Source organism: Trichechus manatus, unplaced genomic scaffold (assembly GCF_000243295.1).
Source record: "Trichechus manatus latirostris isolate Lorelei unplaced genomic scaffold, TriManLat1.0 scaffold00073, whole genome shotgun sequence".
Lineage (NCBI taxonomy): Eukaryota > Metazoa > Chordata > Mammalia > Sirenia > Trichechidae > Trichechus > Trichechus manatus.
The window spans coordinates 5,303,026-5,365,718 of record NW_004444009.1 but is presented as its reverse complement, the minus strand read 5'-3'; the positions used below and the strand labels follow the sequence as shown (position 1 = coordinate 5,365,718).

The 62,693-nt window shown below is 44.1% G+C and overlaps 1 protein-coding gene and 1 pseudogene across 4 annotated transcripts; both read left to right on the top strand.

Moving 5' to 3' along the window:
• Positions 1-13,852: 13,852 nt before the first annotated feature.
• Positions 13,853-14,530, top strand: LOC101359987 (acyl-CoA-binding protein pseudogene; annotated as a pseudogene).
• A 760-nt stretch (positions 14,531-15,290) lies between these two features.
• TENT5C (terminal nucleotidyltransferase 5C) lies at positions 15,291-45,906 on the top strand. Of its 4 annotated transcripts, XM_023734871.1 has the most exons (3): positions 18,506-18,603; positions 38,834-39,014; positions 40,373-45,906. In XM_023734871.1, the coding sequence occupies exon 3, from the start codon at positions 40,399-40,401 to the stop codon at positions 41,572-41,574; it is 1,176 nt and encodes a 391-aa protein (XP_023590639.1). In that variant the 5' UTR covers positions 18,506-18,603; positions 38,834-39,014; positions 40,373-40,398; the 3' UTR covers positions 41,575-45,906. The 4 variants fall into 4 exon arrangements, with proteins under 4 accessions (XP_023590638.1, XP_004380403.1, XP_023590639.1 ...); XM_023734870.1 differs by lacking the exons at positions 18,506-18,603; positions 38,834-39,014 and adding an exon at positions 15,291-15,377; XM_004380346.2 differs by lacking the exon at positions 38,834-39,014 and having other exon boundaries at positions 18,499-18,603.
• Positions 45,907-62,693: the final 16,787 nt, after the last annotated feature.

The following is a 62,693-nucleotide window of genomic DNA, read 5'->3' as shown; positions in this document are numbered from 1 at the left end:
GACTAGGAATCAGTGCAGAGCAGGTTCCAGTAGGCCGTGTCTGTGTTGCTTGGGAGTGTGATGTTCAGTACACGGTGTAGTTAGGCATGAAGGAGGGGGTAGATTGTGATGTGTGGAGCTAAGATGGGTATGGGAAAGATGAGAGAGAGGAGAGAGCAACAGGAGCCAAAGACATATACACACACCAAAAAAAAGAGTGCTAAGGGAGCTTGCTACTGGAGTGGAGAGATGAGAGACTGAGAAATGGGGAAAAACAAAAATGAAAAAAAAAGAAAAAGGGTAAAAGAAAAAAATGAATAAATTGAGAAACTGGAAATGAAGAAAGACAAAGAGGGAATAAGAGAGAGAAGAAAACTAAACAAAGAAATAAAAAAAAACCTAAAACCAAACAGAAAAAAGAAATGCCCCCAGGGATGACCCTGTGCATCTGCGCAGAGTAAGGGACTAGCTTCCAAGCCACACAGTACTGCCCAGCTAGAAGGGGCTCCTAAACCGAGAAAAGAAAAAGAAAACAAACAAACAAATCAAAACAGAACAAATCAGATCAAACAAAGAAAAAAGCCTTGGGGGTCCCACCAGCATGGCGGCACGGGTAGGGAAGCAGTTTCACAGTCAAGTGGTGTTTCATAGCCTTTCAGGAAGAAGCAAAGATGGTGCACGGAGCCAGGTATTTGAGAGAACGGAGGGGGAGGTGGTGAGAAGTAAGGAAGAAATCTAAAGAAGTGGAAAAAAGCAACACCAGCAGCTAACAAATGGCACTCAGGGAGCCGGCCAGTGCGGGCAGGTGGAATTCAAGTGGCACTGGGGGGAAGCTCGTACTTCCCAGCCAATAGACTGTTGCTGCAGGAAGCAGAAGAGGCTAAATGGGGGTAAAGAAGGGTGGGGGGTGGGAAAGCCTATATTGTGGGTTACTGGCTGTTCTGTCTCCTGCTGGAAGCTCCGTGAAGCTGCTTGCGTATTCCTTGTTCTCTGATCTCCAACAGGAGTCCAAGATGGTGGATCTGTGCTGTGGTAGCTGATAGGGGACCTCTGCATGTATCTCTCCTCACTCTCTGTTCTCAGTCAGTTTCTTATTCCATTCGGTGCTTGGCTGAGTTCTTTGTCTCTTCTTTTGATGGTTAGGGTTTGAGGATTGATGTGTGACTCTGTTTGACTTAGTTTTTCTGATCTTTGCTGCGGAGGGACGGCGTGGTGCTTCTGACTATAGCGCCATGTTGCCCGGAAGTCCTCATCAGTAGATAATTTTGAGTGGCTGAGTGAGCCCTTTATGACTGATGTGAGTGGAGGTGAGAAGTCATTAGGCACCTGTGGGGCACAGGGAGGAGGTCTGCGTGACCAGACTGAAAGGGTCAGAAGACAGTGCTGGGAGACCAGGATAGAAGGGGGTTTGCATCAGACAGTGGAGGCTTTGAATGCCAGACCTGAAGTCTGGCCCTGATCCTGTAACCTGCAGCAAGGGGCTGGGATGTCTTGAATGTGTTCAGGAGCATGAATGATTCAGGAGGAAGCCGTTGGCAGCTACTGGTGGAACAGATTGGAGTGTGAGGACTGTGGAAGCTGGGATACAGGTCAAGAGGCTTTGGAAGTACTCTAGGCCAGGCAAAGGAAGAATGTGGACTAGGGTGGGGGCTGTGAAAATGGTCAGGTACAGAGGCCTGGTGGGGGGATCAGTAGAACTTGCTGGTGGAGTGGAGAAGGAATCAAGGGCAACAATTGGCACATGGAAGCCCAGGAAGACAAGGACTTAGCGTCTTGGGGGTCTCTCCATGCATACCAAACCCTGGTCTCTAGGAGGGCGGGGAACGTGCAAGACCCTGGACCTTGGAGTAGGGGATAGATTATCAGACCAGGAACATATGATGGCAGCCATTTCCATGTGGCATGGGCTTTACCATTCAATAGACCTGGTTAAGTTCCCATCTCTGTCACTTACTAGCTTGCTGAACTTGGTTAGTTACTAAATATCTCTGTACCTCAGTTTCCTTATTTGTCACATGGGAAAAATAATGGTCTTACCTCACGGGGTAATTGTGATGATTCCCTAAGATAGTGCAGGTAAAGGGCCCAGCACAATGCCAACTTACAGTCAGTCCTAGGTTACATACTAACAATTCTTTTGTAATTCATATTATTAATAAAATATGAATTACATGGACCTAGAAAGACTCATGGAGTCCTGGTAGCACAGTGGTTAAGAGCTCAGCTGCTAACCAAAAGGTCGGCAGTTCGAATCCACCAGCTGTTCCTTGGAAACCCTATGGGGCAGTTCTGCTCTGTCCTATAGGGTTGCTATGAGTTGGAATCAACTTGACAGCAATTTTTTTTTTTTTTTAAGGACTCGTGCTTGGGGATTTAGGCAAAAGAGCCCAATTTGCAGAATGGGGACTCCCAAGGGGGTGTGAGCTGGGACTTAGGAACACTCTGGGGGCTATGACTGGGTTATCAGGAAGGTCACTAACGCCTCTCAGATCAGCATGGCTGAAAGACTGGGGTAGACCAAGACTGCTGCTGGTGAACTCGATTCAGCTGTTAGGAGCTGGGGACAGACGTGACAGAATTGGCGTGGAGAGCTGCTGCCAAGGCCCGTGATCTGATTCAGGTCTCCCTGCTTCTGGGTAATGCTTCTGACAAAGCACATGATGGGAAGCAGCAGTTTAGACCACTGCCCACAGGACGGCCTCAGGTTTGGCTGAAGACTCCAGTGACCCTGATGTTCCCTGTCTGCAGGCTGTGCGGTGGTTTAGCCATGCTGAATGATCCAGGTGGCAGTTTTTATCAGCAGGAGACACGTTTCAGGCTCTCCTGTAAGTGGAACAGTTTTCACACCTCTGCAGAGCATCTCTGCTGCATTCTGATTTCTAGAACGCAGGGCTTGCCTTGCAGCGGGTGCTAAATCCCATTACATTGCATTTGTATGATGCCAGCTTTTGGAAAGGGAGTGACACTTCTGACTCAGACAGAACCCAGGGCAAGCCTGGGCCCTGCTGCTTACAAGCAGCAACTCAACTCCTCTGGGATTCCGTCTGCTCATCTGAAAAACAGGGACAATGCTTGTCAGGTCTTTATTTGAAAGTTCAGTAAATATAAGCTATTTATTAAAATTCATTTAAAAGCCTTCACACTTGTTATCACATTTTACCCTTACAGTAAAGCCGTCATATGGACAAGGCAGTTATTATTACCCACATTTGACAGAGGAAACAAAGGTTCAGAGAGGTTACGTAACTGGCTCGATGGCACACAAGCCCAGGTCTTTGCAGAAGTTTGTGCTCTATCCCTAGGGCAAGGTCTCCCAAACAGCCTCTCTGGCTGCCTAAGACTGATTCAGAAGGTTATGCGGTGGGTCCAGGAGTTGATCTTTTTAACAAGCACCCCAGGTGATTCTCCTGGCAACCTGAGGAGCAACTGCAGAGCTGGTAGGCGGAGGGCTGAGGCTCTGCCCACAGCCTGAGGCTCCTGGCTGAAGCTCATACACCAAGCCCCTCAGGAAAAGAGGAACAAAACAGGTTGCCCTGTGTAAACAGTGGAAAGTTCTCAGAAGAGAGGTCCGCTGCCCTCCAGGCCACAGAACTAAGCTCTAAGAAAGGAGGTGGAAAGGGGTGTACCCAGAGCTGCCCAGGAGGGGTCTGGTGAATGCCCTGCGCCTTCACAATGGCCTTGCTTTTCAGTAGTGTGTCTGCTCTGCAGCCGCACAGCCTGGATTCGATTCCTGGCTCCTGGGTTCACTAGCCTGGTGGCTTTGACAAGTGATTAAATCTTTTTTGCCTCAGTTTTTTTTCCCCCCATATGAAATGATAGTGCCTACCTGCAAGAAATAACCCTTTGGTACAGCTAAGCCCTTTGGTACACTATGACCCAACACATAGTGAGCACTCAGTAATTGTCACTTGCTGTTACTAATAATGGTTCAAATAGCTAATGTGCTTAGCTACTAACTAAAAGGTTGGAGATTTGAGTCCACCCAGAGGTGCCTTGGAGGAAAGTCCTGGTGTTCTACTTCCAAAGAGCCTGCCATTGAAAACCCTATGGAGTACAGTTCTACTCTGACACACGTGGGGTCACCATAAGTTGGAGTTGACTCAGTGGTAACTAGTGGTTTATTAGCATTGTCACTACCATTGACTCTGGCAACCTCTCCTCATTTTCAATCACTACTTCTCAATAGCTTATGGCCAGGAAGAAACCAGCACAAGGAAGGGTATGGAGATGAGGCAAACCCAACAGAAGAGTCAGGCCAGCTTTGCTCGAAAAGTCCTATACTCACTCCCTCAGAGCCTCTCCTCATATCAGGGGGAGGCCAAAGACTCCAGGACGACAAAGCCAGAAGGCCACACTGTCAACGAACTGTTCTAGAAGCCCACAGCTTCTCAAACAACTGTATTTTCTGATACTTACCAACCAAGAGCATCTGATATACTTAAATAACTATTTTTTCCAATTCAAATAATGTCTCATAGAGAAAGCAGGACTGTCATGTTGACCAAACAAAAAGTGTCAAATCTGATGGTTTAAGGACAAGCCTGGTTTTACATCATCCTCCCTCAAGCCAACCTTCCAAATGATTGACCCAAAGTCATTCTACCCCATCTCCCACATAGGCGTTTCCTATAATGGTTTTGTTTTTTTCTTCCCAAATAAAACTCTCCCTCCTTGTGTGACCAAGCACAGTGACCAAGCGATGGAAACTTTAGCCTCAACAAAGTTTCTCAAGTGTCAAGGAAAACTGAGCCGGGAAGGGAAGCATGATCGTGAAAATAGCACAGGACCAGGCACCACTTTGTTCTGTTGTATATGGGGTCACCATGAATTGGAGCCGGCTCGACAGCAGCTAACAATGACGACGACAGTATCGAATGCACCATGCATCACGATGACTTCTGAAGCTGATTTTCTGGAACAGGTTGAGGGGCGGGGCCCGTCCATCACTGTGCCTTGGTTCAGCATAGTGGTTGGGAGGACGGGCTCTGTGATCACTCTAGCTGGGTTTAAGTTACAGCTCCAAAGAGCTTTTGTTTATCTGAGGTTTATCTATTGATATTTACTATATTAGAAATTCAAACTGAGAAGATTTTAACACATGACAGTACACAGCACACATTGTCCATTAGTTTCGGAGTGATGTCATCATCATACATCATGTAACCTCTGGAAAACTCCATTGTACACTCATGAGAGAATGAGAATTAGAAAGGCTACTAACGACTTAACATTATTAAGGACATAGTTTTGATCCTGGACTCATTGTAGTAGAACAGATTCTGAGAACATCGGCTCCTGAATCAGACTGTCTGGCTTCCAATTCTGGCTTCACTTCGTACTAGCCATGTGTTCCACAACCTTTCTGTGCCACAGTTTCTTCAGCTACAAAAAGGGGATAATAATATGATCTACCTCATAGGGTTGTTGGGAGATTAAATAATATAAATACATATTAAGCACTTAGAACAGAACTGTTGTTGTTAGGTGCCGTCGAGTTGCTTCTGACTCATAGTGAACCTATGCACAACAGAACAAAACACTGCCTGGTCCTGCGCCATTCTCACAATCGGTACGCTTGAGCCCATTGTTGCAGCCACTGTGTTAATCCATCCTGTTGAGGGTCTTCCTCTTTTTCGCTGACCCTCTACTTTACCAAGCATGATGTCCTTCCCCAGGGACTGATCCCTCCTGATAACATGTCCCAAGTATGTGAGATGTAGTCTCGCCATCCTTGCTTCTAAGGAGCATTCTGGTTGTATTTCCTCCGAGACAGATTTATTTGTTTGTTCTTTTGGCAGTCCATGGTATATTCAATATTCTTTGCCAACACCGCAATTCAAAGGTGTCAATTCTTTGGCCTTCCTTATTCATTTTGTCCAGCTTTCGCACGCATATGAGGTGATTGAAAATACCACGGCTTGGGTAGGCGCACCTTAGTCTTCAAAGGTGACATTTTTGCTTTTAAACACTTTAAAGAGGGCTTTTGCAGCAGATTTGCCCAGTGCAATAGGTTGTTTGATTTCTTGACTGCTGCTTCCATGGGTGTTGATTGTGGATCCGAGTAAAATGAAATCCTTGACAACTTCAATCTTTTTTCCGTTTATCATGATGTTGCTTATTGGCCCAGTAGTGAGAATTTTTGTTTTCTTTATGTTGAGGTGTAATTCATACTGAAGGCTGTGTGTGGTCTTTGATTTTCTCCAGTAAGTGCTTCAAGTCCTCTTCACTTTTAGCAAGCAAGGTTGTGTCATCTGCATAATGAAGGTTGTTAATGAGTCTTCCTCCAATCCTGATGCCCTGTTCTTCATAGATTCCTGCCTTTTGGATTATTTGCTCAGCATACAGATTGAATAAGTATGGTGAAAGGATACAACCCTGATGCACATCTTTCCTGACTTTAAATCACACAGTATCCCCTTGTTCTGTTTGAATGACTGCCTCTTGATCCGTGTACAGGTTCCTCATGAGCACAATTAAGTCTTCTGGAATTCCCATTCTTTGCAATGTTATCCAAAATTTGTTATGATACACACAGTTGAATGCCTTTGCATAGTCAATAAAACACACGTGAACATCTCTCTGGTTTTCTCTGCTTTCAGCCAGGATCCATCTGACATTGGTAATGATATCCCTGGTTCCATATCCTCTTTTGAGTCCAGCTTGAATTTCTGGCAGTTCCCTGTTGATACACTGCTGCAGTCGCTTTTGAATGATCTTCAGCAAAATTTTACTTGCATGTGATATTAATGATATTGTTCGATAATTTCTGCATTCAGTTGTATCACCTTTCTTGGGAATAGGCAAAAATACGGATTTCGTCCAGTCAGTTGGCCAAGTAGCTGTCTTCCAAATTTCTTGGCATAGACAAGTGAGTACTTCCAGTGCTGCATCCATTTGTTGAAACATTTCAGTTGATATTTGGTCATTCCTGGAGCCTTGTTTTTCGCCAATGCCTTCAGTGCAGCTTGGACTTCTTCCTTCAGTACCATAGGTTCCTGATTATATGCTACCTCCAGAAATGGTTGAACGTCGACCAATTCTTTTTGGTATGGTGACTCTGTGTATTCCTTCCATCTTTCTTTGATGCTTCCCGCATCGTTTAATATTTTCTGCATAGAAACCTTCGCTACTGGAACTTGAGGCTTTAATTTTTTCTTCAGTTCTTTCAGCTTTAGAAATGCTGAGCGTGTTCTTCCCTTCTGATTTTCTATCTCCAGCTCTTTGCACATTTCATTATAATATTTTACTTTGTCTTCTCGAGCCGCCCTTTGAAATCTTCTGTTAAGTTCTTTTACTTCATCATTTCATCCTTTTGCTTTAGCTACTCGATGTGGTTTTTTGTTTTTTTTTTTAGAACAGAACTGGTATATAATAAACATTACCTACTATTAATAAATATCAATTATTATAAGCCTACAATATTAGTTACTATTAACAAATCACTATTGTTAGAATTCCATGCTTTTCTCATGTGGCTTGCCCTTCTGCCTGGTTTGTGAAGACTGGCATTGTCTGAGTTCTCTAGTGCTGCTGGAACAGAAATCCCACAAACAGTGGCTTTAAAACAGAAATTTATTTTCTCACAGTTCTGGAGGCTGAAAGTCCAAATCAGGGTCTCAGCCAGGTGGATTCCATCCTTGTTGGTAGCCCTGGGAGTTCCTTGCTTCCTTTTCAACCCTCACATGGCATTTGTCTTCTCCCCAGTGTGTGTGTGTGTGTTGGTGTGTCTGTGTGCACACGCGTCTAATCTGCTTTTTTAATAAGCCAGAAGTGATTAGATTTAGAACCCTTGGGTATGCTATAATTAATATAACAGAAACAAACAAACAAAAAACCTATTTCCAAACAGAATTACACTCACAGGCATAAAGGTTAGGATTCCAACACATATTTTGGGGGGAGGGATTTAATCCATGACAGATGTTGTACCCCTAAGCCCTCTATGAGGCTATAATTCCCGGAGGTCGGGGGCTATGCCAGTCTTCTTTGATTCTTCCTTGGTGCCCAGAGCTGTGTCTTACATCATAAGAGGGACCCAGGTTAGTTTACTGAATAACTGATTCTGCCTCAAATTAGCAAATAAGGGAAGTCAGAGGTGGCAGCTAGGGCTCTTACCTCACTGTGTTGAGGGTAACATCATGAAAAAACAGTTCACTACCCTCATTTGTGTTGTCAAGGAGAGAGCTAACTTATGACAATACACTGCATTTCCTAGAACTGGAACAATTTAAAACCAATTGTTGCAACACTAAATGCACATCGGAAGCATGATGGACGGTCTCCATTTGCCCTTCCAGCCCTCTCTCTCGACTCCTTGCTGTGTCCCAGGAGGCCGGCTCCTATAGACTGCATCCACCTGACCTGTGGTTGGGTTCGGCCAAGGAGAGGCTCAGACAGGAGATCAGAGGGCAGGAAGAGTAGAAGTCAGGTCTTTTCCTCTGGCTCCTTCCCTGCTGGCAGTAGAACCATGATGTCTTCCTCAGCTTCTGTCCAGCAGCCCCCTCCTAGCTACAGAGAATTTCTCCAGTGTCTGGTAAGCTGCCTCTTCTCGTCCCTTCAGACAGAGGGTGGTTTCCAGCTGTTGCTAACCCAATGGAGCCTCCCCATGCCTTGCTAGGTTTCCTGTAAACTTGCCTACAACTCGGTAAATAGTACCTTCATCAAACTCTTCTTGATAACCCTGTTCGAGTGTGCCATCTGCTTCCTATAACTGACAGAGGAATAGAATGTGTGTGAGTGCACACACACATGCACATGTGCACACGTCTTGAAGGATAACCACAGAAATATTAAAAGAATTGTTGCCGTAGGATTAGTAATGATTTATTTCATCCTTTTGCTTCTCTGCATTTTATTTTATTTTTTAACAATACAACATGTATAATTTATGTAAGAAAATCATTTAAGAAAGTTTCACAGATTTTAAAAATCCAATTGTTTCTATCTAGGAGAATTGGGCTCAAGGGAGACTAGAAGCCCTCAGACCTAGATCCTTTGGTGGCAGATCTGGGCCCAGACCCAGGTTGGTGAAAAGGAACTAAAGACACTGGCGACTAGCCCCTGGCTCAGATGTCATGGGGATTAATGAGATAAGCACCTCTGTAGCTTGGAATTCTTCACTTGATTAAAAAGAAAATAAGAAGGCCATTGTCATTCCTTGGCTTTGGAAGGGCCCTTTAATCTTCGGCTGCCCAGAATCTTGCTGCCAGCCTGACCATGCTATAACCACACCAGGTGCAGTGTAGAAGGGAGAGGGCAAGTCGACAGGAGACAGGGGGATGCCTCAGCCTAGTAGCCTTTACTCTTCAGCATGTAGCGAACCATCTAGGGATGTGGTAAAATGCAGATTCAATAGGGCTGAGGTGGAGCCCAGGAATCTGCATTTTAAAGACACACACACACACACACACACACACACACCCATATTGTGAGGAACGGAGGCGCCAGGAATCTGCATTTTAAAGACACACACACACACACACACACACCCCCATATTGTGAGGAACGGAGGCGCCTGGGCCACCGGGCTTTGGTTGTGAGTCCTGCCTCCTTTCGACTCCGACGCCTAACTCACAGTGAGCAGGGTCAGGGCTGAGGAAGGGGAGGAGGAAGAGAGGAGGATGTGAACTGGGAGGCTGGGAGCAGAGGCAGGCAAGGCCTAAACCAACTTGGGCTTCACCCAGGAGGAAACCCACAACGGGACACTGAACCCTGCCCGGGTGATTAGTGCTCCGGAAACCGCGAGGACCCACTGGAGGCTTTGACTGCTGCCGTGTTCTTTTCCATTTCTTCTCTGATTACATTGCTCCTGTACTTTTGCTGATGTTGTGACAGTCTAATTATAGACTTCTCGGCTGCTGAGCAAACAGTCGTTCCTCTCGGTAAATCCGCCTGTTACACAAGCGCCGGCTCTGGGACACTGTCATTATCTGCAGCCAATCCCATGATGTTCCGAGGGCGGGCACAGCCGCTCACCCTCCGCTCTCTCTCACTGCTGGAGCCGGAGGCGCTGGAGGTGAGCCACGCTCGGTCCTTTTATTTTTTATTTTTTTAACTGTTAGGGAAACTGAGGCCCCAGCAGTAAAGTGACTGATGTCACACAGATAGTAAGAGCCAGAGTTAGGATGGAACCTGGGACTGGGGGTGGGGTGATGTAGGGGTACTGCTATCCAAGGCCTCTTTTGTTTCTTTCTTCCACCAAACATCCATTGAGTGCCTATTTTAAGAAGTTTGAAGAGAAAAAGTCTCACCTGGCTGCGTGCAGAGAGTAATGGTAGGGTGGTGCCAGCTGGACCTGCCAGCTGGACCGCCTCTGAGAAGCTTCTGTGGAGTCCATCTTCCTGGCCCTCAGAAACTCTGCATCTGTGTCCCAGAGCTAGTTGGGCTACAAGGTGCTGACTCATTCAAGCAATGCTCACAAGAGACTGATGTATAAGACTGGAAGGGAGTCTCATATTCTGGCCATCCTACATCTGAACCTCCTTCCTCTGTTTGGAGAATCTGCTGCCTGAAGCGGTAGAGCCACTTCCCAGTGCTGAAGCTGAAAATATTAGTGAATCTTTTCCCCAGCTTTCTTTGCAACCAGGGCTTGGGCATGTGCTCTAGGTTCTGTGGATCAGATGCTCCCATTTCAGATTTTGAATCAGAAGCTAGTGATGGGGAGATGCAGTGACACCAAGACTCTGATTATTAACAGGTGGCAGCAGTGGAGAGGGTGGCAGTTTACAGTCACATGAGGTAGCAGCAGCAACACCTGCTATCTAGGCCTATGGTGACCTCATTGGGTCTTCCCTGGACCAGCTCTGCAGTGTGATTTTTAGCCTTATTCCTGGTAGCAGAGCAAGTTAGCAAGTTCTCAGCTATCCTGCTGATTCTGTGGGGTCCTCAAACCTTTTTAATAAACTCTTTTTTGCTTAAATTAGCCAGAGTCTGTTTTTTTTTTTTTTTTTTTTTTAATTGCTTGAAACTGCAAAGCCTGGAAGACCCAGTGTGGACGAACACCGAGAACGACACCTGTTATGTGAGTTAGTTGCTCCTGGCAGTCGGGGTATTAAGTCCTCTTCCTTTAGCAAGCTATGAGAGAAGGGCAGGAGTCTCTTCCCAAGCAGGAATGGGGCAGGCACTGTGGCAGGCTGGTGAGAAAGGCATTTGGGCCTGAATATAAGGAAGGTTCAGAGTGGGCCCAGCAGTTGGTCATGAGGTATGCAGTGATCAATTAACAATTTGCACTTTCATGGAATCCCTTTTCCCAGAAGGGAGATTTGAAAAACTTTAATCCTCAGATAGATAAGAAATCTGGGTCCCAAAAAGTGAAGGCAACCACAGAAAATACTGAAAATTTACCCACCTCTGCTTTCATCTAACTTGCTTGCTAAGCTGTCCTGATAATAAGATGAGAAGAGGGTACAAGTTTGGCGAAGAGAGAAATCTTGTTAAGGGGGCAACTACTTTCACAATCATTCATTAGCTCATTTAATAAGTGCAGAACTCCACGAAGTAGGAAGTTTAGTTACTATTAATCATTCCCAATTTTGGATTAGGAAACTCAGGCTCAGAGAGGGTAAGCCATTTGTCTAACATTACACCTTTTCCTTGGACAGGGAGATGAGCCATCTGACTAACTCTACCTCCTCCAATGGTGAAGTGTTAGGGAGACAGGCAGGAAAGGAGTCTAGAGACATCTAGTTCAGAGGAATGAAGTCAGCACTGCTTATCTTTGGCCTCCTCCTTTCTCTGGCAGTGCCACCTGACCCCTGCCCCTCTGGGCACCTATCTTACCCCTTCAAGCTGCCCAGGTGACCCAGCACCTCCACTGCCACATTACACTTAAGCCTGCCTGCCATATCAGGCCCAACAATGCAGCCCACACTCTCTTCCGTGCACCATCAAATTGGACCAGTCCTAGGGTCCATCCCTTCTGGGCTGTGCTCTAAATAAAACTTACACATTCTTAGGGTTTTCAATGGCTGAATTTTTATAAGTAGACTGCCAGACCTTTCTTCTGAGTGGGTGGACTCCAACTGCCAGCCAAGCGCTTAACTGTATGCACCACCCAAGGACTCCTACACCTTACTCCAAACCTAGTTCTTTTTCTGCCACACCAAAGGAAAATATTGGCCTGAAGAAGCCTGAGAGGAGACAGGGATTTACTGGAAGAGTTCTAGGTGGGAATTGGAAAGCCAAGACATGTCTTTGCCCCATCAAAGATTCATTAGGATGCAGACAATGCCACTGTGGTGGTTTTTAAAATATGTCCACAAATTATTTGATGTTCCTTTCTTTATGAAGTAGAGCTTCATTTCCCTTCCCTTGAGTGTGGGCTGGACTTAGTGGCTCACTTCTAGTGAAGAGAGTAAGGTGGAAGTGATGATATGTCACTTCTGGGATTTGGCCATAAGACACCATGGCTTCCTCCTTGCCCTATCTTGGATCACTTACTCTGAGGGAAGCCAGCTGCCTTATGGTGAGGGCTATCAAGCATCCCTGTGGAGATGCCCACATGCGGAAGAATTGAAGCCCCCGGCCAACAGCCATGTGAATGAGCCATTTTGGAAGCAGATCTTCCTGCTCCAGTCAAGCCTTCAGATGACTGTAGCCATGGCTGACATCTTTACTATGACTTCATGAGACCCTGAGCCAGAAGAACCCAGCTAAGCTATTCCCAGATTGTTGACCCTGAGAAGCTGTGTGAGATAATTTTTTGTTGTTTTAAGCTGCTAAGTTTTGGGGGTTATTTGTTACATAGCAATAGAGAAATTATACAACCTCAGATTTCTATTTGTCTCTCTCCTAATTATAAGATGTAGACAATAATATTAGCTTTGTAATATTAACAGCTAAAACAAAACAAAAAAATACAACCATAAAAATACTTGAAGACCTTTGGAAAAACATTATTATAAGACATTTTAAGACCCACCAGGATGATCAAAATAAAAAGTTTGGACAAAAACAAAGACAGATAGTAACAAATGTTATTGAGGCTGTGAGACAACTGAAACTCTCAAACACTGTTCATGGGAATGTAAATTAGTACAATCACTTTAGAAAACTATTTGGCAATATCTACTAAAGCTGGGCATACTCATACCCTGTTGTTGTTGTTAGGTGCCGTCGAGTCGATTCCGACTCATAGCAACCCTATAGGACAGAGTAGAACTGCCCCATAGGGTTTCTAAGAAGCAGCTGGTGGATTTGAACTGCCAACCTTCTGGTTAGCAGCTGAGCTCTTAACCACTATGCCACCAGGACTCCACTCATACCTTAGGAAGCAGCAATTCCACTCCTGGGAGGATACTCAAAAGACATGGTCAAGAATGTTCATAGTAACAGTACTCAGAATAGCCTCCAACTGGAAATAATCCACATGTCCATCCATAATTGAATGGATAAATTAACTCGTTTTCTTGAGTCATTGAAATACTATTCAGCAATGAGAATGAATGATACCTTCATGCTTATGTTCATAAGCATAATGTTGAGCAAAAGAAATCCAGCACAAAATAGTTTCCACTGTAGCACTCCTTTATATACATTACAAAAGCAGGCAAAACCGATCTGTGGTATTAGCAGTCAAGATAGTAGTTACTTTTGACGGGGTAGTGACTGGAATGAGGAAGAGGAAGACTTCTTGTTGGGGGTGGGAGGAGGACTGGCCAGGTTCTCTTTCTTGATCTGTGTGGGATGACAAGGTTTGTTCAGTCTATGAAGTCATTGAGCTCTGCACTTGTGGTTTGTGCAGTTCTCTTTATGTATGTTACTCTTCAGTAAAAACTTTAATCATTTTAAGAAAGATAAGACAGTCTGGTCTTGAGCTGTATCTTCCTTCTCGTTGCCTCTGTGGGCTCTCCGGAATCCTTGCCATTCCGCCAGCATGTCTCAGGCCAAGTTTGACAGAGCTGCCGAAGATGTTAAACACCTCAAGACTAAACCAGCTGACGATGAGATGTTGTTCAGCTACAGCCGCTACAAATAAGCCACCGTGGGCGTCATAAACACAGAGTGGTCTGGGATGTTGGACTTCAAAGGCAAGGCCAAGTGGGATGCCTGGAATGAGCTGAAAGGGACCTCCATGGAAGATGTTATGAAAGCTTATGTAGACAAAGTAGAAGAGCTAAAGAAAAAATCCAGAATATAATAGACTGGATGTGGATGTCAGCCAAGCATTTGATCTAAACAGATGTAGCACCTTATTTCTTTTACTACTTCAGTTGAAGTTAAGTAATGAAAATAACCAGTTAACCCAGATCCTTGGACTATCTGAGATATGGCTCTAACAGATTAGGAGCAGAAATGGTTACTGACTTGCGCTGTGTAGTTTTTATTTGTAGATCAATTAAAAGTGCATTTGTTACTTTGGAAAAAAAAAGAATAAGACATTTAGAGGAAGGCATTATATAATAGTGATCTACCTTAAGATAAAATACAAAAACTCAAAAGACTTAAACTGATAAATCAGGGGATAATCAGACACTACACAAAAGGTTTTTCTTGCCTTACAGAAGGATTAATGGTAGATTTTCTTTGCTTCCCTGGTGTATCTAAAATAAGATTCTATAGAGACATACAACTTTTTTAAGGTCATTGCTGAAGTGGGGCATACCTGCATTAGTAAAAATATTTCCTCCCTCTGCTCTCCCCTTCCTCAGCTTTCCTAGGTCTAAATCAGTGACTCACTAAGAATGCAAAGAAGGTCTTAAATTTTTTTGAGTGGATGTGTTCCAGCAGAGGCTGGAATTTGGCAAGAAGGAGGCAATAATCTTGGAAAGTACAGTTTTAATATCTGGTTCCATGTCCAATGGGCAGGATCTGATGACTTCCGGAGACTCCTTCTAGGTCCGAGATGCAACAGTTTTATGAAGGTAGAAAGAACCAGGGCTTTGAACCAGTTCCTTCCAGTTCATTCTGGTTAGAACCCCTGCTGAGAATCTGCATTTCTTACAAGTTCTCAGGCGATGCTAATACTGCTGGTTAGGGACCAATTCTGAGAACCACTATAGAGCAGCGGTGCTCAAAATTTATTCTACATAAGAACCACCTGGGGAGGTTGTGAAAATGTAGATTCTGATTCAGTGTATCTGGGGTGGAAATGCAAATTCTCAGCAGGGGTTCAAACTGGTTAGTAGGGGTTCATTCCAGTTCCAACCCCTGGAAAGAACAGTGTTTTTTTTTTTTTTAAAAAAAAAGACAAACAAAACTCTAGAAAAGTCAAGTAATGTCCCAAGAATAAATAAAAGAGGCCCAAGGAAAAAATAGACACATATATGAATAAATAATTTCTTTTTTGGCTCTTGCCCAGCCCCCTCCTCCCTACTACAGAATTACCTAAAAGGAAGTGGAACAAAATTTCACCTAAGCAAAGATGGAACCAAGCCATGCTAGATCAAAGGTAATTCTAGGTAAGAATATCTATCTTATGTTCTACCCTGAGGCGATCTGTGCTAATGGCATCCATGAGGTACTAAAAAAGTAGAAATGGTCAGAGGGCCAATGTAATGTGACAACATAATGCATTAATTTTATTATCATCATATGCCTTGGATTTTTCTGGACAATCTGGATTTTAAGTAACCAGTCGCTTTGTTCTCTTAAACTTTTCATTCAACAAATATTCATTCATTCATTCAACAAAAGTATTTGCCAATAATGCTGAATTAATTGGATATCTAGATGGGAAAAAAATAAATCTTGACTCCAAACTATACAAAAAATTAGTTTGAGATGAACCATAGACCTGAATGTGAAAGTTAAAACAATCAAGCTCCTAGGAGGAAGTGTAAGAGAATATCTTTATGTATGGCCTTAGGATAGGTAAAATTTTCTTAAACCGACACAAAAAGCACTAATCATAAAAGATTAATAAATTGAACTTGTTTAAAATTAAGGATTTCTGTTCAACATAAAGGCAGCATGAAGAGAATGAAAAGTAAGCCACAGATTAGGAGAAGAAGGTATTTGTAATTGTAATACATACACTTGACAAAGGACTCACATCCATAATATAAAAAGATCTCCTACAGATCATTAGGAAAAGACAGATAGCCCTCCAAAATGGGCAAAAGACTTGAGTGGACACCTCTCAAAAAGGAATATCAAAATGGTCAATAAGCACATAAAAAGGTGCTCAACATCATTAGTCTTCAGAGAAATGCAATTTTAAATCACAATGAGACACACACTTCACTTTTTAAAATTAGAAGACTGACAATACCAATACTGGCATAAATGTGGAGCAACCAGAAATCTTGTATCACTGGTTGGAAGATAAATTGGTATACTACCTTGGAAAACTGTTTGGCACTATATTTAAAGCTAAATGTGCATATACTCTGAACCAAAAACCAAACCCATTGCCATTGAGTCAATTCCGACTCACAGTGACTCTACAGGACACAGAACTGCCCCATAGTGTTTCCAAGGAGTGGCTGGTGGACCCGAACGTTTTGGCTGGCAGCCGAGCTCTTAACCACGACACCACCAGGGCTCATAGAGAGTGTATACTCTATGATCCAGCAATTGTAATCCTGGTATATATCCAATGTAAATGAACGCTATGTCCAACAAAAGACTTGTATAAAAATGTTTGTATCTTCATTCATGATAGGCAAAAACTTGCAGTAACCCCAATGTCCACCAACAGTAGAATCACTACATAAATTGTAAAATATTCATATAATGAAATAATACACGGCAACGAAATAGAATAAACCACTGTTACACACAACATAGATGAATTTCATAGACATATGGTTGAGAGAAAGAAGCCAGACACAAAAGAACACACACTATGTTATTCCATCTATAACAAGTTCAAACATTGGTAAAATCAATCTCTGACAATAAAGATTAGAACAGTGGTTGCCCTTGTGGGATACTGAATGGGAGGGGGCATGAGGGAACTGGGAATTATTCGTTCTATATCTTGATCTGGGTGCTGGTTACATATTTAAAAATTCTTCATTCTGCAGACTTAAGATTTGTGCACTTTACTAACAGCTATACTTCAAAAACAAAAAGTAAAAAATAATTATCAGACTATATATCCTGATTTCAGGACAAACAATAGGGTCACTGTGGCTTTCCATAAATGTTCCAGGAGACCCTCCTAGAGCAGGCATATATCTGAGAATTGTTTATAGCCTGGCAGACATTGAGAACCACACTTAATTCAGGCAGGGAAGGAAAGAGGGAGGGGTAGGCAAATACTTCATTTGGGAAGTAACCTTTTCCTCAGCACCCAGCAGAGGATTTGGCACAAAGTAGGAGTTCAATAATGTTTATTGATAAATATCAATAGCTATTATTTGATATACATATGACACACACTTTATATCAAGCACTGCACTAATTAATAGTTTCCATGCATTTCCTTATTTAATCCTTATATAATCCTACATAGCCCTTCCATTTTAGTCCCATTCTACAGATGAAGAAATGGAGGTTTCTGGAGAGTTAAATTATTTGCCCAAGGCCTTACAGATAGTTGGAGCCCTAGTGGTGCAGTGGTTAAGAGCTTGGCTGCTAACCAAAGGGTCGACAGTTCGAATCCATCAGACGCTCCTTAGAAGCCCTATGGGGCAGTTCTACTCTGTCCTATAGGGTCGCTGTGAATCAGAATCGACTCCACCGCAATGGTTTTTTGTTTGTTTCACAGATGGTTAAGTGGTGAATGGAGATCGGGAGCCAGGTTAGTCTGAATTCAGAATCTGGGCTCTTAACCACTTGCTATGGAATGAATGGATGGTGTCCAATTCCCGCTTGCTTGTTATATAACTTACACGACTGAGCTTTGTGACACATCCGGAGTAGGACTGAAGCAGTCGTGGTTGCGGGGATTGGCGATGAATTCCCTGAGGCCTTTAGTGCCACTAACTGCATACAGGTGGTAGCTGCGGAGAGAACAAAGTGCACCGGCCCTTACCCCAATGAGCACCCCTTTACCTCCAGGCAATTTGCTTGAGGAATCAGAAAAGTTACCCGGGCCCAGAAACCAGGGGTCTTTTCCAACTTCAGAAGCACACGCTGGAGGTAGGCATGGGGGTTTCACTCCCCACTCCTGGAGGGAGGGAGGGAGGACCAGCGCGAAAAGCCTCAGAGAAAGAGAAGAAAAACAGGCGTGCAGGGGTGCGGGAAAGAGGTAGAAAAGTTTAGGGGAAAAGTCGTAAGGTAGGAAAGGCAGAAAAGAGTCCAGTGAAAGGAGAAAAAAAGCGCGCCCTGGTAACCCCAAGTTAAGGGGAGGGCTACGCAGCCCCTCTCTATTGCGCCTGCGCAGTGCTACCTGGCTATAGGGCCCACCGCCTGTTCGCGCGGCTGAAAATTTACTTGTCTCTCGGCAACCATTCACCAGAGGAGCCAATCAGAGGGCACTTTTCGCCCTCCCTCGCTCGTCAGCGCCCCGAGGAAGGAGCCGGTCGGGGTTGGCCCCGCCTCGCTCCCCCGGCTCTCCCGGGAGGGCAGGCTTAGGGGCGGGGGCAGGGGCGTGGTCAGGCCGTATAAGAGCGGAGGGGGCGGCGGCAGGACCGCTCACTCTGTGCAGCTGCCTGGAGCTGTAGTGGCCGCGCTGCTCCTGCTGGGGGCTGCCCACGCCAAGGTCTTGCCTCTGTCGCCTCCTCTTCTGCCGTCCAGGTGAGTGCACGGCCCCCTCCTCTAAAGGTACCAAGATGCGGCGCCCTCAGTGAGCCACGCGCGCTGCCTTCGGGGGTCTGTACCCGTCGAGCTGCGCTCAAGTATTTGCGGCGGGGCCGGAGGAGAGGTGCGGACAGGTGCCCAGACCCGGTGCTCCCTTCCCCTCCGTCTCTCGTGGTGCCTCCCTCCACATACGCACCCCGCATGGGTGGGCCAGGCGAGACACTGCGAGACAGAGCTACAACTTTCCAGAGACTTCTGCCGGGGTTTGGCAAACTTCAGCGAGCTCCTGCTGCCTGCGTTTCTCGGGCTGTGCGCTGACCGGGCGCAGGCGGGGCGGCCGAAGAGTGCGTGATCGGGTCCTTCATCTCCTTCCCGGGACCAGACGGCGCCCCCGTCACCTTGCCCTTGGCTTGCGGTCCCTCCGGTATGCCCCTGCGCTTCCGCGAGCGCGCATTCGAATTCGGCGGTTTCAGAAAGCGCAGTTTGAGACGCAGCGGTCAGGGCGTTCCCAGAGAAGCGATACTTGTGTCAGACCTGGGAAGGGGGAGGTGCTTTTCTTAGGCTCGGTGCCAAGGTCTGGGTTTTGAAGGAGTTGGTGGAGCGCCCTAACTTTTCTTGGACTCACAGTCGACTGTGGACACCGTAAATAGCAAAGTGACCGAAGTGAGTGGCCTGTGTGCTGTGCGTCTCTCGGAAACTTCTCGGGAATACGATGTCTGTGAAACCTCGTTCCTCCCCTTTTAGGGATGATATTTGCTTACCATGTAGGCTAAAAGCCATGACGAGAAAGTTGACTTGGATAGCGATGCCCGCTGGTGGCTTAGCGGCGCGTCTGCCCGGGAGGTGTCGCAGTCTGGGTACTTCTTCACAGATCTGCAGGCAGAGGAGGGAGTGGAGTGGGAGGGCAGTCGGAGGAGGGCGAGGAACTTGACACGTGCAGGTTAGTACTCTGTACACCTAAACACAGAACGCAGGCAGGTGAGAAAACGAAACTGTGCTACCGCTAAATAAGGGAGGACTTCTGGAGAAATGCCTGGAGAGTTTCTCTTGACAACCTGTGTCAACGCATCCTCAGTGGAACTGACTGTAGGGTTGGACTCTGCGGGAGGGATGACCTCAGTCCCCACCTCCCCACCCCCGCAGGAAGGCTTCAGTATAGAGCCTTCTTGTCTTAAATTGGGACCTGCTTCCTTTTTAACTGTGTGTGTCTGTTTTATAGAAGTATAACATGCAAACAATGAAGCACATGTAATAAGTATTCTTATGATAAACTTTTAATGAAGGCTAGTTTTGTATGCAGTCATTTGTATTGTGACAACTTGGTTATTCAGTATTTGGTAGATGGGTTAGGAGTCTGAAGCACCCAAGAAATAAAGTTAAGATTATTAAATCCTCCTAACGTAGCTGCCTTGCTTGGCCCAGCTGCCCTCTGGGGAGGGTGGCCATTTGTTGGCTACGCTAACCTTTCAACGTGAGTAACTTGGCAAGGAAGCAAGCAGGCAAGGAATCAAGCCAGGCAGCCATGAAGGTGGTGCAAGTACTTACCAAGAATTGTGCTGTGTGTGTTAAATCCCCAGAGGTATTACTGAGAGAGTGAGACCAGAGACATTGGTCTCTGCAGTTGTGAGGGTATGGGATAGTCAGAGAATGCTGACTTTTCTGAAGCCAGCTGAGGTGGATCACAGTGGTCCTCTCCTTTGACACTCTTGTTCCTGACCATGGAAAATTTATTATCTTTGGAGTCAAGCTTCTTTTACTTCAGATAACTGACACCTTGTGTCTAAACTTAAGTTTTAGAGTACGTATATTCTAAATAAGGAGTTTTAGAAAGAAGACTTGTATATAATTGTTCTGGTGGTTGTGGAGGAGTCCCGTAACATCAAAGTTATTTATTTATTTATTTATACTGCCTCAGGGCCTCTAAGTTGTTGGCAAAACCCATTGCTGTTGAGTCAATTCTGACTCATAGCGACCCTATAGGACAGAGTAGAACTGCCCCATAGGGTCTCCAAGGCTGTAATCTTTATGGAAGCAGACTGCCAGATCTTTCTCCTGCAGAGCGGCTGGAGGGTTCGAAGGCCATCCTCTAGGTTAGCAGCTGGTGCTTAACCACTGCACCACCAGGGCTCCTTTTACTAAAAACAAAGGTGCTTAATTTCGTAAGTAACTTTAGTGTGTGTGTCCATAGCGCTAACAGCAACACTGTTTATACTGAGTATCTTCCATAATGCCTGCCTTGTATCCACAGATGAAGTTGGTATACCTCTGAGGAAAAGGATTTGGCTCTTGGGCTGCTGTCAAAATGAACGTGACTTAATTGAGCCCTGGTGACTCTCCCTACTTGGTTTCTTCAGCCCTATTATGAGTACAAGTAGCTCGCAGAAATCTCATCCTGAGTTTCAGAAGTGCTCCCCCGCCTACCCCTATCTCCCAATAGTGCACACGCTTAGCCTGCATCCCCCAGTGTTCAAGGCTGGGCCAGATACGCACATTTTGCACTACCCATCAGAGAACAGAGGATTCTTGGTACTTCTGAAAGTCCGTGGAACAGCCCAGCAATAAAGATAACTTAAAAATGGACTGTAGTACCCTTGTTCTTCAGAGTGCCATTAACTGGCCACATTTGACACAAACTTAGAAAACTACAATTTTTTTATGACTCAAAGTAGTAACTTGACTTCACCTTCCATCTTTGATATGCTGTGTGCCTGGAGTCCACCACTAAAGACTGGCAACCCAAGCGCTCTGAAATAGTGAATGAGTATGTTAAACCCTTTTACGGTAACTAGGAAACTGGAGGAGCCCTGGTGGCACAAGGGTTAAGCGCCCGGCTGCTAAGCAAAAGGTCCGCTGTTTGAACTCACCAGCTACTCTTCGGGAGAAAAGACCTGGCGATCTGCTCCCGTAAAGGTTACAGCCTTGGAAACCCTATGGGGCAGTTCCACTCTGTCCTATAGGGTCACTACGAGTTGAAATTGACTGCACAACAACAACAGAAATTGGGGAAGCTCAAGCCTCCTTTCATGAGTTGTTAACATTGTGTCTTTGTGTTTAGATTTCTTGGTCTCCCACCTGACTCCGGGCTGTATCTGTTATTGTACACAGTGTGTATGTGTGTGTGTGTTTGGGGGCTGAGGTGATACAATGCAGTCTGAAGTGTTATGTGGAATAAAACATTACTTTGGTTAGATAAGAGCCATGGCTTTTTTTGTGTGTGTGTTTTTGTGAGGTTAACAAGGCAATATAGAAAAAATATTTTCTGCCAGCTTGCTGTTTTGACTGTAGTATATTAAATTGGCACAAGCTATATTGTGATGAAGCAGACAGTTCAACGTTTAAAAAATTATCCATATATTTAAAACTACTTGAGTACGGCAGTAAGTGCTTATCTTTTGTGATCTTTCTGGCACATATGGCCTCTCAAGCTTTTCACCCTTTTTCACTATGTGCATTATAAGGAAGCTTGTATTTGAAATTTAAATGGCTTTGGGAAAGCATTTTTTATATAACCCAACTATGTAAGAAAGCCTTATGAATTGTTAAGAATTAATAGATTTTATACAGCTGGCCCCTGTAGCCTATTCTAGAACTGCAGAACTTCTTGGAACAACGGGAAGAAACTAATATGGAGACAAATAATTGGGTTTCACTGACTTCAAGCACCTCTCCAGGTAGGATGTTTTTTAGCCTGAGCATTTTGGAGTCTTGGTCACTAAACTGCGTAGAGTATTTATTTCTTGGATAACAGTGATTGAGTAAGTAGTTAAGTGCTTCCTAGGCAGTAGTTGGTGCCAGGTGGAGAGGCGGCCAAGGCAGTGGTATGTGAAAAGGCCTGTGGAAGTGCTCTGGATGGGGAGGAGGAGCTGGGTCAGCTTCATAATGCACTCTACCTGATTTCGACTCATGGTGAGCCTATAAGACAGAGTAGAACTGTCCGATAGGGTTTCCAAGGCTGTAATCTTCATGTAAGCAGACTGCAGAGTGGCTGGTGGGTTCAAATTGCTGACCTTTCAGCTAGCAGCTGAGCACTTAACCACTGCACCACCAGGGCTCCTTTCATAATGCATCCTAGGCACCCCCTTTTGTCTCGTTCCTCTCAGCCACTAGCACGTGAGCCCCAGGAAGGCAGTGACCTGTGTTCATTGCTGAATCTCCAGCATGTGGAGCAGGGCCTGGCACAAGAAGGTGCTTGTATTATTTGGATACAATGCTCTGCTGGCATCTATCTGCATTTCCTCTCAAAGAAGATTGTTGTTATTAGTTGGTGTTGAGTTGATTTCGACTCATGGCGACCCCATGTGTGCAGAGTAGAACAGCACCATAGCGTTTTCAATGGCTGTAACCTTTTGAAAGCAGGTAGCCAGGCCTGTTTCTGAGGCACCTCTGGGTGGTTCCAACCACCAGCGTTTTTGGCTGGTAGTCAAGTGCTTAACCGTTTGTGCCACTCTAAGTGGGTGTCCTCCTGGTGAGTCAAGGCATTGGAGCTTGTTGGATCAAAAGCTCCCAGCGTAAAATGCAGGGCAGTTTCTGGATCTCACTTTTAAATGGAGGCCTCAGGGATAAAGGTTTGGTGCTGAGGGGCAGCTAACTGCTAATTGACCAGCAGCTGAAACTCCTCGGCGGGAGATGCAGACCTGTTCCCTTCAGCTTGCCACCTTTACCATCCTTCCATCTACCCTGACACAGCCTCTCATGGCTCAGCCTTTCTCTGTATTCACTCAGTTGCTAATTCTGCTGATTCTTTTTTTTTTATTGTTTTTCACTGTCATCACTAACCTGGCTTAGGGCCTTACAGACAGCAACTTGATTACAGCGATAGCTGAGCAGGTCTCCCTGCTTCTGGCTAATTCTACCTACTGTCCTGTACACCTCAAACAGAGTACCTGGATGGTATAAATGCTTGGCTACTAACCGAAAGACTGGAGGTTCGAGTCTACCCAGAGGCTCCTTGGAAGAAAGGCCTGGTGATCTGTTTACTTACAAAAAATCAGCCATTGAAAACCCAGTTCTACCCTGTCACATGTGGGGTTGCCAGGAGTCAGAATCAACTCACTGGCAACTGGTTGGTGCACCTTGAACAGCATTTCACAGGAGCCACCTATTCCGCGTGAAGCTGAGCTCCTTTTTAAGACCTATACCTTTTGACCTTTTGTTTATTCCCACTTGGCGGCTGGCCTTCCTAACTGCCCCACCTTGCCTTACAGAATACATACTCAAATATTTGAGCAAATGAGTGCTAGTCCTTCCTCACCAAACTTTAGTTTAATCCTTTTTAGGACCCTTCCCTGAGGCTTCTCACTGATCTTACCCAGTCTGAGCATTCCTTCACCCCACAACTCTCCTCTTCAGTACTTCTTTACAGTTCTGCCTTGTACCTTATTTTCTGTATTTTTTTTTCATTTTCATTGGTTGAGCACAAAGAAGTCCTATATCTGTCACCATATTTGACCCTCTGTAAAAACATTTTGAGAAGAAACTATCCTTGAATCTTAAACTGCCTCCACCCCTTTGTGTTAACCCTAAGCTTCTCTCAACTTGCCTGGCCCTCACTAGAATGAGAGAAGAGGTGTTACTCAACATCCACCTCACCTGGCTGCCCGCCCCTCCCCCATCCTGTTATCCCTGAGTGGTATTTGTCATAGCTAAAGAGATGGGGATTAGGACCATGCAGCTGGCCAATGGCCTTGTCTCCAGCAGTCTTGTCCTTCACGTGGAATCACTCTGTGTGGTGGCTATAGTCGGAAGAGCACTGATCAGACATAGAGATGACATGGACGCTAATTGAGCACCTGCCCTGTGCCTGCCCAGGTGCTTGCCCAGGTTTGCTCAGCTAGGAACTAGCACTACTTGTTTCTCCAATGCTGAGACTCTTTCTAGTCTTTATGCATACCTCGCCCTGCCTCTTATGCTGCTTTTAGTTGTTGGGAGACTTGGCTTCTGGTCCTGGCAGAGGCTTTACCTCTTCACGGCTTCAGATGCTGTCCAATAGAAATATAATGTGAGCCATCTAGGTAATTTTAAGTTTCTAGTAGTCACATTGGAGCCCTGGTGGCTCAGTGGTTAAGAACTCGGCTGTTAACCAAAATGTCAGCAGTTTGAATCTACCAGCTGCTCCTTGGAAACCCTAGGGGCAGTTCTCCTCTGTCCTGTAGGGTCCTATGAGTTAGAATCGACTCGATGGCAGTGGGTTTGGATTTTGGTTAGTAGTCACGTTAAAAAGAATGTGAACAGGTGAAAATAATTTGAATAGTAGTTTTCTTTAACCCACCGTATAATATTATCACCTCAACATGTAGTCAGTATAAAAAATATTAATGAGATCTCTTCTTTTCTTTGTACTGAGTCTTTGAAACCCAGTGTATGTGTTACACTTAACAGCACATCCCAATCTGGACTAGCTGCATTTTGAGTGCTCCTAGCAGCTACGTGTGGCTCATGGCTACCATATTGGGCAAAACAGGTTTAGACCATTGGCAAAAATGTTTCATTCTCCAATTCTGATTCTACATGTGTAGTAGGCAAGAGTTGTTGTTGTTAGGTGCCATTGAGTTGGTTCCGACTCGTAGCGACCCTATAGGACAGAATAGAACTGCCACATAGGGTTTCCAAGGAGCGGCTGGTGGATTTGAACTGCTGACAAAGAGCAATCCTAAATTATGGAAGAGGCACGTGAGCTAGGATATAGGCTCTGCAAGGGCAGGGATCTTTGTTGCTTTCTGATGTGTCATCAGCTTCTAGAATAGTGCTCGGAACATAGTAGGCACTTATTTTAATGAATGAAAGGAAATGCAGTCATAGTGATTGGCTTACTGATGATCATTAACCTGTGAGTGAGCTCTAGCACCAAAACACAGGATATTTGATCCCTAGTCCCGTGCTTATTCTTTTATTTTTCATAGTCTCTTTGAGAATAATCATAAGGTAATAGAATTTCAAAGAACTGTGGATGCAAACATCTGAGGCTGATGGAGGACCAGGAGTCCAACTTGCATTTTCTCTTATCAGTGGTTTGAATGAAAATACAAGGAAATGATTTCAATAAAAGGTGCTTATGAGGTACCAAATGATGCCAACACATTAATTACTTAATAAATGTTAACTTAATGATAATCACCCCAGTGGGCTGTATTGCTGGACTCCATAGATGAAGGAATGCCAGAGAGAAGGTGGTTTGAGCACCTGAGGCACAGTTCCTGCAGAAATAGGTACCATCCATCCCATGGTCTTGTTCCTTCCCTGTAACCCTACCCCCCACTCTGCCTGCCCACCCACATTTCTATTACTGAGCATTTATAAAGTTGTCAGAGGGACCATTGAGCCTGGTGATGTTTCACTTAGGCTGCTGCCATGCTCAGTACCTGGGGGTCAGGTACCTGCTCCATGAATATTAACCCTCTGGGAAGGACCCATGCAAAACTAAAACCTTGATGGAACTGGCCACATCCTTTGCATCATTCATTAGAATCTGCACTGAGACACAAGCCAGCCCAAGCTTAGATATATTTGAATGAGAGTGTGTATATGTGGATACAGTGTGATAAGTGCTGTATTTGAGCAAATTTCAGCATTGCTTGTCCCTTTCCTGATAAGGCCCAGGGATGTTGTTGGTGATAGGCAGGACTTTAGCTGACCGAGGTGTTCATTTTGGACAGCTGGCAACAGTTCACAGCTCTAAGCAGGAGCGTTAGATCCTAAAATGGCCTGTGGAAGAAGCCTTTGAGAAAACCTGGAAGCTATCAGCTATTAAACCCTTGGGAAGTATGTAAACTTGATCATTCTTACAGTACACAGTCTCCTAGGAATCATCGTATTTTTGTCACTGTACTCAATCTCTAAAACGAAGATCAGCTCTGTTTCGGTATCTCTTTAAATTAGTTCAGACCAGTAACATCTCTGATTTATAAAGAAGCATGTTTCAGGGGAAGGGTGGGGCTACCAAGTAGCAAAAAGGATTACAGGTAGTCCCCAACTTACGATGAGTTCTGTTCTGATGACTCTGTCATGAAGTCGATTTTGATGTAAATTGAATACCTCATTTTTTTTTAGTTTTCATTATCATTGCCTTTTATTATCAGTATCTTTGTAAATCTGATCTTTGTCTTTGGAGGTTGGAAACATTACATATAAACTTACAGATATGTTTTAATGCATACATAAAAAAATACACAAATCAAAAAAATTTACTCCAACGATGAAGAAGAGTTGGACGACATTGGCATTTTGTCAGTTGTGGTAATAACTCCACTTGTGGAAAGGTTCTGGATCATCTGGATTATCCCTGGGAATGAGGATGATGTTTCTAGTCAGAAAATTAGTGAGAGTTGTCTGTATGGTCCTTTTCTTTTTTTCTTCATATATTTCGTGGAAACATAGTACTGCTTCCCAAATCTGCCTCTCAGGTTTAGCAAAGTGATCAGCATTTGTGTCCGTGTTTTCAAGCAACTGAAGCCCCTGATTTAGTTTAGAAAACATTCCAGCTAATCTTATCACTGTAAAAATTTTTGACAACTTCTCTCCTTCTTCCTCATTATTTCTTTTTTCAGCATTTCTTTCCTCTTCGAAATCCATTAAGTAAAAATCCATTCAGTCCTGATCCGTCAATTATCCTTCTTCGTGATCTATGAACTGTTCCACATTAGCAATATCAAGTTCCAAATTCAGCGATCTTGCCATATGGATGATTTTTCCACCGATCTCTTCCATCATATTGATCTTGATTAAATGCTTGGAGCATGTTCACATAACTCAGCAATTTTTTCCATATTCCCTGCAAGCATTTTCCTGTAACTTCCTCCCAGGAAGATGCGATGTTCCAGATATGCTGATTGTCATAAGTGTGGTTCGTAGGAACTCGAATACGTCGTAATTCAGGGACTACCTGTATTTCCAGTCCAAGTTGTGTATGTAGCACTTAATAGTGCTAATACCTTGGAAATATCAAGGCCTCTATGCCTAGCTTCCATCTAAAGGTAGTATATGATCTGACCTTGTTAATTACCTTTGCAACAATTTTAGGGTGTCCTTTAAGCACTTGAACTTCTGTGGTGTCACTGTTGTAATATCTAGACTGGTGTTTTGATTCTGTTCCATGCTGTTTTGCAGCCACAGCATTAGTTCTTCCAGCGTTATCTCCTCAGCCACACTTGCTTAAGCATCCTATTTTGAAAGACAGAACATTCTGGTTGGAGCCTTCTTAGGGAGGGTCTGTGGACAGAGCCCAGCCATCGATAAGGATGAAGACTGTATGTTGGCACTTGAGGAAAGTGAGAACTTGTGAAGGCCCCTCAAATTCTAAAAGCCTCACATAAAGCGAGGCAGCACGGTGTACGCGGCTACTTCTGTTTCCACTGTCTGATGCTGTTTTCCTTTAGCCCAGGCGCAGGCAAGCATCCCAGCTGCCGTGGGAATCTCACCGAATTTTTTGGCTCCAATAAACATAAGTGTCAAATTGCTGGGAGGATGCTGATAACCCTGAGAAAATAGATCGGAGACCTCCGCCTGGGTGTAATTGAGCTGAGGGTGAGAAAAGACCATCTGTAGGGTTTGTTTTGCCACCGACTTAGAAATGTTTTCACTGGGCACAGCTTTGTGGTGTGGGGCAGTTATCACTCTGAACTGAGGTACAATGTGGGTATTTGAGTGGGCAAGTGTAAAAATCACTTCTTGGAAAAGTTACCATGGAATATATTTTACTGTCCTTTTAAAAAATAAAGTATTATCTGGTGTATTGCCTTGGAAAGATTTGCCAATCTACATTCTTATTTGATGTACATTAAACACACTTGTGTGCTCAGTTATCTAACTTTATAATGTGTTTGGGGGTGGGAAGGAGTCTCCAGAATGTGCCCTCCTGGTGAGGGGGCTGGCAGCTGGCAGACAAAAGGCTTCCTCAAGCTGCCCCCTGGTCCTAGATAACTCCTGGCCTTCACTCCCCAAGGAGTTCAAGGAATAAGGAAGGATATCTCCTCTGAAGGCTGAATCCACTTTGACCCTGGTTTTTCTCTTTTCTGCCCACTTATCTGCTGCTGTGTATATCAAGTCCACGGTCCTTTTAAAGTGCCTGGCTCTTTTCACGTGGGTGAAAGGCATCTCAAGGTTCAAACTATATGCAGGTGAGGGAAGCGACAGGTGTCCAGTCTTCAAGTGCAGCATTTGTGCATTTATCAGTCTGTTCCAGGCTGTTTTTTTTCAGGTGTTTCCCTTCCAGCTCGCCTTCCTGCACTAGCCCTTGGGGTGGTGTCACTTCTTACACACTTAACCTGACTTCTTTCTGCAGCTCCAATCGGGTTACCTGTTTCTCAGATCTGAGAAAGTTGTATTCTTGCCTGCAGGGAGTGTCCTGTTCTGTTGCTTTATCAGCAGATCAGGCCTCCTGATCTCCTGGCCACCTAAGCAAATCCATCCTCCCCCCCCCAAAAAAAATCTATTGCCATAGAGTCAATTCTGACTCATAGTGACCCTATAGGACAGGGCAGAATTGCCCATAGGGTTTCCAGGGAGCAGCTGGTGGATTTGAACTGCTGACCTTTTGGTTAGCAGCTAAGCTCTTAACTACTATGTCACCAGGGCTCTGAGTAAATCCTAGCAGTTCTTTATTGTATGAACAGAGAGCAGTGTGCCTTTGTTTCCCTAGGCTGGTCCCTATCAGTCTGTTCCTAAAATCTGCCTTCTCTGTGTCATTTTTTCCTCTTATGCTGGTCCAGCAGGCTGACTGCCCCAGCACTTTCCACTCTTGGGTTCTCTCTCCCTCCTGAACTTGCATTCCCTAAAATCACCACTGGCTTGCAACCTAGCTAGCATCTTGAGCTCCCTCTGAAGAAGTTAGGATCCTAGGCCTTCATCTCCCAGCCATTGTTAGTTTAAAACAAACATTAGTGTAACTGTTAGCCATTTCTATATTTGATTTCATTCAATTCTGGTGTCTCCAGCCATACTGGATATACCTCCAAATCCATAATGATTTGGGGAGAGGAAACTGCTATACTGACAGTTTTTAAATACTTGAGTTCTAAATGCTTCTGCCTTGCTTTCAGTGGTTGCCATCTGGCCTTACCACATTTAGGTGGCCTTATCCCATCTAGCCAAAACTTCTTTACCATAGTCTTGTTAAAAAACATTCGCACTTTCCTTCCCTTCCACTTATTGCCATCTACTTCCCTTCCACTGCCTGAGCTTCTAGCTCCTCTTCAACCTCCCACCACTACCCAAATTACTTACCTGCTAGGTGGTGGTGGCAGTGGTTGTTAGCTGCCCTTGAGTTGATTCCAACTCACGGTGGCCCCATGCGTGCAGAGTAGAACTCTGCTTCGAAGGGTTTCCAAGGTTGTGACCTTCCAGAAGCAGATCACCAGGTCACAAGGCCTGTTTTCAGAGGCATCCCTGAGTGAGTTCAAACTGCCAGCCTTTCATCTAGTAGTTGTGTGCTTAATCATTTACACCGCCCAGGGATTCCTCTTAAATCCCACTTCTGCCACTTAACAGCGGTACATCCTTGGGCAATTTATTTGTCCTCTTTGTTCCCTAGTTTCTTCACTGTGAACGGGCAATGATAGGATCTGCCGTATTGGGTTGTTGGGAGGATCACATGGGTTGATTCAGATAAAGCTCCTACAGCACCAGCTAGCAGTTCAAATGTTAGCTGCCTGACTTGGGACATTCCCAAATAGACTTTGGTGGCTCAGTTAGGACACCTTGCTAAACACCTAGTCACGTTTGATGTCGCCTGGCCATGGCTGAGGCTACTACTATAGACATTGCCCTTGGAGGGATTGGGTGCCAGAGCTTCTGAGGAAGTAGTAAAATTAACCCTGCAGGACAAGGATGTGGGGAGGAGTAGAGAAGTGTTTGCTTTATGAAACAGCTGATGTGTGTCCTCAGTAAGAAGTGAGATTTCCCACACAGTGGCCAACAGATCACCTTTCCTGGTGTCTCTAAGCCACCTTGGTGTCCTTGAAGATGCAAAGTGACTAGACTCCTGTCCTTTGCTTAGTTGGAATGTGCACTAAAGCAGACAGTGAAGCATGGTTGACTTAAGCTTTGCTGTCTTTGGTGTGTGTGGTGGGGAGGGGGCAATGGGAAAAATAAGGTGCCACAATTATATAGTTGATAGAAGGTTGCTTTCTCTTTTCTTTTTTGTGACAAGAACCAGTAAAATATTTGTTTTAGAGAAGATGACTTTAGTAGCAGCAAGAATTAGCCATCACAGTGCGTGTATGGATTTATAACCTGTGTTTATACCCCCTAACCCACCGGACTGGCAGAACTTGAGCTTGATGGAGGGAGTTGCCCACTCCAAGAGTTAGAACACTAGCTCTGGAGTTGAGGACCTGGGGTCAGTCTTTTCTGAACCTTATTTCTTAATCTGTGAAAGAGGGACAGAAGTAGCTTCCTCGGAGAGCTTGTGGAGAATCAGATGGGAATTGATGCGAAGAGGCTTACAAGTCTTCACTTCATTTTATAAGGAAAAGAGAAACAGTTCCAGGAGTTGTGGCTCTCATTCACTCAGCTTGCTAAGAGAAGAGGTGGGATAGGATGTTATGAAGCATATTGTCATTCACTTTAATCAGATTTAATTCTGTAGGCATTTATATGCAGTGACACAGTCTCTTTTGGCCTAATTTCCTCTATCGTACATGGAGGAGAAGAGTCAGTGTGGAATATGCCAGCCACAGGTGCGTGGACCCCCTCTCTTTCAGGAGCCAGGGACAGTGGGTGTCTTTGTCCTGTATACACACTTCTCTTAGAGTCTGTCACCAGGCTTGGGCCATTGCTCATGGATGGGATCTCTTACCCTTAGCTGGAAAGTTTTACTAGGAATGATCCAAGCTTTTGAGCTAAAAATATCCAGTAGCAGTGAAAGGGAATTTTGTAATCGAAGGAATGCTGAAATGTATTTGAGTTTCTTCTGTATTCTTAAACCAACATGCGGCAGAGGAAGAGAGTATTGCCCCAGTTGGCTCTGGTCTGGGTGGAGGGCTTCAGCAGCTAAGAGCCCTGGCTCTAGCTGAGGAATCCTCAAGTTCAAGGCTCAGTGTTTCCATGAAACCCCACATGAACCTTAGGAATTCTCAGTCTAAAACAGATCTAACTTTAATTCTACTACAAGTTGACAGATTTTAAAAATTTATGAATTCTTATGCATGTGTACGTTTATAGCTTTCATGTAAAATGTCACAGACCTAGATTTAAATATATACTGTTTTTAATTTCATGAATGTAAATCTCCACAAAGAGTTCTTTGGACAGTTTCTGTGTCTAATAAGTAGTTGCCATTGAGTTGACTTCAACGCATGGTGACCCCATGTGTGTTGTGTCAGAATAGAACTGTGTTCCACAGTGTCTTCAGTGGCTGATTTTTCAGAAGTAGATCGCCTCTGGGTGGATTCGAACCTTCCACCTTTCATTTAGCAGCCTAGCACATTAACCATTTGCATCACCCAGGGACTCACTATGTATGTCTCATAAACCAAAACCAAAGCCATTGCGATCAAATTGATTCCAACTCATAGGACCCTATAGGACAGTAGAACTGCTCCATAGGGTTTCCAAAGAGTGGCTGGTGGATTCGAACTGCTGACCTTTTGGTTAGCAGCTGTACTATTAACCACTGAGCCACCAGGGCTCCCACTATGTCTCATACCAGGGACAAAATAGGAATCAATTCTGATATGACCTAAACCCTTGCCCATAAGACCTACGTGCAGTTGTTAGAAATGCTGTCAATACTGTAATCTCTAACTTGTTCATCTGCCTCTTCCAGTTGCCCACCTTGAGACCCCTCACACTTTCATAGTCGGTATCACCCTTGTTTCTACAGTTAGTTGACTAATCTGGGGACATAGATATATTGTGAAGGAGGATTAGAAATAACTGTATTTTCAAACAGGGCTCAAGCATAGGTTTTCAAACCAACCTGCCCTGACTGGCTCTGTTCGGACAGAGGGGAAGCAGAGGTAAGTTAGAGATCTTGTCCTTAGGGAGCTTAGTTTAATCTTCTGGCCTAGTTTGTCTCCCCCTACCCCTTTTTGCTGCAATCTCTGTTCCCCAAATGTATTCTTTCAGTGCGTGTATTCTACCTTTCTACTGCAGCCAGGTGACAGAATAAAAGGGAATTCCGGATACCTAAGATAGTAAACCTAAGATAGTAAACTCATCAGGAGTCAAACTCCTTTAGAAGGCAAAGTAGCTTGAAATGAGTGGGCACTTGGTCAGCCTGACTTGTAAAAAGATGCCTTAATTTTCACTTCAGCTGAGAAATCATGGTTCCCACCTTTTCTGGTTTCCATTGTACAGAATGCAATGTGTCTGTTTCGCAAATAGTAAAAGAGAAGTCGAGCACTTTAGTTTGATTTTACTAGACATCAATCCTGCTAACTAAAATTTGCCTTTGACCAGGGCCATTTAGGAGCTGGAAGTATGTGTGTCACATGGGGATATATCAAAAAACGATTGCACTAAGCTCTGGTGTCTTAGCTAAGCCCCAAGGACCTAGGATGTGGGTAATACCAATGTATAGGCTTCACTTGTTAGAAGGGTCCAAAATAAGTCATTGGTCTCTATTAGAAAGAAATTCTTCGTTTTTTTTTCTCTCACTTATTCAGACAATTTCAAATACAAAATGCACATTTCAAGTTATTAATGCTTGTCTAAGTAACTTGAAATGTACATTATGTATTTGAATAGGTAAAGGAAAAATGAAGAATTCCTTTTTAATAGGGACCAATGACTTATTTTGGGCCTTCCTAATGAGCTAAGCCTGTATTTGAGCTTTTAATTGCTTGAGCTCTTTTGTATCTAAATCATGGTAAATTGGGAAACTAAAAACTCTACTGTGGACCTGGTATTTGTCATGTCTTGCAGCAAACCAGTTGCTGTCGAGTCGATTCCGACTCATAGCAACCCTATAAGACAGAGTAGAACTGCCCCATAGGGATTCCAACGAGCGACTGGTGGATTCGAATGGCTAACCTGTTGGTTAGCAGCTGAGCTCCTGACCAGTGTGCCACCAGGGCCCCCGTGTCTTGCACAGTGTTTTTATATAGACTGTTTTTTTCCAAAAAGTTAACTTTGTTATTCATACATGCATGAGAAGAGTTGTTATAGAAGATGCCAGCAACAGGCATCTTGAATTCCTGAAAAAGTGTTTAGTTTGTTGTATTTATTAAGGTTCTTAAAACTGTATCCAGTAATCAACATACTAGTCTCTTGTGGGTAGCTATAATAGATCTGAAATGAGAAATAGCAGATCTATAAAACTGCAAGAAATTTTTTTTTTTTCAATTAATTTTGTTGTTGAATATACGCAGCAAAACATACACCAATTCAACAGTTTCTACATGGACATTTCAGTGACATTGATTTCATTCTTGAAGTTATGCAACCATTCTCACCTTCCTTTTCTGAGTTGTTCCTCCCCTGTTAACATAAACTCACTGGCCACTAAGGTTCTTATCTAGTCTTTGGAATTGGTGTTGACAATTTTATCCCGTTTAGATAGTTCTTAAAAAAGCATAACGCTGAAGGCTGACTTTTTTTTTTACTAGTTAAGCTAAACTATTGTTTGGTTTTAAGTTGACTTCAGGGGATATTTTTGGTTTAAGGTTTAAAGATTATCTCAGGGTGATAGTTTCAGGGGTTCATCTAGAATGTCTGGAGTCCATGAGAATTTAAAATTCTGTTCTGCATTTTCCTCCTGTTGATCAGGATTCTTCTATAGAATCTTTGATCAAAATGTTCAGTAATGGTAGCAGGGCACCATTCCAGTTCTTCTAGTCTCATGGCAAAGGAGGCAGTTGTTTATGGAGGCAGTTAACTACACATTCCATCTCCTCCCCCTATTCCTCACTCTCCTTCTTCTTTTACTCTAGGAGAATAGAGACCAATTGTTGTGCCTTTGAATAGCCGCTTGCAAACGTTTAAGACCCCAGGCACTATGCAATGAACTGGGAGGTAGAACAGAAGCAGTGAACACGTTATTAGGCCAGCTAACTGGGATGTCCCACGAAACCATGACCTTCAAACCAGGAACCAAATCCCATGAGGTGTTTGGTTGTATGTAAAGCAGCTTCCACTGCTACTCTTTTGTTGTTGTTGTTGTAAATATGTCTGTTACATAACTTTTTTGATAACAAACAGAATGGGATAGATGAGGTGCCTTATCCATTATTTGAAGAGTTGTTTTTTTGTTTTACAGAAGGGCAGTTTAAATCCTGGGCATCTTCTCTAAAGTAGTACATGGGTAGAAAATTGACTAACAGCCCTTCTAGAGGAAAAGCAGTTCCACCTCCTGCACTCATCCATACAGATATCAACATTTAAGGCTTGGAGAGGAAGCTTCCAAGTATAGTTGATTTTTGGCACATGGCTACGGGCATGGTTGGGAGGGAAGGTAAAGGATTGAAGCAGTTAAATAAAGTTCCAAATGAGTGGAAGGCTCATAGGGGAAAGATTTTAGAATATGGATCATGAAATTTTAAGTTTTGTCAATTAATGCATGTATAGCTTCCAAATTCAAAAGGCACAAATTAAGTGTTCTTCCTCCCCTGTTGCCCAACCTGGACGTGGTATTTGGTGTAGACTGCTGTCCTGCCAGAGAATTTTATATGCTTGTGTAAGAATAGATTTTTGCTTTCACATACAGTTTTGCGTTTACTTTTCTATTAATGAATCTTGAAGAGCATTCCACATTCAGACAGAGAGAGCTGCCACTGTTATTTTAGATAACTGGGTAGTAGTCTGTTCTACAGATGTATCAATTCACTTAACCATCTTTTACTAATGAATATTTTGTAGCTTTATAAATAATTATCCAATGAATATTCTTGTGCATACTTGCAAGTATATCCATGGGGTAAAATCCAAACTGGCACAAATGATTAAGCATTCAACTACTAGCCAAAAGGTTAGCAGTTCAAACCCACCCAGAGGTGCCTTGGAAGAGTCCTGGCAATCTGCTTCCAAAAGGTCACAGCCTTGAAAACTCTGTGGAGCAGTTCTACTCTGTACAATGGGGTCACCATGAGTTGGAATTGACTTGACGGCAACTAAACAACAGACTTCCCTGAAGTAGATTTGTTACGTCAAAGGGTATGTTCACTTAAAATTGAGAGTCTCACATTGTTCTCCATAGAGAGCCTTCCAGCAGTGTACCAGAGATATCTCCCTCCCCACGCATTTGCCAGAAGCGATGCCCGTCGGACTTTTTGATCTTGTCCAATCCGATAGCGGAAAATGATACTTTGAGGTTTAATTTGCCCATCTCTTGAGTAAGGTTGAATATGGTATGTGTGAATTCATGTCCTTTGCCCATTCTTCTGTCGGGATTCTAGTCTCTCAGATTTGTAGGTGAGATTCTAGTCTCTCAGATTGGTAGGAGCTCTTTATTCATTAAGGAAATGAGTCTTTGCCTGATGTTAAATATTTTCCTAGTTTTGTCTTCTGACTTCATTCTGGTGTTTTTACCATGTAGATATTTTTATATAATCAGATATGTCCATTTTTTGTGGCTTTTAGGCTTTATGTAATTTAGAAAGGACTGCCTACTCTATGTGTGTGTATATATGTATAAGTTTCATTTTTTTTTTTTTAGTACGCTCATGGTTTCTTCTTTTTATACATAAACCTTTAATTTCTTCATCTAGATCTTAGTTGGGCATGAAATAGGGAGCCGACTTGATTTTTCCCTCTAGATGACTATCTACTTGTCTCAGTTTTTTCCCTTCATTATTTTGAAATGCTTGCTTTAATATATACTAAATCCTCTTATATATTTGGTTTTATGTCTAGATTTTAAAATTCTGTTCATTTGATTTTGTCTATCATTTGTGCCAGTACCACATTGTTTCTATTATCGTGGCTTCATAATATCTCTTATGGGGCTGGTATACCTCACTTCTATTTTTTTTTAATAACATTCCTGCCCCTCCCCCCACATAAAACCTTAAGAATTCTCAGTGTCAGATTCTCACATTAAATCTACCATAAAGTTCACGGTTAAAAATATACGTAAATTATTAGGCATATGTACTCCCCTGCCAAGGGAAGGGGTCGTAGCTTTCATCAGATTCTAAATGGTCTTCAATGCCCCTCCTCTGGAACTGGTGTTCTAGAAGTAGGAGTAGTCTAGACTCTTAACTTTAGATGACTTTCTTAACAATAACAACAACAACAGAAGAGTTAAAAGTTATCCCTACAGTTACTCTCCTCTGCAACATCATTGAGGTGCTTCTGGAGATTTTCTCAAAATTGTTATTCTATCCCAAGTACTGATTGTATTGGGATTTCCATGGTTGTGTGACTTCTTCTATCTGTATTGTAAACAAGCCCCATGAAAGCACAACAACAGGTGATTCATAGGCTAAAGCAAATTGTTTTTCATAGGGTGGATCAATATACCTGACACAGATCTGTGTCACCAAATCATAGATAACCTGGCGGTGTTTCAAAACAAAGCTAGAATGCTAAATTTCTGTAATCACTGGAATTTAATTGTATAGAGCCTTATACAGTCAGCACAGAAGCACCATATGCTAATCATAAAAGAGGCCAGAAAGAAGTACCAAAGAATATGTAGAGCACAGGAAAAAGAAAACTCTAATGTGCCAAACCTGACTTGAAACCAAATGCCAGCCACATGAATTATTTTGTCACAATTTTACTTGATCTGCTTAACTTAGGAAAGAAAGCTTTTGTGCAATGATCTAGATAGCCTAGGGCTTTTTAACCCTATCCAAGAGGTTTGAAGGGAAACTTTTTTCTTCCCAGTGACAAGTATTCTTCTGTAGCAAGTAGGGGAGCTCTCATCCCAGACTGGCCTTCCTACAGCTGGCTTTGATCATGTGATCAACCTTCTGTTGCCAGCCAAGCAACTTTACAGTCCCTCAGTGGTGCAAATGGTTTGTGCTAGACTTCTAACCTAAAGGCTGGCGGTTCGAACCGGCCCAGCAGTGCAACAGAAGAAAGCCCTAGCAATCTACTTCCATAAAGATTACAGCCAAGAAAACCCTATGGGATGGTTCTACTCTATAACACATGGGGTCACCATGGGTCAGAGTCAACTCAACGGCAACAGGTTTAACCTAGATATTGGAGTTCCTTGGTGGTAGAAATGATTAACGCACTTGGCTGCTAACCAAAAGGTTGGTGGTTTGAGTCCACCAGAGGTGCCTTGGAAGCAAGACCTGGCGATCTACTTCTGAAAAAATAGCCTTGAAAACCTGTGGAGTACAGTTTTACTCTGACACACATGAGGTTTCGTGAGTTGGAGTCAACTCGATGGCACCTGGTTTTAACCTAGATACTAAAGGACCTTCATGACCTGCTTGAGGAGAGTATCATGGTGGCCAGACTGGACATCTTGCCAGGTCTCAGCTGCCTGCTGCTTCTGCCCCTCAGCCCCACTGACAGCTAAATTTCTTTCTGTTGGCTTATGGCCAACTTAAGGGAACTGTTAAGTGAACATTTAAGTGAACATTCTGTGTCCTTTCTGTTTACCCTAATCAAGGGACACCCCTTTTTTCTGCCTTTATGTTTTCTTTGTACCAGTCAGACTGAATACACCACACACTGCCTTGTATTCTTGACATCTTGTGTTTTCACCCACCTCCTTAATGGGGAGCTCCTGGGAAGCCGTCTCTGTGTGCCCAGCAGTGCCCCAGCACTAACAGCCATCCTACGGATATGAGAGATGTGGATAAAGCAAGGATCCCTGGCACCAGTGCAGGGCCAGAAATCCAAGTCGGAGCCTCAGGAGAATGCATGCCGGGTGTGCGTTCAAAAGCAGCAGCTTTCAAACAATGAAACTGCAGAAGTCATTAGGATTGGTTTTGTGTGTGTGTAGCAAGTCAGAAAGTCAGAGTAGGGTGGGAAAACTCCCTTAAATGTTCTTTTAAGTTGGCCATAAGCCAACAGAAAGATATTTAGCTGTCAGTGGGGCTGAGGGGCAAAGCAGCAGGCAGCTGGGACCTGGCAAGCATGGAGCCTTGACCTTTTTCTTTCGCCTCTTTACATCTATCTAGCTAATAATCAACCCATCTGGATCTATAACACCTTGACTTTTTAATGTCAGTGTTTGTTTTTTACGTATGGATCCGGGGATTTATTGTGTTCCACTCTTTGACAAGTGTAACTTGTTTGAAAATTAACTTGGAGACTTTGTGGTTGTAGCAGGTGAAGTGTGAGAAGTGATGCTTTTTTCCTCAGGACTCAGTCTTAACCTTATTCTCCTTAGGTAGCTCCGAGGTACTATTTTTTCAAAATACAGTTGAAAGATCGCTCTGCCCTGAGGAAGTTTCCCACATTCCTGCATCCTTGCTGAGAAGGACATTTCCACTACCTAGCCCAGGAATTTTGTCACACAAACAACTCTATCCTGGATAACGGAAGCGTTTGTTATAGGACAGACTGGTCATGTAAGTGAAAGGAATGTGAATTTTTTTTTTGTCTCCCCTTCTGGAAAATGGTCCTTCTCCAGCTCTCACAGTCTCTTCCCCTGGCCACAGCACAGACCTAGAGATGGTACCTGACCAAGGTTGGCCAGTGAGAGCCTTACCCCTAGTTGTTTATTCCGAGTCCAGGGAGAGCAAGTTCTCGTCCCTCCCTGATGGCAAAGCTGGAGGTTTGAGTCAAGAAGCCTTTGGTAAATTTCCTTCTTCCACGTTGGCGTTAGACTTCCGTCACTTGCAGCAAAAAGAGTCACACTCCTACTTATACCCTTCCACTGGCTTTCTGTTCCTCAAGAATGTAAATTCCATGAGAGCAGGACTGTGAGGGACATGAATTCTTGCTAAAAGGACCTAAGCATGCTTTACTGCAGCATGAGTGGTCTGCTCTGCTTCTTGGTGTGGCTGCAGCCCGGAGGTGAGAATTTCTTAATCATGGAGTGAAGCAAGTCTTTTTTTTGTGGGTCTTGTGTTCTGTGTGTAGATGTTGTAGCTTAGTTAGTGTCAACTGTTCAAAATATGGTTGGGAGCCAAAATCAGGGGAAGTAATTTCTGTAGGAAACAGGGAAAATTAGCAAGACATAAACCAAAAAGACAAACCCATTGCCATCGAGACAATTCCAACTCATAGCAATCCTATTGGGCAGAGTAGAACTGCCCCATAGGGTTTCCAAGGCTGTAGTCTTTATAGGACTAGACGGCCACATCTTTCTCCTGCAGAGCAAGTGGTGGGTTCGAACCACCAATCTTGGTTAGCCGCTGAGCACTTACCCACTGCGCCAAGACATATGGGCCCTTTATTGGCTAATGTTGTGTTTAGGTTACTTGGTCTAAATTTGTTTGTCTTCCTTACATAACACAAACCATGCCCACTTCACTTCCCCCACCCCTATGTAAACAAAACAAGGAAAAAAATGAAATACCAAAAGCTCCCGCAAAACTATGAAGTTATCAAAATTGATATAAAGTAAAAGTTTATATGCATTTTGCACAATTCTTTAGGTATTTAACTCATTTAATCCTCACAGCGGGAGTTCTTAGGTTGTGCAAATGGTTACCATGCTTGGCTGCTAACCAAAAGGTTGGAGGTCTGCATCCATCCAGAGATACTTCGGAAGAAAGGCCTGCCGGTCTACTTCCCAAAAGTCAGTCATTGGAAACTCTATGGAGCACAGTTCTGCTGTGACATACATGGAGTCTCCATGAGTCAGAGTCGACTCTATAAGGAGATTGTTCAGAGATAAATCAACATCTTCTCTAAGTCACATGAGCTGTTTTGCCGTGTAGAAGTGAATCCTAACTCTGTTTCTTACCCCCTCAACTTTCAGTTTCCCTGGCAAGAACATCCCCCAAGATGGCAGAAGAGAGCAGCAGTACCAGTGAGTGCGTGTCCTTCAGCGTGCTGAACTGGGATCAGGTTAGCCGGCTGCATGAGGTCCTGACTGAGGTTGTCCCAATCCACGGACGAGGCAACTTTCCAACCTTGGAGATAACTCTGAAGGACATTGTTCAGACTGTCCGCAGCCGGCTGGAGGAGGCAGGCATCAAGGTGGAGGATGTCCGGCTGAATGGCTCTGCAGCTGGCCACGTCTTGGTCAAAGACAACGGCTTGGGTTGCAAAGACCTGGACCTCATCTTTCACGTGGCTCTTCCAACAGAGGCAGAATTTCAACTGGTCAGAGATGTGGTTCTATGTTCCCTTCTGAACTTCCTGCCGGAGGGAGTGAGCAAGCTCAAAATCAGTCCAGTCACTCTTAAGGAGGCTTATGTCCAGAAGCTGGTGAAGGTCTGCACAGACACTGACCGCTGGAGCCTGATCTCCCTCTCCAACAACAACGGGAGGAATGTGGAGTTGAAATTCGTTGACTCCATCCGGCGCCAGTTTGAGTTTAGCGTGGACTCTTTTCAAATCATCCTGGATTCTTTGCTTTTTTTCTATGATGACTCCAATAACTCCATTTCTGAGCACTTCCACCCCACAGTGATTGGAGAGAGCATGTATGGGGACTTTGAGGAAGCCTTTGACCATCTGCAGAACAGACTGATTGCCACCAAGAACCCTGAAGAAATTAGGGGTGGGGGACTTCTCAAGTACAGCAACCTCCTTGTGCGGGACTTCAGGCCCACAGACCAGGAAGAAATCAAAACTCTAGAGCGTTACATGTGCTCCAGGTTTTTCATCGACTTCCCAGATATCCTCGAACAGCAAAGGAAGCTGGAGACCTACCTTCAAAACCACTTTGCCGAAGAAGAGAGAAGTAAATACGACTACCTCATGATCCTTCGCAGGGTGGTGAATGAGAGCACCGTGTGCCTCATGGGGCACGAACGAAGGCAGACCCTGAACCTCATTTCCCTCCTGGCCTTGCGCGTGCTGGCAGAGCAAAACATCATCCCCAATGCCACCAACGTCACCTGTTACTACCAGCCAGCTCCTTATGTCAGTGATGGCAACTTCAACAACTACTATGTTGCCCATCCTCCAGTTACCTACAGCCAGCCTTATCCTACCTGGCTGCCCTGTAACTAACCTTGAGACCTGAGGGTTTCCACAGTGGGAACCTCAACAGGGCAAGGGCTCTCAGGTAGGGGAGCCTCCTTCTAGATGTAGGTGTTTGGCTTTTAAAGGGGAACTCAGCTCTGATTCTGCTCTTTTTTCTTTGTGTACCCATTGGAATGGGTTTACGGTATATCATGAGCCAACCCTAAAGGGGCCCATATGCCAGTGCCACTTTGGAAAATGCTATAGGAAGAATGGCCTATCCACGTCTTTCCAAAATAGACACTAACATGTCACGTCCCAAACATTAGCACATGGGGATTTGAACTCTGTGCAATAATTGAGATTGGGAAAAAGCTTGGCCAGTATATGAGAAGTGTGAAGCTAATTGTCTTCCTTCTCACTTGAGCCTGGAGTCAGCTGTGTTGTCCATCCCTTGGGATTCTCGGCAGTTACACAAAAGTTGCGCTGATAGTCTGTTTTCTTGTATCAATTTCAATCAGGCAGAAAATGGTAAGCATGAGGGTGCACTAGTGATTTATTTTTTGTCAAGGGACTTATGTTTATCCCATCAGCAGAGCTGAGGGTTTCCTTAACCATAGCCAGTAGCTGGAGAATTGAGATCTGGTTAGAAGTGGTTTATGGTTTAGATGCTGTGCTGTCACAAGGAATAGTGTGAAATTGCTGAGAATAAAAAATGACCTAAGTTTCCTGAAATGTAACTTGAAAGCAAAATAAAATGTGGAACCTAATGTTAAAGTAGAATTTTGGTGGTGGAGGGGTGCTTGTAAATAGAAAACATGAATGTTCAATTTTTTTTTTTTCTTTATGAGTGAGGAATTCTTATCGTATGACTTTCTTTTCCCCCTTCATCAGCTCTTTTCACGGCTGACTTTTGTTTTTGCTCAAGGGTTGTGCTGAGTCTGGAGTCACTATAGTAACTGACATGAAGGTCTTCCCATGTTTTAATTGGAAATCCACTTCGGTCACATTCCAAGTATGACGAGCTTTTTTTTTTAACGAAAAATATGACCCCGCTCCCCCGCCCCCAGGTTTTTTTCTGACAGCAAATGAATTCTGGAATTTCAGCAGACCCGGATAACAAGTGGAATGATCTTGTTTTGTGGGCAGAGTTCTTTGGCTTAAAATTGCTAACCTGCTGCCTCTGAGCTGCGTGTGAAGGTGAAGGTATAGCATTAAGTCTGCTCTTGTGTGCAGCAGAGCAACCAACGCACTTTGGAATAATTCATTCTGGCGTATCTGGGAAGAACTGAGTGACTGGATAATCTTCCTTATTCTGGTAGATTTGACTGTGCTTGCTCATTGTGTCCTTTTGAAGGAAAGCAATGTTTCTCTAGTCTAAAGCAAGCTTAGTTAAGTGGGAGAGATCTAGGCTACTATTGTTTTTCCCAATACACTTAGATAAGGGATTTTGTGTGTTGACACGTTTTGTGGGATCTCTTAGAAAGCATAACTTTAGGGTGTCAAGGGCAAAGACATTTAATATTGCCAGCTTGATTTTTAAAGTTATTTTAATCAAATCCATGCTTCTGATTTTGACTTTCTTCTTTGGCCATAAAAATCCCAAACCCCACTGGTTGCTTTCTCCTTGCTTTAAGCAATGAAGTTATCTTAATGCAGAAATGCTTAGTAGAAAATGAGTGATTTACTTTTTTTTTCTAAAGATACATGTTTAGGTTTCTTCTGGAATGTGATGTCTTGATCCTCTTTAATGAAAGCTGATCAGAAGTGACTAAAATCCAAGACTTGGCTGGTATCCATGTTGGCGTGACTTGAGCTAAATAGAAGCCACTTGTTAGTATAGCCAGCTCCTGTGTCCTTGTGAGTCTTAGTTATGTTTGAATTCACTGGCTTTGAGGCAAGGCCAGCTCTGCATTGTGAGGAGACCCGGGGTGTTTCAGTGTTCAGTGGGGGAGTGAATTCCAGTGAAGAGTGAATGCCAAATTCAAAACTACCTGGTCATCCATGACCTTAAAAAAAGCTGCCATTGTGGCCAAATGGCAACATGTTTGCACAAAAAAATGACAGATCTTGGCAGATTTGTTTAACCAAAGCTTTGAAATGTGATGAAGCCGTCAACATAAGCACTTGCTAGCTTCTTACAGAAATCAGTATTGCTTCTACTTAGAAGGCTTGGGGATCAGGGTAATGAAGCACCAGATGAAGATAAGATCAGAACTGCATCAAGTAATTAAATTTCTGGTTTGTCCTTGAAGTTGTTTCTACTTATATATTTTTTCCCTATCTGGTCATAGTCCTTGTCAAAGGAGACAGAAATTGCAAGAAATTTCCAGCCCCCCAATTCCTTACCACCACTGCAGGATGGCTACCCTACCATAATGGGACTTGGTAACAGTCTTGGTAGAGTCTGTTCACCTGAGGTTTTATTCAGCCCAACTATTTTTGTAGTTTGAGAGTAGACATGTGCTCTAGAACCATTGGGTAAAAGGCTGCCTACAGCTCAGACACCATTGCACTAGCCAAAGCCACACTTTCAAAACATAACCCCTTCTCTAGTGGTCTCCACCAACTGCCTTTTTCCAGCCTCAGAATAGACCAGGTAACTTGAAGTTCAGGTATCTGGGAATTCCAGCTGAAACTTGCCTTTCATGCTTCTCACAGAAGCACCAGGGTACTCTGAACTTGTACTGAGTCCAGTGATTCCCCTTTTGTGTGTGTTGAATAACATGAAACTTGGCAGTGCCAGAGGGGACTGAAGTTTAAGTGCAAGTTCTAATCTAAATTTAAGCAGTCTCTCATTTACTTCAGGACTCTGCACAGTTTTTTGATGCTTTTTACAAGTATGCAGCCTGTTATCCCAGCCTGCTTCCGGGAATCAGGTTGAAGAGTAGTGAGATTAAAATGGCACCGTTTTCCCTTGTGTCGGCAGAAGGGCACACACTGAATTCCTGGGCTTGAACTTCAGTCCCACCCTTAAATCTTATCTTGGCAGTAAGACACTGTTCCTCACTCACAACTTCAAGTTTTGAAGCTAAGCTCTGTATCACCAACACCTTCATATTAGAGTTCTTGCTTACTGACTACACATGGGATGGGACATGGCCCAACCTGGGAGGACCTGGTGGATGGGGGAGAGTTGGGTAGATGCTGGTTCATGTGTATGGTACAGATGTGGTTTGGCATTCAAGTCCCCTCCCACCCACCCCCAGTTTGGTTTTTCCCTGGGGATTTGAGTCACAGAAAGCTGTGTATGAACCTGAGTTTGATGGTGGTACATTGATAATCAGATTGCTAAAGTTCTGACTCTGTCCTTAAACTTCCACTCTAGCACTAACCCCTTACCTTCATGGTAGGTTAGGATTTTAACTAGTACTGCCTTGTTAACTTTGGGGAAATGGTGACACTCTAAAGCAACTTCCTAGCCTTAGGAATAACTCCTTTCTAGTTAACTTTCTGGTCCTGGTGCCTTGTTTTAGGATGCAACTAGATTCTTAGCTCGAACGTCCTCTTCTACAGAGTGAATTATAGTTATCCAGTTGTTAAAAAAGAAACCCTTATACACTCACTCGGGCCGTTACTTCCTGGGTGTCCATCTACGGCTCTGAACTAGGGACAGTCCTTTGGGTGGATTGTGTAAGTTGAGAGAACTTCAAGTTTCGAAGGTTAGATTCGTATCTTTAACCTGGCAGAGACGAAAATGTCACAGCTGGCGTTGGAACATATCCCAATTCAACCAATTAAATTCAGAGGACCAAGGGAGATGTGTAGGGGGAGGTACTAAAAAAAACAAAAACAGAAAAACTACTTTTCAGAATTATTTGTGAAAACTTGTAAGATGAGGATCAGGAAGGAAAAGGGCTATTTTGTGCGTTCAAGTGCCTAAATCTCGTTTACCTATCACTTTAAGAAAAATAGTTTAAGTGTAAGCTGAAGAAAATGCTTGGAGTTTTGCCTGGGCTATTGTGAGTTGATGCAAATCCTCGTGTGTTTGCCTAGGAAGGTGTGAAGATCATCCACTAAAGAGGAAGTAGTTAAAAAAATAGGGATCTGTGGGCTTTTTAAATTTTTTAGAAATTCAAGTTTTTTTTTTTTTTTTAATATATAAAACTCTACTTAATTTTCTAAAGAAGCTATTGGTTTCCAAATTAAATAGATGAAGAGCAAGACACCCATTAGACTAAATTGGAAACATTTTCATCACTCTATATTTGTGTATATTAATTTCTTAGCAGTGCCTAAGATGTGTGGGGGTTCCTCTTTGTCAGTGGTCACTAACCTTCTTACTTGATGCCAGTGAAATCATTTGTCAGGGCAAAATGTGTTAGAACTTGATGAAATAAAAGCTTTGAATTTGAGAAATAAAACATGTTTAAAAAAACATCTTGTCAGTTATGGCCATTTCCTTTTGTTTATCCTCAATGGTAAACTTGTTCTAGGTTACAGGAAACATGTTGAATGGTGGTGAACAGTTGTCAGCATTATCAACATCAGATGCTTCTCTGAAATACTGTGATTTCTCTGGGCTGGGGATGAGAAGTTGTGTGTAGTTACAATGGGGGCCATAATTCTCTTAATATTTGGAATCTTCTGCAGGGTTCTTGAGTAATTTAAACCGAACTGTTCTTGATCCCAACCTAGTGGCTGATACTTAATGGTAGGTGTTGTATTCTCTACTTGATCTGTCTTAACTGGCACCTTGTCTGATTCAGGAGCCCCAGTGGCATGGTAGATAAGAGCTTTGCTGCTAACCAAAATGTCAGCAGTTTGAATCCACCTTGAAAACCCTATTGGGCAGTTCTACTCTGTCCTATAGGGTTGCTATGAGTCAGACTCGACAGCAATGGGTTGCCTCATTCAGTACTAAAGGCCAGGTTCTCATGAGCTTGACTTTGGCCCCAAACCCATTTCGATAAGGGAACCAAAATAACTCCAACTATACTATATACAACTCCTATCATAGTTTCTTCACATTTTTAAAGAATTATAAAAGTGAGCTAGTGATATTTGAATAGTTGATGTTTCAAGGGTATAAAGAAATACTGTGGACCTTGCATGGTGACCAGTTTCTTCTGATTCCTTTGATCCAGTTCACAGCCCCTGCCCGCCCCCAGCCTATTGGCTTTATTCTCCCACCACCTGCTTTATTCATGTGTGAAAAATGTCACAGGTACACCGTTAGTACTCAATTTACAAGCGTTTCTAAGCCCTCATCTCTCTGCCCTCATGCTGACTCAGCCCCACCCCTTCCATGACCTCTCTCTGTGCTGAATTTCTTTAATTCCTATGGTACCAACTATTGTCAAGAAACTTATCTTTCATTGTGTAGAATCTTTCACCCCCTTGCCTTCAACCTGTCTGATCCTTAAACCTTCTTGTCTGAGGATGAGCATTCTCTGGAGTCCTGTAGGTGTGAGCCCTTCCAGGTCACTTCCTTGTAGCATTTATTCAAAACAGTAAGCATTTCTTCTGAAGCCCTGACCGCCACCTCACACCATCCATTCTGCATCTTCCCTCCTCCCTTTGTCCTAGCATTGTCAATGTCCATGTAAGTAGCCTCTTTAGCCTGATAGTTTACCTCCAGTCTAGCCTCCTCCTCACATTGACTAGACTTTGTCTGGATCTAGAGCTGCTCATGAATGTTGGAATGACTTCTCTCTCCCGTTACAAGAATTGGGACCAGTCAAAAGCAATTTGACGGTATCATCATGCCTGTGAGCCATCTCCAGGATCCTTTTCCTCATTTGTACCACGTGGACCTTCTGAACTGTTCTTGATTCTAGCTTAGTGTAGCCTTCAGCTCTTGCTCTAACTATATCCTCAGTCTTGTCACTTGTCTCCATCTTTCTTGACTCATCCAAGGGCGCTTTCTAAAACAGATGTATCTGTGCCCCTCACATTAAAACCTGCTTAAGACCTTATGCAGGGGTAGATGTCAGACTCAACGTGATGTTTGGAGTTGTTCACAGCTTGCTCCAGTCTACTTTTCTAGCCTCTTAGCAGTTTCTGCCAAGCTGGCTTATTTCCACATCTTGAGCATGTGATTCCTTCCATGCACCCCCACCATGCAGTGACCTTTTAAATACCCAGCTATAATGTCACCCCTTCTCTCATTTTCCCTGGCTTCCTAGGCAGCTGTACCTGCCACCTCCCTCTTCCTGTTGTTTCTATCAGTGTACTTACACCTGCCTTTTTCTGCTACATTGTGAGCACCTGTATGTTTTCTTTTCCTTTGCCTGCCTCCCACGTAACTGGCACAGTGCTTCAAGTACTGAACTCAGTGTTTTCTTTTATCCCTGGAGGACTTGGACTCAGTTCATTAACAACTAGGGGCTGAATTCTGGATATTTACCTGGATGTGTTGTAATGCCTCACTCTGGTGCCAGGAAACATTTTAGTCCCAGGCATTGTCCAGACCAATATTACATGCAGAACAAATTGTGTGGGAAGTGGTGCTCATTCCCTGGAATGAGAAGTCATGACCGGGGCACTGAAATGCTGTTGATCACAAACTCTTGACCTTCTAAACAAGGTTGATACTCACCAAGACTGCAGATGTCTTCCCAACTACCCACCCACTCAAATCCTCCAACAGCTTTACCCTTCTGGTGTTTTAGCAGGACTTCCCTCGTGTTGTCTCCTAGTGTTAATTCCTCAGCATGGAAGTGACACTCTGGTTGCCACCTAGTATCTCTGGGATTCCAGAAGTCCATTTTTACACTACTGGGAAATGTACACAGTACATCCTTGGTTGTAATTTGGGATTGATAATCTGGAAGATGCAGAGAGCATTTACAGAACCTGAGTTTATCAGATAACCTCTGGGAAGAAACAAAGGATGAAGCTTCAGTGTGATGGTACCACTCTACTACCTTACCTTGGTGTGTTACTTCTTCCTCTTTCTTTCAGCTTCTTACACACCTTACGGCAGATGGAATGGAAAGCAAGTCAAGGGTAGACCCCATAGTGGGATGTAGTAAGCTGGATAGCGTGGTGGTGAGTGTCTGGTCCACTGCCCCCTTTAAGCTGAGGGGGCATTGGTAAGGTCACATGACTCCCCCCTGCCCCAGGTGAAAGCAACAGAGCTGGGACAAGAGTGCCTCCTGGCCCAGTGCTTTCTCCTGTACCACAGGGCCATGTCCCTCCTCTGGGGGTGAATGTTACCTAGAATAATGTACTGCCCTGGCAGCAGTGTACCATATACCTTTTAGCCTCTTGACTGGTCTCCCTATCTTAATCAGATATCTGTGAGTGCTGCCAAAAATCCAGGTGTTTGGAGATAAGCTGGGCCATATTTGGAGGCTGGGTCTCCTACCATTCCTTACCTCCTTACCTGGCTCAGAGCAATCTGGCCTACCTGTTCTGGTCGTGACTGGATCACAGGACTCTTTGTAGGTCTCTCAACCTCAGGGCTTTTATCAAAGCAGGTCATCACCCAGGTGGTGCTTTTTACTGTAGGAAGTTTCTTAAAAAATATTCTAGGGGAAGATATGAGATCCAACAGTCACCTGCCTTTCAGATACCTGGGAAAGAGATGTCCAATGCTGGAGTGCATGTGACAGTGTGTGTGTGTGTGAAGGGAGAGATAAGGAGACAAGCAGCGTGACAGTGACTTTTTGCCCAGACTCTTCTTAACAATTTTCATCCATTCCTTCAATAGGGATGGTGTATAAGCCTTTGCTCAAGGAGTCTGTTGGAAATTAAAGCCATGAGAAAATGGGATGACAATTCCCAAGTTCACATTCCATTATACATTAGCTTGTGGTAGGTGGGTAGCAATGTTCCCGTTATACAGACCAGGAGCCAGAGGCTCAGCACTTCTGAATTGCCCAAGATTGCAAGAGTTATGGAGTACTAGTACTAAGAGTACTAGGAGGCAGAGCCTGTGCACAAAGATCTCCTGACTCCAAGGCCCTGTTCTTTCCACTGTTATAACCCTGAAGGCACTCTGTAAACCATAAATCATCGGGCAAATGTTAATTGCTATGCCAGCCCCCCTAGAGAAGGCCTAAGAGGTGTTGAGTTGCCTGGTAATAGATCCGCTTCCATTTCTACAGGAAAGGAATTTGTAGGACAGGCCAGCAGCTTTTCTCAGACAACCCTCCCTTTGTGAATCAGGTGTGGGGGGAACTTCCTGCGAGCTTGCTAGCATGCTTGAGGACTACTCACCACTGCCAGGCCCCATGCCTTTTTGTCAGTTGCCATCAAGTTGATTCTGAGACCCTATGCTAAGCATCAGCATTTAATGTTCCAACAACTCTGAGATAGGATGTTTACGTTTAAAGGTGAGGAAACGAAAACATCACACAGCTGGTAAGTGGCAGAGCCGGGACCTGGCTATGGGGTGTCTGACTTGGAGGCTCAAGCTTTTAGCTGCTCTATGGTATCCCATTTTGCCTTTATCCTGTATTTTGCGCAGTGGCACATGAAAGAAGTACCCATACTCGTTGCCATCAAGTCGATTCCAACTAATTGCAACCCCATAGGACAGTGTAGAACTGCCCTATAGGGTTTCCAAGGCTGTAATCTTTACAGAATCAGACTGCCACAGCTTTCTCCCACAGAGTGGCTCTAACTACCGACCTTTCAGTTAGCAGCCGAGCTCTTAACCACTGTGCCACCAGGGCTCCACGGAAGAGGCACAGGAGAGCCGATATCCTGCCATTATTCTGACATGAGACTTTGAAGAGGAATGAGCACCCTTCCCAAGCCTTTTGTTAGTAAACAAAGTGTTAAATAGAGGCCAAAGCAACTGATTAAGTTAACTAGAAACAAAAATCAAGCCAACTGATTAAGTAGGGTGCCTATAGTGGACTGTGGTTGGCGTAAAGTTTTAAATTGCAATGGACATTGAAAGAGCATCCTTAGTTTTCTTAAACAAGAAGCCATATGTTTAAACTCCCTGCAGGCTGGAGAGGAGGGCGGGGTATGGGGAGGACTTTTGCAGAAGTCAGGAAACCCGCTCACCCACAGCTACGGAACAATGAAACCGAGAAGGGAGGGGACTTAGAAAACTAATAGCAAAAACTGAAGCAGTTCTTGGAGTCAAACACCTGCAGATTTTCATGCACTAAATATAGTGGAAGTTGGGTCGTCTTATCCTTAAGTAAACACTACAGCTAGGCAGCCTTTTATGAAAAGGGTCTTTACATTGGCTCGCGAATGCCTGGGGCTGGGAGGAGCAGCTCTGAATGGCCTGCTGGCAGCCTCTTGCTCCTCCACCACCCCCTGCTATCTCAGGGTCCCATTCAAAATTTCCCTCTGTGGTTTATGCCTTATAGTCCTTGTGTTCTCTCTCCCCCTACCCCCCATCCCACCCCCATACGGCCTGTGTGAGGGATCAGTTTCCTTGGCCTTCACATGATTTGAACGTGGATGAGAGGGGAGCCCTCTGGCTTTTTCAAGCTCTGGCAGCAGAGCCAGCTTTTCAGCAGGCTTATTTTCCATCCTTTAGATATTACTGAAAAGAAAACGATTCTTTCTTCGACTGCCTTTTGCATGTTGGCTGCTGCTGAATCAAGCACAGCCCCTATTTCAGGATATGTTAAACCAGAGGCTTGTGGCTGCAGTGCTCGGCTCTGAGGCCCCATGGGTGATGCTTACAGCCTCTTGTCTGAGTGCCAGTTCTGCACCCAGCCCTGTGCCAGGGGTCCGAGAGGACAGCTCACCTCAGAGAGGCAGAAAAGCAGGGAGACGGAAGAGCAGAGGCTTTGGAGCCAGAGGTTCGGACACAGTGTGTTCTCTGACTCCATGTTGGATCTCTTAAACCACTCCAAGCCTAGCTTTCCTCTTTGGTATAATGCACTTGGTGATGATACTGACTGTGAGGGCTGGCTGAGAGCTAGTGAAACAAGTTATTTTATATAACATCCAGGCCCATACCAGGTGCTCATAAATGGTATTTCTTGCTTGATATCCTCTGCCTTTCAGGAGTTTACAATCTGCTTGGGAGGTTAAGAGAAACCCCTAAGTGGTATTTAAAACACTAATGTGTGTAGGAGTCCTGGAGTGGTGCAAATGGTTAATGTGTTGTGCTGCTAACTGAACGCTTAGAGGTTCGAGTCCACCCAGAGGTGTCTTGGAAGAAAGGCCTGGCAATCTACTTCTGAAAAATCAGTTATTGAAAACCCTGTGGAGCATAGTTCAACTCTGACACACATGGGGTCACCACGCACCAAAATCACCTCCACGCCGACTGGTTTACTAGTTTAACATATGTGTGCCACAGATTCTTCACCTCTGTTGGACATAAGGGAATAAATAACAGCACTAACTACAATTTATTGAGACCTACTATGGCTATGCTATTGCTAATGCTCATGACAACCCTGAAGGGTAAGTAGTGATAGTCTTTCCCCCTACTCCAACCTCCACTTAATAGATGAGAAACCCAGGTTCAGAGTGGTTAAGCAAATTGCCACAGCCCACACATCTGCTGAGTGGTGGATCAGCCTGGGCTCAACAGTTGAACCCTGGAGCCAACATGGTGTGGACCATGCCCAGATGGCGTGGACCAGCCCTAGCTGCTGGGCTGGGAGCCAGGGGCACCGTCCATTGCTGTGTCCTGGCAGATAGCCCCATTGCCGATTGGCCTCTGGGTTGCAATATCATCATAATTCCCACTAGACAACCAATTAGCCTCACTCCTGAGGGAGGTGTTGCCAACTCATGCAGTTCCCCAGAACTCCGGACCTACTTCCCCACACCTATGCCGGAGGTAAGCAGAGAATGAAAGACATTGTTCTGGATAACTACAGTGAACCCACTAGACAGCAAAGTCATTTCATTCTTTCACTGAACAACTTCCCTGTAGCGGGAATTAGAATCTACATGTTGCAAAAGCCCAGAACCCTCTTGCTCTGGCGTGGCAGGCTCTTTTGTAAATGTGTGACCAGCTGGTTTTGCTGGGATGTGCACATTTCTAATAATGGTGATGATCAACAAAAGAGGACTTTGCAATGAAGGGGGCGTTTCCTCTCTCCAAAGCTGCTGTTTCAGATGTTCCCCCACAGCCTGAGCCCCAGAGCCAGCCCCCACAGTCCCCCACCGGGGCTGGCTCCTTCAGACTCAGGACCTGGCAGCCCGGGGAAAAATGGGGCTGGAAAGAGCTCAGGCTTTCACTGCTGGGATTTCACACACACATACATTCCTAAACACGATTGTGTCTCCTGTGTGAGGCAGGGGCCTCCCACACCCTGAGAGCATTCGTGCACTTCCAGCAGGGTCAGCAGTCCAGGACCTGTTTGAACAGGCAGGTAGAGATGCAGCACAGCTGCGTGGGATCAACGTGGGCGTGTTCCTGTCCCAACCACCGAGGAAACCATTAGATAAATAACTTACTGGAGACATTGTGGGGGTTTTTCTAGATCAGGAGTCAGCAACCTTTTCCTGTAAAGGGCCAAACAGTAAATATTTTGGCCTGTACGGACATACGGTCCCTGTTGCAATTCTTCAACTCTACCACTGCAGTGTGAAACCAGCCATAGACAATACATAAATGAATGAGCACATTCTGTGTTCCAATAAAACTTTATTTATGGACACAGACATTTGAATTTCATATAATTTTCATGTGCTGTGAGTATTATTATTATTGTGATTTTTTCCAACCATTTAACACGTAAAATCCGTTCTTAGCTTGTGGGCGGTACGCAAACAGGCAGCAGGATAAATTTGGCCTGCTGGCCATAGTTGGAGCCCTGGTGGTGCAGTGGTTAAGAGCTACGGCTGCTAACCAGAAGGTTGGCAGTTTGAATCCACCGGCTGCTCCTTGGAAACCCTACGGGGCAGTTCTACTCTGTCCCTAGAGTCGCTATGAGTCAGGATCCACTCAACAGCAGCTGTGTTTTTTTTTTTTTTGGTTTTTTTTTTGGTTTTTGGCTGTAGTTTGCTAACTCCTATTCTAGGTGATGGGCTACTTCAGAGCAAATCATTCCTCCCTCTTTTATGCCCCTCCCCCCATGGAGTACAGTGTCCCTCAACAAGGTGGAATTGCAGAATGCCTATCCTGTTACCTCTATATGACCTGCCCCCTTGCTGTCCCCTCCTGCGCCTTCTTAGGGCCTTGTTGTGGTTGCCTTTTACACCTCTTGAGCTGCTTCCACCATAACTCTGAAGTTGGACCTAAGGTCCAGCCATGTGGGCATCCCTGCCCTCTGGTCCCAGATGGTCCTCCTGGTCCACCTTCCACTATCCCTCTCACCCAGCTGGAAAAGCCCCTTTCCCCATCAGGGTCTCAATTTCTCCTTCTTTGTTCCCAGAAGGGGTGAACTCCCTTTCTGGGTTCCTCATGGTGCTGTTGTTAGCTGCCGTCGAGTCGGCCCCTGACTGATGGTGACCTTATGCACAATGAGATTGGACAATTGTGATCCATAGGGTTTTAACTGGGTAATTTTCATAAGTAGATCACTAGGCCTTTCTTCCTAGTCTGTCTTAGTCTAGAAGCTCCACTGAAACCTGTTCAGCATCACAGCAACATGCAAGTCTCCGGATGACAGATGACTGGTGGCCGCACATGAAGTACATTGGCCAGGAATCAAACCCTGGCCTCCCACATGAAAGGTGAGAATTCTGCAACTGAACCACCACTGCCCCCTTGTTTCCTCATAGAGCCCCCCAATATTACATCTCCTGCTAGGCAGACTTTTTCTGCTCCTTACAACTCCTCTCAAAGAACTTGGCACAATTTGCTTGGGACTTTCAAGTTATACCCCTCAGTGTTGAGTCAAAATGTATCCCTCCTGCCCACAATCCTCCAGAATCCTAAGGCAAGGCCTGGCACTTTGAATCTGAGCTACCTCAGATGGCTTCTCCTTGCACTTAGTACGCTCCCCTAGGGGTGAGGCAAGCCCTCTGTTCTGGCATCCTGGAGGCTGACTCTCGGACTCTGGAGACCTTTGCCATCTCTCTCAGGGGTGCCTGGGGGCTGTGTGAAAGTGACACAGCTGAGTGAATTCCAAGGCTGGGGCATCCAGCAGAGTCTGGCCCACCTTGCTCAGGCCTCACTGCCCCAGGAGCTCAGCCTCGGCTTCTGCAGCAGGTTCGTGGGCTGTCAGACGTTCAAAGAAACAATGGCCACACATAAGGGATGCTCAAGAAGGATGGAGGTTCCAAACATGAAAACCTATTGATGTTCTCCCTATGATTCTGAGAAGGGGTGGGGAAGGCTCTGAAGAAATCAAGATGACTGTGCAGGCCGTTCAGTTGTTAAGGGACAAGATGAAGGAGGGGACGCTAATAAGCAAGGCTCAGCCCTGCCAAGAATAAAGTCAAGAAGGCTCAAGCCATGAAGGAAGGTATCTGGAAAATATTAGGCTTTAATAAGAACGAGGAAAGGATAGCCGCACTGCCAGGGGAGGGAGAGAGTGAAGAGAACCAGGCTATGCAGCGAGCCCAAGTACTTGACCCTCCTTGGGGTCTATCTTTTCTGTTCAAGAGGGGAGGGGCAGTGAGAGTGGGATGTGAGTGAGGGCTGTGAAGGTAGGCAGACTATGTACAGCCATTTGCTAACTCTGTGATCTTTGGCAAATTATTTAACTTCTCTGTTTCCTTGGCTATAAAAACAGGGATACTTGGTTGCTATGGTTAGCATAAGGATTAAAGGAGATAAACTTAATAAAGACCCTAGCACAAAGTAGATAATTAATAAATGATAGTACGTGTGTATGTGTGTCCATGTGTGTCTCTGTGTGTGTGTGTGTGTGTGTGTTAATAGAGACTGATTCTTCAGTAAAGCAGTAGTCTTCATTTTGGTCTTCAGACCATCCAGTTAAAATCACTTGAGGTGGTGCTAGTTAAAAATTCAGATTCCCAGAATCCCACCCCAATATTCTGATTCAGTAGGTCTGGGATATTACCGTCCCTGGGTGGCACAAACTGTTACATGCTGTGCTAAAAAACAAAAGGTTGACAGTTTGAACCCACCAAGAGGCACACTGGAAGAAAGGCCAGGCGATCTGCTATCAGAAGGCCACAGCCATGAATACCATATGGGGCAGTTTTACTCTGCAACACATGGGGTCGCTTAGTCAAAATCGAGTAGATGACAACTGGTTTTGTTTGTTTTGTTTCGGGGTAGGACCAGGGAATCATCCCAAGATGATTCTTATATGCCCTGGAGCTTGGGAACTGCAGTCATAAGGGTTAAGAAGAGACATCTGACAGGAGCAGAGACAACCATAGAGCCCTTAGCCCACTGCCAGACCTATTGCAGTCGAGTTGATTCTGACTCAAAGCGACCCTATAGGACAGAGTAGAACTGCCTTATAGGGTTTCCTAGGCTGTAATCTTTATGGGAGCAGATCACCAGATCTTTCCTTCTGTGGAGCCGCTTGATGGGTTTGAACTGCCGACCTATCAGTTAGTAGCTGTTATGGATTAAATTGTGTCCTCCCCAAAATATGTGTCAACTTGGCTAGGCCATGATTCCCAGTATTGTGTGGTTGTCCTCCATTTTGTGATCTGATGTAATTGTCCTATGTGTTGTAAATCCTAATCTCTGCCTGTGGTTAATGAGGCAAGGTTAGGTTACGTTAAAGAGGATTAGGGTGGGATGCAACACCCTTATGTAGGTCACAGCCCTGATCCAATGTAAGAGGAGTTTCCCTGGGGTGTACCTGCATCACCTTTTATCTTACAAGAGATAAAAGAAGACAAGCAAGCAGAGAGAGAGGAACTTCATTACTACAAAGCAAGAAGAACCAGGAGCAGAGTGTGTCCTTTGGTCCCAGGATCCCTGTGCTGAGAAGCTCCTAGACCAGGGGAAGATTGATGATAAGGACCTTCCCCTAAACCTGGGAAATCCTTGCCCTGGAGCTGGTGCCCTGAATTCGGACTTCTAGCCTGTTAAACTGTGAGAGAATAAACTTCTATTTGTTAAAGCCGTCTACTTGTGGTATTTCTGTTATAGCAGCCCCAGACATCTTAGCAGCCAAGCGCTTAACCACTGCACCAATCTTAGGAGCTAGAAAACAGGTCCCCAGTCTCAGATGATGATATCCTAGGGGACAGAAAACACCTGTCACAATTTTCAAAAAGGAAGGAAGGTGACCAGCTACTATAGATCAGTTAGCCTGAGGTCTACACTTAGAATTAGTTTGAATTTTTAGAGGGGTGTCTGTGTGGTTTCGTTAAGAGACCAGTTTTCTTGTCTTTTCCTTATATTAGGATGTGGAAAGACAATTTTTTGTTGTCATATTGTTAATACACTGCATTTTTAGTTCAGATTTCGAATAAACCAAACCATTGTACCTGGGGAGGAACTGTGTACTGAATGATAATAAAATCAAGGAGATATGTGGTTTGTAGAAGAAAACACGTCCTAAAACTAAGTTCAAGAATTGATGTCATTCACCTAGAAGGTAATGGTAAGAGATTTTCCCTTCCCAGAATAAAACTCCCAGTCTTCAAGACTTAACTCAGGAAGGAGAATTTTCCAACTGGAAGGGTAAGTGACCAAGCAGCTTGTCCCTGCCCCTCTGGAGTCTTCATTTCAGTGGCTTTGTCACTTCCACTGCCACCTTCCCCACCCCCACCCCCCAAAAAATAGTTGCCATCAAGTCAACTCTGACTCATGGAAACCTCATGTGTGTTCAAAGTAGAACTATGTTCCATAGGGTTTTCAATGGCTGATTTTTCGAAAGTAGATTCAGGCCTTTCTTCTGAGATACCTCTGAATGGACTCAAACCTCCAACTTTCTGGTTAGTAGCCTGTCATGGATTGAATTGTGTCCCCCCAAAATAGGTGTCACCTTGGTTGGGCCATGATTCCCAGTATAGTGTTGTCCTCCATTTTGTGATTGATATAATTTTCCTATATGTTGTAAATCCTAATCTCTGCCTGTGGTTAATGAGGCAAGATTGGATTATATTGAAGGGGATTAGGGTTGGATGTAACACTCTTGCTCAGGTCACATCCCTGATGCAATGTAAAGGGAGTTTCCCTGGGGTGTGGCTTGCACCACCTTTTATCTCACAATAGATAAAAGGAAAGGGAAGTGAATAGAGAGTTAGGGACCTCATACCACCAAGAAAGCAGCGCCAGGAGTGGAGCACATCCTTCGGACCTGGGGTTCCTGTATGGAAAAGCTCCTAGTCCAGGGCAAGACGGATGACAAGGACCTTCCTCCAGAGCCAACAGAGAAAACCTTCCCCTGGAGTTGATGCCCTGATTTGGACTTTTAGCCTGCTTTACTGTGAGGAAATAAATTTCTCTTTGTTAAAGCCAACCGCTTGTGGTATTTCTGTTATAGCAGCAATAGATGACTAAGACAGTAGCCACAATTGGGACCTACAATTACTATCATCCACTACCCAACACCAGCTCCTTGACTTCTTGACTCTTCCTGGATTCAGAGCACAGAATTCAGGGACAGATTCCCTGTTGCTCTTTCTCCAGGAGCTTTCCTTTAAATTTTTATGTCTGCTGATATACTTCCCAGGAAAGACTTTTTTGTTCAGGTGAGCCACACCCTACCTCTTTTTCCTGTGCATTACTCAGCCTTAGCATTTATAAATGAAGGACAGGTTGTACATAGTGATGGGAGTATCACTCCCTCCCACGTCCCTGTTGTTGGGTGCTGTTGAGTCGATTTTCAATTCATAGCGACCTTATGTGACAGGATTTCTTTGGATGTAATCTTTATGGAAGCAGAACACTAGGTCTTTCTCCCATGGAACCACTGAGTTCTAATTGCTAACCTTTCAGTTAGCAGGTGAGTGCTTAACTATTACACAACCAGGACTCCTTTTAATTTCCCACCTCTACTATCTTCAGTCTGAAGCCCTTCTCCAATCAAGTCACCTGTTCCCAAAAAACCTTCAATAGCTCCCTGTTGCCTGTAGAACAAGGTTCATGATCCTCCACCATTGGCCTCAGATCAACTTCCAGGTCCACCTCCCATTCCTCCCATGCCCACACCCTCCACTACAACTTCCACGGTGGTGAGAAGGGAAGATAGGGTGGTAAAGCACTCACTTTATTTGTAAAAACAGTTGCCAGTTTTCCATTGATCCCATTTCACTCAAGGTGAGAGCTGACTTGGCAGGACATTGATAGCTCTGCTTCTTGTGTTTCTTGTCTCTTCAGCTTCTGCCTCCTGGTTCCTTGGCCTCTTGGCCCCTTGGGCCTCACTGCCTGCATCTGCCCTGCTGGGGCAAGTGTTTCAAAGCTCTTCAGCTCCACTGATAAGTGTCCAGAGGCGCCCCACTCTGCCAGTAAACTTCGGCAAGAATGCTCTCAGCTCTCTTGCTCTGTGGGTCGGCAAGCCTAGCTCCACCAATAAGTGCTCAGAGGCACCCTACTCCACCAGGAAACCTCCTTCCAAAGGCGCTCAGCTCTCTCACTCCATGGGTCAGCTCCAGCGCTGTCCTGCACTGGTCTCCTGGTTCTGCTGGGGCTGTTTTTCTGCTGCTGCTTCTTGCCGTCTGTGCTGTTTCCAGTGTAACAGCCCTCCTAACTTCCTTCTGAGTCCTCACCAGAATTGTCTTTGACATCCATAATTCCACCAACAGTCTTTTCAAGGCAATCTAGGCTTCTACTATTAGGCACTTTAAAACTCTTCCAGCCTCTATCCATTCACAGTTTCAAAACTGCTTCCACATTTTAGGTGTCTGTTAGAACAGCACCCCGCTCTCAGTACCAAATTCTATCTTAGTTATCTAGAGCTGCTATAGCACAAGAAATACCACAAGTATGTGGCTTTAACAAAGAGAAATTTGTTCTCTCACAGTCTAGGAGGCTAGAAGTCCAAATTTAGGGTGCCAGCTCCAGGGGAAGGCTTTCTCTTTCTGTTGGCTCTGGAGGAAGGTCCTTATCAGCAGTCTTCTCCTAGTCTAGGATCTTCTCAGCACATTAACCTGGTGTCCAAAGGACATTCTGCTTCCAGGTCTGCTTTCTTGGTGGTAGGAGGTCCCCATGTCTCTCTGCTCCCTTCTCTCTTTTATAACTCAAAAGAATTTGACTTAAGACACAACCTAATCTTATAGATTGAGTCCTGCCTCATTAACATAACTGCCACTAATCCCACCTCATTCACATCAAAGAGGTAGGATTTACAACATATAGGAAAATCACATCAGATGACAAAATGGTGGACAATCACATAATACTGCGAAGCTGACACATATTTTTTGGGGGACACAATTCAATCCATGACAGTGGCCATTTGAATGTCCTCTTTGGTGAAATATCTATTCAAGCCCTTTGCTCATTTTATGATTAGGTTATTTTTGTTGTTAAGTGTTTGAAGTTTTATATACATTTTGATTATTAGGTTCTTATTGAATATATGGTTTCTGAAGCTATTTTCAAAGTTGGTTGCTTGTCTTTTCACTTTTTTGGTAAAGTCTTTTGATGGACAAAAGTTTTTAATTTTTATGAGGACCCATTTATTTATTTTGTCTTTTGCTCTTTGTGCTTTTGTTATTATATTAGATAATCCAGGTTTATGGTCATGGGTTCATGGGGCATCCCAGTTAATTGACCTAATAATGTGTTTAGTGCTTCTTTTCTACCTCCTAGTTTGTTGTATAGTGCCTGGGGTCTTAAAAGCTTGCAAGCAACCATCCAAGGCACGACAATTGGTCTCTGTTCACCTGGAGCAATAGAGGGTCAGAAGTCTTCTTACAACCGAACAATAGTTTAGCTTAACTAGTAAAGAATGTCTGCCTTGAGCATTATGCTCTTCTAAGATCTACCTATATGGTATCAAATTGACAACAGCAATTCAAAAGATTTGATAGGACCCTTAGGGGGCAGTGAGTGTATGTTAATAGGGAAGTAACAACTCAGAAAAGAAGAGTGAGAATGGTTGCACAACTTGAAGAATGTAATCAGTGTCACTGAATTGTGTAGAAATTTGAATTGGTGTGTGTTTTGCTCTGTATAGTCTCAACAGCAACAACGAAATAAAAATTTAAAAAAAAATAATTTTAGGGTAGAATTTGTTCTGTAGACCGATGGGCACGTTCCTTACCTGTTTATTTCAATTAGTCATTGTATTTTGTTTCCTGGAATATTTTCACTCTCGCCATTTTCCTCAATTCAGCTATCTTTCCACCCCATCTAACCCACCCCTCAAAGTACTTTACACCCCCTCAGCCCCACCTCAAGCATAATCAGCTGCATGGTAAAAGCCAAAGAAAGTGTCTAACTCAGTATTGTTCAAGGATGCACTTCGAGATTATGGGAAGGGCAATTTTTTGTTGAGGGCCATACATTTACCATTTAGCATCCCTGGCCCTTTGGGAACTGATAGCTGTAGCATCTCCCAGTCTTTGTGACAACCGAAAGTGGCCCCTATGGTTCCAAACTCCCCCTAGGGGGGGCAGTGTTTGGTTGATTACTATTTATGCCCCCATACATGGGTCATAGCTCCCAGGCAGTAGCTGTATGCAGATGCCTCCCTTGTCTATATCCCTTGAATGACCAGCTCCCAGTGACATGTCATTTACTATCTTCCCCCTCTCTCCCCTCTCAAGTCAGGATGGATTGAAAGGATAGAGATAGAGAGTCCACTCAGTCATGCATGCCTGAAATATCTTACCCTCATGTATTTTTTTTTTTTTGTAAATCTTTATTTTTATTGTACTTTAGATGATGGTTTACAGAGCAAACTAGTTTCTCATTAAACAATTAATACACATATTGTTCTGTGACATTGGTTGCCAACCCCACGACCCTTCCACCCTTCTTCTTTTCTCGACCTTGGGTTTCCCGTTACCAGCTTTCCTGTCCCCTTCCACCTTCTCGTCTTCGCCCCTCGGCTGGTGTGCCCATTTAGTCTCAGTTTATTTTATGGTCCTGTCTAATCTTTGGCTGAAGTGTGAACCTTGGGAGTGACTTCATTACTGGGCTATAAGTGTGTCTGGGGCCATACTCTCCGGGTTTCTCCAGTCTCTGTCAGACCAGTTAAGTCTGGTCTTTTTTATTTTTTTGAGTTAGAATTTTGTTTTATATTTTTCTCCAGCTCTGTCAGGGACCCTCTGTTGTGATCCCTGTCAGAGTAGCTGGTGGTCGTAGCCAGGCACCATCTAGTTATGCTGGACTCAGTCTGGTTCTTGCCCTCATATTTGATTGCAATTTAGCTGGGCATAAAATCTAGGCTGGAAGTCAATTTCCTTTAGAAGTTGAGGCATTTCTTCATTATTTTTTATAGATTTTGTTATGGTTCTTGAGAACTATGATGTCGTTCTGACTACTGATCCTTTGTATGTGACTTGTCCCCCTATCCCAAACCCTCTTAGGTAAAGTGCCTTGGTGTGTGTGTGTGTGTGCGTGTGTGTGTGTGTGTGTGCATGTTCACATGTGTGCTTATATTCACTGTGATGGGCACTCCATGGGTCATTTTAATCTGAAATCATGTCCCTCAGTTATGGGAAAATTTTCCTTTATTAATTCTTTAAAAAATATTTCCATCCTTTTCTCAGTTTTCTTTTTCTGAATTTTGGTGATTAAGATGCTAGACCTTCTAGGCTAATCCTCTAATGTTATTGTTTCTCCTCTGTTTCAATCTCAATCTCAATATCTCTCTCTCACTTTCCAGGTGACTTCCTGAACATATTTTCCAAACTTTCAGTTGGATTTTTAATTTCTGCTATCAAGTTTTTAGCTTTCAAGTGTTCTTTCTTTCATTCTTTTCAATGTTTCTTTATTTAAAAAACTTCTTATTTCATAGACTGAAATATCTTCTTCCATCACTCTAAAGATATTATTTATAAACTTTTGTTGGCATATTTTATGCTCTTTGCATTGTCTCTCTTTTCTCTAGGTACTTTTCTCATGTTTATGTGTTTTATCCCCTGTCTTTCATTTTAGAGGCTTTCTTCAGAAGGTAGATGATCTTTGGTTATCCATTCATATTTTGGAAAGAGTCACTTAAATTTAATTGGAAGTTCTAGTCAGTGCTCTAGCATTATAATCTTCCAGCCTTCTCTATAGAATGATTAGGCAGGCAGTCAGACACGTTTTGTTGGGAGACCTCCAGATGTGGGTATTTGTTGGTATTTTATCTTGGTTTGGTCAGTTTTCCCAAGAGGAATCTTTCAGTCCTGTGCCCGGAGGTAGAATCCTGGCTCATAGTTCAGTGTGTAGACTTTCCCTTATTCTCCACTTTTAGAATAGTATCTCAACATCCCTTTAGCTGTTGTTGGACTTGGTATCCCCAAATCCA

Excerpts from the sequence above, each read along its gene's own strand:
- TENT5C (XM_023734870.1), top strand. The coding sequence starts at position 15,341 with ATGGAACCAAGCCATGCTAGATCAAAGGTAATTCTAG. Across the intron at positions 15,378-40,372 it reads TAGATCAAAGGTAATTCTAG|TTTCCCTGGCAAGAACATCC; the intron begins GTAAGAATATCT and ends CTCAACTTTCAG.